The 72,089-nt window shown below is 37.3% G+C and overlaps 3 protein-coding genes across 5 annotated transcripts; 2 read left to right on the top strand and 1 right to left on the bottom strand.

Annotated features, from left to right (window-relative positions):
• The first annotated feature begins 35,017 nt into the window (after positions 1-35,017).
• Positions 35,018-38,956, top strand: LOC111912605 (auxin efflux carrier component 4). The gene is made up of 7 exons (XM_023908352.2): positions 35,018-35,977; positions 36,062-36,295; positions 36,379-36,610; positions 37,153-37,238; positions 38,292-38,449; positions 38,549-38,625; positions 38,742-38,956. The coding sequence occupies exons 1-7, from the start codon at positions 35,029-35,031 to the stop codon at positions 38,806-38,808; spliced, it is 1,803 nt and encodes a 600-aa protein (XP_023764120.1). The 5' UTR covers positions 35,018-35,028; the 3' UTR covers positions 38,809-38,956.
• Positions 38,957-47,926: 8,970 nt separating this feature from the next.
• LOC111912576 (uncharacterized) lies at positions 47,927-50,584 on the top strand. The gene has a single exon (XM_023908313.2). It carries the CDS (start codon positions 47,978-47,980, stop codon positions 50,471-50,473), a length of 2,496 nt encoding a protein of 831 aa, XP_023764081.1. The 5' UTR covers positions 47,927-47,977; the 3' UTR covers positions 50,474-50,584.
• A 17-nt stretch (positions 50,585-50,601) lies between these two features.
• LOC111912575 (ATP-dependent DNA helicase homolog RECG, chloroplastic) lies at positions 50,602-55,910 on the bottom strand. Of its 3 annotated transcripts, none has more exons than XM_023908309.3 (17): positions 55,569-55,910; positions 55,052-55,151; positions 54,846-54,981; positions 54,272-54,760; positions 54,075-54,187; positions 53,759-53,993; positions 53,517-53,680; positions 53,342-53,423; positions 53,137-53,226; positions 52,823-53,056; positions 52,645-52,716; positions 52,218-52,370; positions 52,009-52,152; positions 51,764-51,922; positions 51,601-51,684; positions 50,944-51,516; positions 50,602-50,854 (listed from the first exon to the last, which is right to left on the bottom strand). In XM_023908309.3, exons 2-17 carry the CDS (start codon positions 55,138-55,140, stop codon positions 50,762-50,764), a joined length of 2,910 nt encoding a protein of 969 aa, XP_023764077.1. In that variant the 5' UTR covers positions 55,141-55,151; positions 55,569-55,910; the 3' UTR covers positions 50,602-50,761. The 3 variants fall into 3 exon arrangements, with proteins under 3 accessions (XP_023764077.1, XP_023764076.1, XP_023764078.1); XM_023908308.3 differs by having other exon boundaries at positions 55,052-55,141; XM_023908310.3 differs by having other exon boundaries at positions 55,052-55,134; positions 55,569-55,909.
• Between the last annotated feature and the right edge of the window lie 16,179 nt (positions 55,911-72,089).

Below are 72,089 nucleotides of genomic sequence, written 5' to 3'. Positions count from 1 at the left end.
ATCATACATTTTTGAGGTACGCCTTGTGTTTGACAAAACAAACTCGCTGGAAGATAAAAAAAATCAAATAGTTTTTTCTTAAACATTATACGAATTAGTTTTTAAATTTAAAGTTTTAATTTTAAATAAAAAGCTAAAAGATCGTACTCTTAAACGAAGATTTTTGTTTAATCAAACATTTTTTGTTAAATGTTATAAGATAGAGGCTCTCAAAAATGCTCTCCATGTCATCTACTTGTTAGAATTTGTAAACCATCCAAAAGTTGTTTATGGTTCTAAAAGTAGTTTTTATCCTTCTTTATCCGGCTTTATCATAAAAATGCATAATTCAGCTTTAAATTGCGTACGAATTTGTTAATTTGATTATAAATCTATGAGATTCAGATAGTTGTGTGAAGTTTCATGTCCAAACCAAACCTACCGAGATAATGGAAACGCCGATTCATGAGGATAGCATGTTATTCAAATGACCAATTTCTACCCACAATTTAAGGGTTCTAATATCGAAACAAGTTTCAGCTGATTCAAAAGCATCTTCATTCCCTTGGTTTCTAATATGAAATAGTGATCCTTCCTATTGGAAAGAAAAATAAAAATAATTAGAAACAAGCTTTCCCATAATACACATCAAATTAGAAAAACATCAAAAATATGTTATCAAATTAGAAAAACATCAAAAATTAAAACATATGTTTGTGTCTAAGGTCAGAGATTTTTTTTAACGGCAAAAATGGAATTAGAAAACCAGCGTCATAGATTTTTTTTAACGGCAAAAATGGAATTATAAAACTAGCAAGAAGTTAGAAAGAGTTACAAATTACAAGCAAGTAAGGGTTTTGCAACCACAACCCTGAAATCATTTTACAATTCTTCATCCTATTGCAAATCCAGAAAGAAGATCTACCAACAATATCATCAAAATTAGCTAATTTCTTAGGCTTAATAGTTCCAAAAATCAAGGCATTTCGAAAATTCCAAATAACCCAAAAAGTTATAAGAACAACCGCATCAAACCAATTCCGTTGTTTAGAAATAAGGGAAGTAATATCTGATTTCTTTTTCTAAGGTTAGAGATTAATAGATCATATTATAGATTGAGTTCAGGACAAGAGAATTCCTTATATGAAATTTATCCAATCAACACAACTAAACATTTTCAAAAAAAAAAAAAAGAAGTAACAAATAATTTCATAAAAATTTGGGGAAAAAAAAGAACATCGTCTACATTAAACCTCCTAGCTTTGAAAATTCGATAAAAAGTTCTCCACTAGAGTGGGTTAGGGTCAATATGAGCGGTAGTGGATTAATAGAATAAAGACAAAACTGCACGAATGGTTCATGTGGTTAGCTGAAAATTGTCACTTTGGTCCAAAAAAGTTTGGACTAACACCAGAGGTCCAAAAATTTCATTTTGTTGCGAGTTTGGTTCGATTTTGTTTGAACTTTTTTATAAAGACGATTTTGCCCCTAATTTTAAATGGGAAGTGCTCAAATGAAGTGAGTTTTTTGAGAAGTTCATTACCTGAATCTTTATACAGATCGATGGTAGATGGAGATGGAGGGTTTAGTTGGGTTTTTTGTTTATCTGTGTGTTTGAGTGAGAGTTTTTTTGGTTTAAAGCTTTGAGCCCTGAAGTGGGTGTAATTATCTTTGAAGAACGATCAAGAACATGAAAGTTTTTTAGGTATGGTGATGACGATTGTTTGGTGTTTATCGAAGTGATACATGAGTTCTAATTTCCAGAAACACCACCATCAAAGAAGTTACCTTTCACCAACATTGAGTTCTAATTTCCAAACATTTCATTCACCCGTTAACTCCTATAGTGCCATCATCCTTCTGTTTCCTATTCATCGGAAGGGAGGATGGGAGTTCCATCGACATTGATTTCTCCTGTGACTCCATTGGGTAAGTTGTTCCAACGATTCGTACTAAAGGATGATTCTCATAATGTGTTTCCCTTTGTTATGTACCTGTAATGTGTTTGATCCTCTCGAAACCATCAAATCCACCTCAAAAATGGATTTTTCACACTATAATCTCAATTATAGGTTTGAGATTTATTAGGTGGGTAAGATAAGAGAGAGAGAGAGAGAGTAATTTCTTTTTTCTTTTATTTTAAATTCTTTTTAGTTGTTGTAATAAAAGAAAATTAAAATATTAAATAATCAGGGGCAAAATCGTCTTTATAAAAAAGTTCAAACAAAATCGGACCAAACTTGCAACAAAATGAAAAGTTTGGACCTCTGTTGCTAGTCCAATTTTTTTTGGACCAAAGTGACATTTAATTTTCAGCTAACCACAGGGACCATTCGTGCAGTTTTGTCTAGAATAAAATAGTTAATTATTTATATGGTTAAGATAAAAAAATAGCAAAAATGATCGAAACTCTTTTAACATAACGATATTAAGGATGTAATACTCACTTGTATTTGAAATTTAAGAAAGACAAAACTGTAAATTTGGTCCTTGTGGTTTGCAAAAAACCGTGGATACAGTCCAAAAAATTTCCGACTTACATGAATGGTCCAAAATAAAGAATTTTCTGTGGTTTTAGTCCTAAAATTAAGAAATTTCGGTGGTTTTGGTCCTTGGAAAACCTGAATGGACGATTTTACCCTTTTAATTCATTTTTTGCATTTTATATATTTTATTGAATAATATATTAATTAAAAATAAACAAATAAAAAATGGGCCACCTGGTCCTCTCTTTCTTTCTCTCTCTCTCTCTCTCTCTCTCTCTCTCTCTCTCTCTCTCTTTCACACACACACACACACACACTCTCTCTCTCTCTCTCTCTCTCTCAACATTCAAGAAAAAAACCCAGATTTCATCCTTTCAAACACACCAACATTGATGATCCAAACCACCCCTCTCTATCGTACCCTACTTTCTCTCTCCCTTCCTCTTTGACTCCCTTCCCATCTTCTTCTTCATCATCAATCACTTGCTAATCCTAACTTACACACATACATAAGAGCATAAAATACAGGTGAACAAATACCCAACTAAACCAAGATGGTTTGGATCATTGATTTAGAAAGAAAGAGAGAAAGAGAAAACGAAACTGGAATCTCTATTACAATTCAACTAAACTACAATCTTCACAAAATAGAAAATCAATTTGATTAAATCTCCATTACAAAATCATCAAAGTCGGTACACGTTTTAATATCTCGATCCTTCATCTTCGTTCATCAGCTTCGATAATTCATCTTCTTCAAAGAAACAATTTGATCATTCATCTTCGTTTCATCGTCCCATTTCGAAAATCAAAATAAAAACATCAAGAACACTTGGAAATATCAAACCCTAAACCATCAGTTACCCCAACGATCGCTTCTAAAAACCCTAAAGCCATCATTTTTTTATCTCAAAATCAAACCATAAACCATCTCTGAAAACCATAAAGTCCCTTCACCGAACCTGGCAAACTGAAAAAAGAATTACTCCAAGTTGTACACGACTACCAGGTTCTTGTGGTGATTGGAGAAACAAGTTTCAGGAAGACAACTCAGGCGACTCAGTAGCTAGTAGAAGCAGGGTACACCATCAAGGAGAAAACCGGGTGCACAAAACCCCATCGAGTTACCATGTCTGTTGTCAAAAGAATTGCAGAAGAATCAAGGTGTCGATTAGGTGAAGAAGTTGGATACACGATATTAAGCTGTCGTCGGTGGAGCTTGGCTAGAGGTGGAAGATGGCTTGGTCTCGTAAGAAAGATTTTTGAGATGAAGACAGAAGATGCATATGGTCATCATGGGCTAGATTAGAGAGAAATAGAGACAAAGAGAAATAGAGAAAAAAAAAGATAGAGAAGTAAGGGTACGGTAGGGGTGGGGTGGTGGGTCCAATTTTTTTTCTTTTAATTTCTAATTAATAAAGTATTAAAATAAATATAAAAAAAGAGATTAAAAGGGAAAAATACTCCTTTTTAAGTTTTTTAGGACCAAAATCACAAAAATTTCTTGATTTTGGACCTTTCATGCAAGTCAGAAACTTTTTGGACCTTATCTATAATTTTTTGCAAACCATAGGGACCAATTTTGTAATTTTGTCGAAATTAAACCCTAATAGAGGCAAATTTTGACTAGGGCTAGGGTTTTTGAAACCCTAGCCTCCACCCTAGTTTTCGAATTCCTAGGATTTCTTTATCTGATAATTATTACTTTTAAATTGTTTAAAGTTGAATAATTAAAATTATATAACCTTTATTCCTTGATTTTCGAAAAATATAGATGGAAAGGGATTATGATAAAATTTAAATTATTTGATTAATAGTTAATTGTAAATAATTATTTAATCCTCGTAAGATTTAAATTAATTTGATTAATTGCTAATTAAAAGATAAAGATTAAATCTTAAATTGGTTTATTTTAAATTAAATTTTTAAAAAAATTAATTCAAAATTTTAAATTAAAATTTTAATTTCGAAAATTTAATTTAAACCTAGTATTTTAAAAAAGTTTTATAATACACCTTATATATAATATTAAATGTTAATTACTATATGTATAAGATTAAGTCAGTCAGATCGCTAGTATGCCTCATTCGCGAAGCTGAACTATAAGGGCCTAAGGAGGTATAAGAAAACTGCCTATAAAATGGTAGTTGAATGGGTGTCCACACTCACCTACCGCTTCCTTGTTTGGTGGAGGGTCTTTAGCAGAACAGATTTGATAGGACATTAACTTCATTAAAAGTATAATGCTATTAAAGTAACTAAACCACTTTTAAAAATCTCACTCTTAGTTACTTTAAGAAAAATGTGAAAAGGATGTTAATCAATGAAATTCCACATTATATTTTTTATGTTGTTAGTGGAGCGTGTGTGGTTAACCAACACACTAATAAGGGACTATAAAGAGTATTAATGGGCATCTCGCGAATTATCATTGTTGATGGAACGTGTATGTTTAATCGGCACATCAATTAAAGATGATAAATGACATTGAGGTTTACAAACACATTTGCATGGTTATTCAGATCTTGTTTGTGATCCTCAATATCCCAGTCACAAATAGGAGGACATAATCTGATATTAAACATGCCATTGATAGATTCAATGAATCTCATAAGATCTAGGAATTTAATTTCGATTGAAATTGGTAAATTGCTTTTACTTACCTTTATAAAATTTACAGTTAGATTACGACATCCCGTTTCTAGATTGTGAATTGCATAGTTGGATCTTAGCCTCAAATATTTATTATCGGTTAAATATTAAGGATTAATTTTATCATCTAACTAAAACTACATTTTCTATATAGATTTTTACTCCTGGTGATGCTTCTGCTCCTTCTTCGTCAACCCACCATTCGGGTTTCTACCTACTCTTGATCGTGCCCAAGGTGACATTCGATGCCACCAACTACAACGAATAGATGTGTAACATAAAGATGGCTCTTCGATTCTAGGGAAAAGAATATGTCCTTAAAGAAAAACTCATTGAAATCTATGAAGCCAATGCTAATCCAGAACAACTAGCCTCCTACAAGAAACACTACGACGACACAACAAAAGTTTCTTGCATCATGGTCGCTACTATGGCCCATGAGTTGCAGAGGTTCTATGAGGACTATTGGCCCTATGTGATGAATAATGACTTTGTGGAAAAGTACCACAAGAGAGATCGTCAAGAGAAATATGAAGTGGTCAAAGCTCTCATCGCTTGCAAGATGAAAGAGGGAGAGTCTATGTGCAACCACATGTAGAGAACGCAAAGGTACGTAGAACGCCTTGTTAGGCTCAATGTGCAGTTCGATGAGGATTTGGTCATTAACATGGTCTTGAACTCCTTTTCAAGGTGTTATGATCAGTTCATTTTGGCCTATCATTTGAACAACACAGAAACCACATTGGCCTAACTCTACAACTTTCTATAGATTGTCGGGTCGGGAATGAAGGGAAAGAATCCACCCTTTTCTGTTAATGCTACTATTCTCGCCATTGGTCAATCCAAAGGGAAGAAAAGAAATGTTGATCCCAAAGCTAATTGGAAGGGCAAATCCCATTTTGGGTCATCTAGCAATGGCCCAAAGTCGAAGCCAAGTTCATACATTCCAACTGTTAGTGACCCCGAAGAGGCCACTTGTTACTATTGCATTGACAAGGGCCATTGGAAGAGGAATTGCCCTAAGTACTTGCAAGAAATCAATGATGGAAAAGTGAAGCCATCATTGGTAGGTATATACGCTATTCAAACTAATAACTCACAATATACTCGTTCTTGGGTACTTGATACATGATGTGGTTTTCACATATGTTCTGATTTGCAAGGACTAAAAGAAAGTGAAGGGGTGGAGCATGGGAGGATGAATCTGATCATGGAGAATAGGCAATCTTCTACTATTACTGATATTTGGACTCATCATCTTATGCTTAGTAGTGATGTTAATTTAGATTTAATTAATTGTTGCTATTCGTCAGAAATGACACGAAACATTATTTCATTTCATGCATTGTTTAGACAAGGTTTTCGTTACTCGTTTAATGATTTGAATGGTTCAATTATAGTTTATAAAAATGGTGTTTTTATATTTGAAGATTTACCTTGCAATGGTAATCGATTTTATGTAACCTTTACGAATGATTATAGCAGGTAAGGTTATATCTACTTGATCAAACATAAATCAGAAACCTTTGAAAAGTTCAAAGAGTTTAAACATGAAGTCGAGAATCAATTAGGTAGAAAGATAAAGATGCTCTGATCTGATAGAAGAGGAAAGTATCTTAATATCGAGTTCCATGACTTCCTCAAGGAATGTGGAATAGTTTCATAATTGACTACTCCTAAGACACCACAACTTAATGGTGTATCTGAGAGACACAATCGGACCTTCTTGGACATGGTTCATTCCATGACGAGTCAAGCCACTCTTCCCATTTCCTTTTGCAGGTATGCTTTAGAGACAACCACCCATATTCTCATTCTTGTCCCTACTAAGAAAGTTGTCAAAACACCTCACGAGATGTGGACAGGGAAAGTTCCCTCGTTAGCACATATCAAAGTCTAGGGTTGTGAAGCTTTTATTAGACAAGAGACTCATGATAGGCTAGAAGGCAAAAGTGAGAAGTGTATTTTCATTAGCTACCCACAAAAGTCATTTGGATATTTGTTCTACAGACCTAGTGAGAACGTGGTCTTTGTAGCACGAAGAGGAGTCTTTCACGAGAGCGAACTCATATGCAAAGAGGAAAGTGGGAGCACAATTCATCTTGAAGAAATTCAAAATTCAACCAATGAAAGAACCATAGAAGACACTAGCACTCAACCAGAGGAAGAAATTCCAGTTGAGCTAGTTGACAATTCATTAACTCTTCGTCGTTCCAATAGAGTTAGCATGCACCAACGTTCTATGGTTTTCGTATAACATTAGATGGTGATACGTTTATTAGTGATCAAACACTGGTAAATTTGGATGAGCCTGCTAACTACAAGAAAGTGATGGTAGACCCTGATGCCACCAAATGGAAAGAGGTAATGGACAACGATATCAAGTCTATGTATGACAATCAGGTTTGGAATTTGTATGAACAAGAACCTGGTTGAAAGACAGTTGGTTGCAAATGAATCTTCAAGAAGAAGACCGACATGGATGAAAATATGCACACATTCAAGGCACGAATGGTTGCGAAGGGCCTTACTGAAACCCCAGGAATTGACTATGATGAAACCTTCTCACTAGATCTATTAGGATAATGTTCGCCATAGCTGTCTTTCTTGATTACGAAATTTGGCAGATGGATGTCAAAACCACTTTCCTTAATGGAAAGTTGGTTGAACATGTTTACATGAGTCAGCCAGAGAGTTTTGTTGATGTATATCTTCCCAATAGAGTGTTTAAGCTTGAGAAATCCATCTATGGATTAAAACAACCGTCTCGCAGATGGAATCTTTGCTTCCATGAGAAAGTCAAAGAGTTTGGTTTCTCTAGGAGTGAGGGTGAGTCATGTGTGTATGTCAAGGCTAGTGGGAGTATAGTAACCTTTCTATTAATGTATGTTGATGACATACTACTTATACGAAACAACGTTCCAACCTTGCAAGAAGTAAAATCTTGGCTTGGAAAGTGTTACGCTATGAAGATCTAGGAGAGGCTGCCTATATTCTCGGGATAAGAATTGTGAGAGATAGAAAGAAAAGACTAAGTGGACTTAGTCAAAGGACATACTTGGACAAAGTACTAAAACGGTTTAGTATGGAAAATTCCAAGAAAGGAGAGTGTCACACCCCCAAACCAGAACGACGAAAACGTTCGGGGGAGGAGGACGTCATGTTCAGTATCATATCAATGCATAATAGTAAACAAGAAACAACATCATCCATTGCATTAATAGTATAACTTAATACAAGTGTGTTCTGTGTATAGTTTGAAAGACACCAAAATATGAATCAAAATAAAAGATGAGTCTAGAATGTGCTCCGTCTTCTCAAAACCCGGTCCATTGTACCTCTCTACTGGTGACCTGAGAATACAATTTATTTTGAAAGAGTAGATCAACATTTAAGCTGGTGAGTCCATAAGTATTTTAGTGTCAGTTGTTTGTATAAGTTTGAAGAAAGTGTTTGTAAATGTTTGTAGATGTTTGATGTAACTGTTGTATCTCCTAGAAAATCCTATATTTTATACTTTAATTGAAATGTAGTCTTCTACCAAGACACGACTGTTCTGTATGTTTGTTCTTTTGTAAAAGTGAGTGTTTTTCCCAAGTATAACTATCATTACCAAAAATATAGTTTACATTACCGTTTATGTGAGAAGATCACAATGTGAATGTAATGGGACAATAACTATGTACTGTAGTATTGTATATAGTAACTACCGTTGTACTAACTACCGTAAACCAATTGTTTAATTAAGGTAAAATGTGATGAGATTATAACTATACTTGATTGAATAGTAAAACACGATGATCAAAACGTCGAAATGGTATGACATTCGTCACCCATAGACCTGCAGGTCCCACTGTAGCTAGCAGTAAGGTGTAGGATGGTCAATCCCCTATAGATCTATACACAAATTCACGCTCTCCCTCCAGGAGACTCTGGTTACAAAATGTGACACAACAGTATATTGTCATGTCATGAAGTAGTGGCTCACATTAATGTTACAGTGTTCTTGTATTTGTATAGTATGTTCTAGTGTATTGTATGTTCTCTCTGTTTTAGTGTATAATATATTCCTCCCTGTTTCTCATTATAGTATGTTCTTTCTGTTTCTCATTATATAATGTTCTTTTTGTTTCTCGTTATAGTATGTTTAAACTGACTCATGTATGAACTGACTCTTGTATGTTTCGTTGTATTAGAAATAGTGAGTAGTAATCCTCTAAACTATACCTATTATAGTTTACTAGTAATTTTGTTTGAATAACCGAGCATGTTTGTACACCTTTGCTACCCAAAGGTGTTGAACTGATGTAAGAACTTTTATATCTATAAACATATACATAATATATGTGACATCCCCAAAATCTCGGCCAGAAAAGACCGATTTTCATTTATGCTTTTAAATATTTTCAGAGTAAATCCTTTTGATTTGAAAGAGTTGCGGAATTTGTTCCCAAAAACAAAACATGATAAAACATTGTTTACCGAAGCATTTCATCAAAGAAATGTATTTTCATTATAATCAAAACTCGGGGTGTCATGTTCCGATACAGACCAATAAGCATAAACGAATACATTACAAGTCATATAACAAATATAAACATATGCAGACTTGTAAACAAAACAACTTGATGGTTCATCCATCTCATGCCCTTCCGCCACTACCTGTAATACAATTTAAAACTGAGTGGGTCAGGCTTGGGAGCCTGGTGAGCATATAGGGTTTTCAACCCACAATAAATATCATATTTAATTTTCACCAACCAACAATAACCCAATTACCCATTCCCGTTATTCTCACTTTAATGTCCCTAAAACAACTAACATAAGGGACATAGTCTAAGAATATTTCATCGGGGCGAAAACATATGCTTCGGGGGTACCTTAGCAATATAAGTCAAATAAGGCAACCATGAGGGGGATGGAGTACAGCGAATGAACACCCAAGTTCATTAACACCTACAGGTGGCGAACCTGCTAATGTTTCCACAAGACTGTCTAGAATAGCCAGTGGTCGTCATCTAAACTCCGCTAGATGACTCAATCAAACAACAACGAGGCCTCTCATCTGTTTATTACACACCAACTGTCTACCCATGTTCTACCCAACATATTAGTAGATAAAAATATACATTTTGTATACATAGTTTAAAAACCTGTATAGCATGCTTTAATCAACACATATATCACATAACAGATGAGGCACACACACATAACACATATCTCATAAAGAAATAAGCAGATCTATAAGATAGAAGAGAGTGAATACTCATTCACACATAACACAACCAAATATATACACATAGCACGTATTTTATATATAATACTTCGTATTATTGTATTTGGAAGGGAATAACTACACACTCACACTTAAAAACAACAATACACTTAATACACTCGGACCAAACTTGTATTATTATCGTGTTTATGAAAGTTAGTATACACTCACTTGATCAGAAGATGATCGGACAGCACTACGGCTTATAGAAGTAGTAATCCACAGCAGATCTGGAAGATCTTCACAAAAATCGAACTTCTCGCGGGCAGAGCTTCGACTCGGGAACCGCACTTCTCGGGATCTTCGGGATCTCGGGACTTGCCTCGGGGCTAGAGTATGATACCGGGGCTTCGGGGTATTTCTGGCACGCAAAACGATGCAAAAGACTAGAGAGAAGAGAAGAAATGAACAAAACTCTCGGCTACCTTCGGATCCTTTATATAGAGGCTGGAGCCTCAGAGTACGCGGGGCGTACTGCAGTACGCAGCGCGTACTGCTTCCGAAATCGTCACTGCATGCGTCATCCGAAGTGTCGACACTATGCTGAGTACGCGGTAGCGTACTCTCGTACACGGGGCGTACTCCGGATCACACCGGTGATCGCCTTCGGATAATACCTCCGAATTTATAATTAAATTTAATTACCAAATGATTAATAAACTTCGGAAATTCATAACTTCTTCATACGAACTCCGTTTTCGACGTTCTTTATATCCACGGAAAGGTGAGACCATGCTGTACGACTTTCGTTTAGACTCCGTCGGCTAATTTTGACTTTATTTTTATTAATTATTTTTAATAGGCCGGGACAGAAACTTTCATTATAAATTCATAACTTCTTCGTTTGACGTCCGTTCTCGCCTAACTTTTTATCGCTTCAATACCAACAATGAGATCTTCGATTCTCATTTAGATTGCTTCGGCTAACAACCGCTCGATCTCAAATCGAGTAACAGGCTGTATACCGCTAAGCCGGAACTTCGATAAATCATAACTTCCTCATACGAAGTCAGATTTGGGCGTTCTATATATATTCGGAAACCTCGTTTCAACTACTACAACATTATTCAAAGATATTAAGTTTATTTTACACTTAAATTTTGACGCTTATTTTTATTCTTAATTAATCAAACCACATAATTAAGCAATTAAGCACAAAACACACAATACTCAAATAATACAATCTTATTATTTCAAAACGGGTTACAGAGGTTAACCTAGACTGTTACATTGCTAAAAATGGCAAGCCCGGAAACACAGGCGTTACAATATATAACTAAGATTCAAACGACACTCGGACAAACAACCGATGCCCTAAGTCCACAACCAAACAAGGAACATGAAATAAAGCGAGTTATCAGTCCTAAGCCCTTTCAACCTTTATTTATATAACTATATCTATATAGACATGGTTTTGACAATATATAAGTTTAAAAGAGTGTGATAAAGAGTTTAGCATATAAAAGGGTTTTAACATATAAAGGAATTTTAACCATTTGAATGGTTACAGATGACTTGATGTTAGTTTATAAAACGTTTTGAAATAGTTTGTTTGATAAAACAGTTTTGAAGTATAAGAAATTCACTTGTTTGATAGTTATTAATCACATGTGATTGATATAATAACTATAATGTTTTCTACTTGTATTCCCACCATAAAAGCATTTAAAATCATTTAAAAGACAAGTTAGGGGTATGAACTCACTTGTAGTGAGTGCTTCGAATGTAAGATTGATATAGGATGCTAAGTGTCAAGTGAAGCCTCGAGCACAAACAGATCCTATTAAGCATATAATGACATATATATATATATATATATATATATATATATATATATATATAATAAGTGTATATACAGGGTCGTCGCTTGCTGATCACGTGAAGCCTCGAGCACAATCGTATGTGAAAGTTACGAATTTTAGAAGTTGGGAAGGAAAATAATGAAACCGATGCGAAAGTGATGATGTGGCTCGATCAGGGTCGTCGCTTGCTGATCACGGTATAGCCTTCGGATCCGGACACCTAGCCTCGCGTACAAGAGGAGCACCTAGGGTCCGAGTACGCCCCGCGTTGGTAGAGGATTACACCCAGTGGTCTTCAGCTGCGCGGTTCCGAGATGTCCACGTCGCCCCAACAACCATGCGACACGTGTGTACGGAGCGAGCCTTACGCCCAGCGTAGCCGAGGACTACGCCCAACGTACGTATGAGGTATCGCCTATAAAAGGAGGCCGAGGGTTGCCGAGTATTTCACACCAAAACCTTCTACTTTCTCTCACTACCGTCTTAATCACCCTAAAGTCTAGGAAAACCCCCTAGCACCCGAAGGAAGCCCCGAGGCTCCGAGAAAAGAGCTTTTCGGCTTCGAAACGCTGCTCCAGCGAAGCCCGGTTTTTAATATAAAAAAAAAATCCGTTGTAAGTGAGATACGCCTACCGTACTTTAAATATATCTTATATTTAAATAAAATATCATTATTATGAACCTATAAATAAGGTTTATCAGTGATTCAAAGTCGTTATATGTGACATCCCCATTTTCACAGCCAGAAAAGACCGATTTGTTTATGCTTTGTTTAAAATCAGAGTAATCGTTTAAAGAAAACTGTTGTGGAATTTGTTCCCAAAACAAAATATGAGAAAATAAAATTTATCAAAACATTTCTTGAAGAAATGTATTTTCATTAAATAACAAAGTCTCGGGATGTCATGTTCCGATACAGACCAAAAGCATAAACGACACATTATAAGCCTTACAACGGTTATATACAACTACAAACCTATAAAAAAATAACTTGATGATTCATCCAACTTATGCCCTCGCGCCACTACCTGTAATACAAATAAAACTGAGTGGGTCGGGCTTGGGAGCCTGGTGAGCATATATAGGGTTTTCAACCCACAATAAATAATTATATTAATTTCAATCATCAAATAATCAACCCAATTATCCATCCCCATTATTTCATTTAATTCTCAAGAATTTACCCTAAGAATCAATTATCCTTCACTCATTCATTCCTAAGGATTGACCTAAGGAATAGGTACAAAATCCATTGCTGCCCTAGGTTTATACAACAAGCACTAAATCCATAGCTGCCAAGGTTCATCTACACAGTACTAAATCCATAGCTGTCAAGGTTCATCTACACAGTACTAAATCCATAGCTACCATCGTATTTATATAAGACACTAAGTCCATAGCTGCTAGGGTTTTTAGAGTACACTGGTGAACATCAAGTTCGCAACACCTACAAGTTGCGAGCCTGCTAGTGTTCCACTGGACTGTCTAGAATCATCCGTGGTTATCAACCCTACTCTACTGAATGATGGGGCCATTGTTTGGGTAAAGGTTTCACTCATTTTTTTTTCACCTGTCGACCTCATCTCCTGATCTATATCATCTTTCGTCTCGTCCTCAAACTTATATTTCCTCACACACCAACTATTTCATCTACCCATGTTCTACCCAACATATTTGTAGATATAAATTACATATATAGTTTAAATCATTTAAAAACTTGTATAAAACATTCATTCAACATCCATCTCAAGTAAACAAACAATATATATATATATATATATATATATATATATATATATATATATATATATATATATATATATACACACACACACACAGACACACACACACATAACACATATTTTATAACAAATACTTCATATCTATGTGTAAGGTGAAAGTAACTACACACTCACATGTTAAGACGATTGCTGGACAGAACTATGGCTCTTCAGGTAGTAATTCTTCGATGAATCTGGGATATCTTTACACACCGGGCTTCTCGCGGGCAGAGCTTCGGCTTGAAACTCTTTTCTTCTCTGGATCTTCGGAACGTTGGGACTTGCTTCGGGTTTTGGGATGATACCGGGGCTTCAGGGGTACTTCAAGAGCGCTAGATAGGGTATCAGGAGTGAGAGAGTGAAGGAATTAGCAACTATGGCCGGCTGCCCTTCAGTTTCTATTTATAGGGCCATTTTTCTGGAATCACGTCGTGAATCTCAAATATTCATGTCATGAGTTCAGAAGTCATCAGGTGCGTCATTGCAACTTAGGTCTGTCTGGCTCCAGAAGACATTAATAATGAGTTCACGTCGTGAACACTTTGTTCACGTCGTGAACTCTGACACAGTGTCGAGGTTCGCGCCCCGAATTTCAGAAATTCATATCTTTCGCATACGAGCTCTGTTTTCATCGTTCTTTATATTCACGCGTAGGTGAGAATATGCTCTATAACTCTCGTTAAGACTCCGTCGGCTAATTTTGATTTTATTCTTTTATTATATTGTTTTTAGTAGGCCGGGACAGGAAAACTCCGTTAGAAATTCACAACTCCTTCATCTGACGTCCGTTTTCATCTGTCTTCTTACCATTGGACTACTATCGACGAGAACTTCGATTCTCGTTTAGATTATTTCGGCTAGAAACCACTCGATCTCATATTCGAACTTTGGGCAACATATCCCGTTAAGTCAAAACTTCGAAAAATCATAACCTCCTCATACGAAGTCAGATTTGGATGTTCTTTTGATGCACACTCTCGGTTTAACGTATTCTACGACTTTAGTTAAGATCACTAAGGCTAAATATCGCTCTATCGTAAATTCACTATTTACGTCACACAATTTCGTACCGGTTCTGTCACGAAACTTCGACATGTCATAACTTCTTCGTTATAACTCAGATTTCGGTATTCTTTATATATCCAGAATGCTTGTCACGACGACTACAACTTAGTTAAGATTATTCATTCTAAATAATCTTTTATCAAAAAGTCACTTTTGATGTTTATCATCTCTAAATCGACTAGCTCGGATCTACGAGCGTTACAATTATCTCCCCCATAGGATGATTACGTCCCAGAATCATCAAGGAAAATAGCACTTGTATAATGATTCCATATGTTATCTTTTCATCCTAGGTAATAATCATAACTTCTACGTTTCTTCGGATGAGTATCTAACTCTTGGACTTCTTGACCGCAGGTGATGCTCAATCTTGCACCTGCTCTTCGTACTATGTTGGACTTTCAATCGTAACTTACGAGTTACAAAATAAATCCTTATTGAGGACTCCGTCTTCTTCTTAGGATAAGTACTTTCCTTTATCTATTGTAGCAGATTGATGGGTCATGTTTTAATGACCTTTCATCGGATGATGCAACACCTAGACTCAAGTCTCTGAGAGTCATATTCTAGAATGGAATATACCTTCCTTCATATTCTAATGTGATATAATCACATTTTAGCATGTAACATTTCTATCTACAAGTTTCTTTAACAACGAGTGTGATGCTATTGATCGCATTGTTACATCGAAATTGGTTCTCTGAACCACGTAACAAACTCATTGTAGTCGGACTCAATTTGATATGACCACTAGGGTCGGAATAACAATCATCTCATTAGTCATTACCGAAACGATGGTAACAACATACTTGAATAAAACGAGACAAATCGCTAGCTTCTTGGTAACCTTGTGACTTTCCCTGATCCAAGCGTGAGTCATGTGCTTCCAGTAGTATAGATCTCTACTGCTATTCACACCTACTCATACTCGTCCCAAGTATTGTCTCGCAATCATCCAAGTCACCATACAAAATCGCACAATCATTCAACACATCAGATAACAAAACCAAGGTTTATATTTTTTCTTGAAACGATTACACAAAGGTTCAAGTTCACCCTATACTAAGCCTCTAATAGGCTACACCACATGTTACTATTCACATTGCTACTTAATAACTTAATTGATATTTGGATATGAAATCCTTATTCCTGTTTCCTCGTGTTATAGTCTGCTTCGTCGAGGACCATGTGGAATGCCCTTGGCTTTGGTGGTGCATCTAGCCTTGCTGCTCCATTTTTCTTTGGGCAGTCTCTAGACATGTGCCCCTTGCCTCCGCATCCGTAGCATACCTTATCATTTTGTGTACAATTCGTGGAATAGTGGCCGATCCTTCCACATTTGTAACAGGTTACTTCTTCGTTGCATGTTCCAAAGTGCTTCTTCCTGCACTTTTCACACCACTTGGCTCCATACCTTTGGTTATCCAGGTTAGACCTTGCGAACTTTCCCTTATTATCAGGTCTTGAGGATCCTTCAAGCTTCCTCTTCTCGCCAACTTCAGCTTTCTCCAGACCCTTTTCCCTTATTTGGGTCTCAACATTCTTGGCTACCCAGATGGAGGCTTTCAAAGTGGTTGCTTGCTTGACCATTGGACCAAAGTCTGCTGTTAATCCATTGGCAAACTTGTTAACCTTGGAAAGTTCCGTTGGCATTAGGTAGGGAACAAGCTTCATCTTCTCCGTAAAACTAGTAGCGTACTCGGTGACGCTCAATCTTCCCTTCTTCAGATTCTGGAACGCATTGTTGATTTCCAGAAGATCCTGCTCAGAGTAGTATTGCATCTTCAGTTGCACCACAAAATCTTCCCGAGACATCTTGCTAGCTTCTCCATTGGGCATCGAACCAGCTAGTAGCTGCCACCAGTTCAGCACTCCATACTTTAACAGAGGGATCGCGAGAGCGGTCTTTTGTCTGTTGCTGCATTCGCAACTCTCAAACATTGTCTCCATTTTGGAGATCCAGTACATAACTTCCACTGGCGTCGGGCTTCCAGATAGACACGGTGGTTAGGATGCCATGAAGTCCTTGTACTTGCATCCACGTCCGTCGTTTCCTCCATCCTGGTTGTTCTGCCTAACTAACTGTGGGTCGGCTTGGCCAATAAGCCCACTTAAGTTTCCTCCTTCTAACTGCCCTCCATTCACTTCGGGCTCTTCAACTTGTATTGAAAGTTCTTCACGGTTATGCCGAAGCAGACGTCTAGTTTCTTCCATCTGACGTTCCAACATCGTTTGAATCATCAATTGTACTCCAACCATTGTCATCGGCTCAGGTACTGCTGTTGCAACAACTACTTACTCAATCACAAGTGGTTGATTCCTGTTTTCGTTCACGTTTCCAGCTCCACTCCTAGTTCTTGCCATTCTTTATCTATACATCGAATAAGGCAATTTTTAGACCCTCATTCACGGTAGATATCTAAATCATCCATCTCTTCGAAACGTTTACATGATAGTTCTAATACTGTATTCATATGCTTAGAATCCTAAACACATAAGGTTTCCAGATCTGGTCGGCAACAGACCATAGATCCGAACAAATACTATCATATATAGCAAACATATAGCATTTAGCACATAAAATCATTTTAGACATCTTTCCTAAAATATACTAGTGCTCGTGTCTAAAATATGGTAGACACTCATCTCACAATCATCCCTTAGTATTCTAAGTTTAAGTTTAGAAATCTTACAAATTCCTAGTTTGCTTAAACTAATGCTCTGATACCAACTGTGATATCCTCATTTTCACGGCCAGAAAAGACCGATTTATTTATGCTTTGTTTTAAAATCAGAGTAATCGTTTAAAGAAAATTGTTGTGGAATTTGTTCCCAAACAAAATATGATAAAATAAAATTTATCAAAGCATTTCTTGAATAAATGTATTTTCATTAAATAACAAAATCTCGGGATGTCATGTTCCGATACAGACCAAAAGCATAAATGACACATTATAAGCCTTACAACGTTTATATACAACTATAGACCTATAAACAAAATAACTTGATGATTCATCCAACTTATGCTCTCCCGCCACTACCTGTAATACAAATAAAACTGAGTGGGTCAGGCTTGTGAGCCTGGTGAGCAAATAGGGTTTTCAACCCACAATAAATAATTATAATAATTTCAATCATCAAACAATTAACCCAATTATCCATCCCCATTATTTCATTTAATTCTCAAGAATTTACCCTAAGAATCAATTATCCTTCACTCATTCATTCCTAAGGATTGACCTAAGGAATAGGCACAAAGTCTATTGTTGCCCTAGGTTTATACAACAAGCACTAAATCCATAGTTTCCAAGGTTCATCTACACAATACTAAATCCATAGCTACCAAGGTTCATATACACAGTACTAAATCCATAGCTACCAAGGTTCATCTACACAATACTAAATCCATAGCTACCATCGTATTTATATAAGACATTAGTCCATAGCTTCCAAGGTTTTTAGAGTACATCGGTGAACATCAAGTCCACAACACCTACAAGTTGCGAGCCTGCTAGTGTTCCACTGGACTGTCTAGAATCGTCCGTGGTTGTAATCCCTAGTCTGCTGAATGACGGGGCCATCGTTTGGGTAAAAGTTTCACTCATTTTTTTTCACCTGTCACCCTCATCTCATGATCTATATCATCTTTCGTCTCATCCTCAAACTCATCTTTCCTCACACACCAACTATTTCATCAACCCATGTTCTACCCAACATATTTGTAGATATAAATTAAATATATAGTTTAAATCATTTAAAAACCTGTATAAAACATTCATTCAACATCCATCTCAAGTAAACAAACAGTACACACACACACACACACACACATATATATATATATATATATATATATATATATATATATAACATATATTTTATTACAAATACTTCATATCTATGTGTAAGGTGAAAGTACCTACACACATGTGAGTGTGTAGGTACTTTCACCTTACACATAGATATGAAGTATTTGTTATAAAATATATGTTATATATATATATATATATATATATATATATATATATATATATATATATATATAACATATATTTTATAACAAATACTTCATATCTATGTGTAAGGTGAAAGTACCTACACACTCACATGTTAAGACGATTTTCGGACAGCACTACGGCTCTTCAAGTAGTAATTCTTCGATGAATCCGGGATATCTTTACACACCGGGCTTCTCGCGGGCAGAGTTTCGGCTTGAAACTCTTTTCTTCTCGGGATATTCGGAGCGTCGGGACTTGCTTTGGGTGTCAGGATGATACCCTGGGCTTCGTGGGTACTTCAAGAGGGATAGATAGGGTATCGGGAGTGAGAGAGTGGAGGAATTAACAACTATGGTTGGCTGCCCTTCGGCTTCTGTTTATAGGGCCATTTTTCTGGATTCACGTCGTGAATCTCAAATATTCACGTCGTGAGTTCAGTAGTAATCAGGTGCATCATCACAACTTGGGTCTGTCAAGCTCCAGAAGACATTAATACCGAGTTCACGTTGTGAAACCACTCGATCTCATATTCGAACTTTGGGCAACATATCCCGTTAAGTCAAAACTTCGAAAAATCATAACTTCGTCATACGAAGTTAGATTTAGACGTTATTTTTATGCACGCTCTCGGTTTAACGTATTCTACAAATTTCGTTTAGATAACTAAGGCTAAATATCGCTTTGTCGTAAATTCACTATTTACGTTACGCAATTTCGTACCGGTTCTGTCATGAAACTTCGACAGGTCATAACTTTTTCGTTATAACCCGGATTTCGGCATTGTTTATATATATATATATATATATATATATATATATATATATATATATATATATATATATATATATATATCCAGAATCCTTGTCACGACCACTACAACTTAGTTAAGATTATTCATTCTAAATAATCTTTTATCAAAAAGTCACTTTTGATACTTATCGCCTCTAAATTGACTAGCCGGGATCTACGGGCGTTAGATTATACTGATTGATCTACTTACGGGAATGATGTCTAGGCTGTGATTTAGTGAGGTGTTTAAAGTGGGATTTCCAAACAGTATACTTCGTATACCAAACAGACCCTACCTGGTTGTTCCTTACTTGATAGATCATGAAGTAGACTTTGAGTTAATGATGAATCTAGACTAATAATTAGTCGCAATGAATATTATACTAAAATTTAGTGGTAATAATATTAGGTTTCGTCGAAGGAAATCATATTGTTAAGAAGCGAAGCGCTGCTCGAATTTCGAGTCGTCACTTTAACAAGTGAGTGCAGATTTACTTTCATCTTACACATATATATGAAGTATTTTATATAAATTATGTGCTATGTGTGCATATAACCTGTATACTTGCTATCTAAGCTAGATGAATGATTTTATACATGTTTTAAATAATTTAAACTGTATATGTATTTTATATTTACGAATATGTTGGGTAAAACATGGGTAGATGAACGTTGAGAGATGAAAAATGGTATGAGTAAACATTGGCAGCTATAGACTTAGTGTAAAATAAATAACATCGACAACTATGGACTTAGTGCCTATTAGAGAAACATAGACAACTATGGACTTAATGTCTATTAGATGAACATTGGTAGCTATGGACTTAGTACCTGTTAGATAAACGTTGGTAGCAAAGGACTTAGTACCTATTAGATAAACACTGGTAGATATGGATTTAGTACCTGATGAATGAACTTTAGCAGCTATGGAATTAGTGCTTTACGGACAAGCATTGGCAACTATGAACTTAGTGTCTATCATATGAACCCTGGAAGCGATGGACTTCGGAATGAACGAATGCAAGATAGATGATTCTTAGGGTAGACCCTTAAGAATAACGAAGATATTGGGGATGGGTAATTGGGTTAATTGTTTGATGATTAAACATAATAATTATATTATTGTGGGTTGAAAACCATATGTACTCACCAGGTTTCCCAACCTGACCCATTTAGTTTATTTGTATCACAGGTGTCGATAAGAAGTTACATTACACTGAGAGATTAAGGAGACATAAGTCACTAGTGATAATGAATGTAAGTTCTGTTTATGCTTATGTTTCTGTATTGATGATGACATCCCAATGTTTTAAAATGAATAAAATACATTTTTTCGGAGACAATTTAATAACGTATTTATCATGTTTTTTCTGGGAACAAATTGTGCAACTCTTTTCTTTAAAAGGTTACTCTGATTTTCAAAATAAAGCATAAACAAATCGGTCTTTTTTGGCTGTGAAAATGAGGATGTCACTGATGGGTTTGAGCCATAAGAACTTTCCTATTGCACATGCAAACCCTAATGCTTGGATCTAGGTTTCTCTAATTGAACATGCATTGAATCCAAGACTTACAATACTAGATCTAATGTAAACAATTGAATCAAATCATATGAAGTTGGATCTAGAACAATAACTTAGATTACTTGCTTGATACTTCTTCTTCTTGGAGCTTAGAGTCACAATTGTCACTCCTCTAATGGCTTACAAACACCAACTAGCAAGAGGATGATCTTGAGTGAGAGGGGAGAGGGTGAGAAATCGGCCCTAGGGTTCCTTGCCTTGCATGAGTGCCGATTTCCCTCACCCTAGGGATCTATTTATACTATGGGATACTAGGGTTCCACCTTTAACCCTAATTGAATAACTTAGGCCCTAAGCAATCCAAGATCCTTCTAGATTCTAGGCTTGGACGAATTTAAGGTTCCCAAACCCTAAATTTCATCCACCCCATTATCTATAAGGATACATAGCCCAAAACACAACTATCACACATTTGACAGTTTATGCCCCTTTATTCAATTAACCTCTTTAAGTCACCAAATTAATTCTTAATTAATATATGACTTATATTAATTAAATAAAAATATTATTCCTTTAATATATTATTCTCATAATATATTAACAATAATATCTCTTCTTTCTTAACAAATCATCCTGTCAAGTTGCTATGGTGAAGGCAACCCAAAAGGACCATGCATCACCGGGTCAAGTACTTACCAAATATAGTTACAGCCTTAGACAATAATCCAACAGTCTCCCACTTTGATAAGTCTAGTAACTATACATGGAAATACAAACCGATTTAGCAATCGTAGCTCTCAAAGACGCTGTCAACTCTGGTCTTATCAATCTCTTGTCTTATAGATAAGGGATCGTACAGTCCTCTGTTTTGATATTATGCTGACAATCTTATGAAACAAATTGTCCAACATTTTGGTTTATCGATCTCAGATTCATTCGACATAGAACTTAATTGAACACATCAATTCAGTCCTGAACAGGCCCGACACATAAGTCAAATCAAATCATCGAGCGGCCGTGATATCGCTTTTATCCCTCAGGATGAAAGTAACAGATAAACTTTGACTTATATGCATTGACTATTTACTAATCAGCTATACACAACAATGCGTTTTATAACATCAATTTACTGATGCGGTTTCGCATTGTCAATGCACAACCAATTAATAAACAATAAACCATATATCTTGGTTTTAAGACCATATGATATTATCGTCTTGCGATCACTCGTGTCACATTCCATAAAGTGATTCCAGTAAGCGCGAGTTTATTCCAATGCTCAAAACTTGTTCATAAGCACTCATGAATGTTGTAGCAAACCTTTACTATGTCTATTAACCTTTCAGACAATCTACACACCAATTCATGACACTCTTCATTCATACCTACTTCCAACATATGAGCGATTGTGGACCATTTGAATAATTCGATTATTCTTAATAACTTAATTATTCAGGAAGTCAAAACATGCAAAGTAAAACAATAGTTAAACAATTAACATAAGACAGTATCTTTACTCATAAATAATACTTCTTTATTTAATCATCAAATGTCAATTACATTTATCTATTACATGTTTTAAAACTATCTAATCTAAACTAATATCATCTTTCAGCCCAATGCTCCTAGCGTGCTGCAAATGCTTAACCCTACTCAGTCTCTTCGTAAGCGGATCTGCTGGATTATCCTCTGACGATACCCTCTTCACTACGAGGTGTCCTTCTTCTACTCGATGTCTAATAAAGTGATATTTTCTGTCGATATGCCGAGATCTACCATGATCCCTTGGTTCCTTGGTCAAGGCAACCGCTCCTTCATTATCACAAAAAATTTCCATAGGCTCCTTTATGGCAGGCACAACTCCAAGATCACCAATGAAGTTCTTCAACCACATCGCCTCCTTTGACGCTTCACTCGCTGCAATGTACTCTGATTCACACGTTGAATCAACTACGGTTTCTTGTTTGGAACTCTTCCAAGTTACTGCTCCTCCATTCAGGGTAAAGACCCAGCCCGACTGCGAACGATAGTTGTCCCTGTCGGTCTGGAAGCTGGCATCACTATACCCTCGCACCTTTAAGTCATCACTCCCTCCGAGGACTAAGAACCATTCCTTGGTCCTCCGAAGGTAATTAAGTATATTCTTGACTGCAATCCAATGAGCTCTGCCAGGATTCCCTTGATATCTACTGACCATGCTCAAAGCAAAGGCCACATCAGGGCGAGTACAAGTCATAGCGTACATGATTGAGCCAACTGTGGAAACGTAGGGTACTCGGCTCATCTCAACTATCTCGGCTTCGGTACTCGGACTTTGAGTCTTACTCAACTTGGCATTACTTTGTATCGGTAGCTCTCCCTTCTTCGAGTTTTCCATACTAAAACGTTTTAGTACCTTATCCAAGTAAGTATTCTGACTAAGTCCTATTAGTCTCTTACTTCTTTCTCTCACTATCCTTATTCCCAAAATATAGGAAGCCTCTCTGAGGTCCATCATAGCAAAACACTTCCCGAGCCAGGACTTAACCTCCTGCAAAGTTGGGACGTCGTTTCCTATGAGTAGTATGTCATCGACATACAAAACGAGGAAACTAACTATACTCCCACTGGCCTTGACATATACACATGATTCATCTTCACTTCGTACGAATCCAAACTCTTTAACTTTCTCATCAAAGCAAAGATTCCATCTGCGAGATGCTTGCTTAAGTCCATAAATGGACTTCTCAAGCTTGCACACTCTATTGGGATGCTTCGAATCGACAAAACCCTCTGGCTGAGCTATGTAAACATCCTCAACCAACTTTCCATTAAGGAAAGCGGTCTTGACATCCATTTTCCATATCTCATAATCATGAAATGCAGCAATGGAAAGCATCACCCTAATAGATTTTATCTTAGCAACTGGTGAGAAGGTCTCATCATAGTCAACTCCGGGAGTTTGAGTAAAGCCCTTCGCCACCAATCGTGCTTTATACATGTGCACATTCCCATCCACGTCGGTCTTCTTCTTGAAGATCCATTTGCACCCAACGGTCTTACGTCCGGGCATATTGTCAACCAAATTCCAAACTTGGTTGTCATACATGGACTGAATCTCGCTGTCCATCGCCTCTTTCCATTTTGCAGACTCCGGGCCTGCCATGGCTTCCTTATAGCAATTAGGTTCATCTAGATTTATTAGTGTATCATCACTAATATACGTATCCCCTTCGGTAGTAATATGAAAACCATAGAACTGGGGGTGAACTCTAACTCTTTCGGAACGTCTAAGAGGTAAGGACTCATCAATTGGTTCAACCGGAGTTTCCTCCTCAGGTTGAGCGCCAGCGTTAGAGGTTCCTTCATCGCTCGACTCTTGAATCTCTTCAAGATCGATCTGCCTCCCACTGTCTCCTTGGCTTATGAGTTCTCTCTCTCGGAAAACCCCTCTCCTCGCAACGAAGACAACATTGTCACTCGGTCTATAGAAGAGATATCCAAAGGATTTCTGCGGGTAGCCGATGAAAATACACCGCGCACTTCGAGGTTCGAGATTATTGTGAGTTTCTCGTCTTATGAAAACTTCACAACCCCAAACTTTGATATGTGCCAAAGAGGGAGCTTTCCCTGTCCACATCTCGTGAGGTGTTTTGGCAACCTTCTTTGTAGGGACTCGGTTAAGGACATAGGCGGCAGTCTCTAAGGCATACCCCCAGAATGAGATAGGTAGTGAAGCACGACTCATCATAGAACGAACCATGTCCAACAAGGTTCAATTACGCCTTTCTGCCACACCATTCAACTGCAGTGTCCTAGGTGGCGTCAATTGCGAAACTATTCCGCATTCCTTGAGATAGTCGTGGAATTCAAGACTTAGGTACTCTCCTCCTCGATCAGATTGAAGCATCTTGATTTTCCTGCCCAATTGATTCTCCACTTCATTTTTGAATTCTTTGAACTTTTCAAACGTTTCTAACTTGTGCTTGATTAAGTAGATATACCCATATCTACTATAATCATTGGTGAAAGTCACGTAGAAGCGGTTCCCATCCTTTGTGGTGGATCTAAAGGGCCCACATACATCGTTATGTATGATATCCAATAAACCCTCACCCCTCTCACAAGTACCAGTGAAGGGTGACTTGGTCATCTTTCCAAGTAAACAAGATTCACACGTGTCATCTTCCCTAAGGCCGAATGACTCCAACACTCCATCCTTTTGGAGTTGGGCTATGTGCTTCTTGTTGACATGTCCAAGACAACAATGCCACAAAGATGCTTTATCCATACCATTGGAAGAATCTATACACAACACATCATTTCCTAGGTTATCTACAACCATAACAGTTTCATAAATTCCATTACAAGGCATTGCTTCAAAGTATAAAACACCATTTAGATAAGCATAAATAGAACCATTCTCATTATTAAACAAATATCTAAATCCTTGTTTAAACAAACCATGAAAAGAAATGATATTTCTTGCCATATCTGGCGAGTAGCAATAATTATTTAAATCTAAATTCAATCCATTACTAATCCCTAAAGAATACACTCCAATCTTGGTAACAGGCGACGATCTTCTGTTCCCTATGATTAGATTTATTCTTCCGAGCTCCACATCTCTACTTCTTCTTAGTCCCTGCAAATCAAAACAAATATGGTAACCACACCCTGTATCAAGAACCCAAGAAATAGCATGGGATGAATTATTAGATTTAATTGTGTATATACCTGCAAAAGATGGCTTGATCTTTCCATCCTTGATGGCTTGCAGATATTCCGGGCATCTTCTCTTCCAATGCCCTATTTTGTGGCAATGATGGCACTCTGCCTCCTTTGGGTTAGGGTTGGGCTTAGCAGGATCAACCTTGGTCCCACTAGAAGAGGAACCATCTTGGGACTTTCCCTTGCGGTGGTTCTTTGAAGAAGCCTTCCTCTTCTTGCCCCTTCCCTGCCCAATTGCCAAAACAGGAGCAGCAGATGGATTGGGAGATGGTGCAACAGACTTGTCCTTAAGATTACTCCTAACAGTCCTTAGGAGCCCTTGGAGTTTGCTTAGGGTGACCTCTTCCTTGTTCATGTGGTAGGTCATCCTAAATTGATTGTAGCATGAGGGCAAGGAGTGGAGAACAATGTCGATAGCCAAATCTTCCCCAAAGTTGACATTCAATTTGCGAAGACGGTCGACATACCTTTGCATCTTTTGCAAGTGCACGGTAAGAGATTCTCCACTTCCCATTTTAGCAGTGATCATATTCGTTATGATCTCATAACGCTCTTGCCTCGCACTTTGGTGGTATCACTCCATCAAGTATAGATGCATTTCATAAGGATACATGTCCTCATAGGACTTTTGGGATTCGGAGTTCATAGTGGCTATCATGATGCAATGGACTTTCGTTGCATCACGCTCATGTGCCTCAAACACAGCCATTTCTTCGGGAGTGGCAGTTTCTGGATTGATCTTCTTGAGCTTCTCATCGAGAACATACTCCTTGTCCTTGTAACGTACGATCGTGCGAATGTATCTTATCCATTCGCTAAAGTTCGATCCATCGAAAGTCACTTTTTGACAAAGGCTCATTAGCGTGAATGAGCTAGCAGCAACGTTGTTTGCGTTAGACATCTACAAATAGAAAGAAACAAAGTTGATTAGAGTTAAGTCCCTAATTAACACCCAAAATGAAATTTAGGGCTAGGACCCAACAACATTATTTACACATTAGAAAAGGGATACCGTAATCCAACATGCAAATAATTTGGAGGTAAGTGAATGACGATTCACTAATTCTTCACCATGAAAAACATAAGCTTTAAGTTTTAAATGTATTGAGAATTCCTAGATTTTTTGAGATTCATTGAACTTTTCAATGGCATGTTTAAATCTCGATATGCCCCTCAAGTTTGTGACTGAGATACCGAGGATCACAAAGCGGGTGTGAATAACCATGCAAATCTACATGGTGCCTTCATTGTTACAATCACCTATTCGATGTGCCGGTAAACCACACACGCTCCATCAAACTATGACAAATAATGAATCACCCTTTGCCACCTTTGCTTAGAGCCAATTAGTGTGCCGGTTAACCACACACGCTCCACTAACATCTAAACAAAGGTGCAAAGTGTAATTTCATGGGATTGCATCAATTCAATTTTCCTAAAGTAACTAAGATTGGGAATTTTATAAAATAGTTTAGTTACTTTATAGATTCATTATACTTATTAATGAGGAGAGAGAATTGTCCTATCCTACCCGTTCGGCTAACGACCCTCCACCGGTCAAGCAAGCGTTGGGTGTGAGTGTACACCCATTAAGCGCCATTTTATAGGCAACAACCTTATACCCACCTTATAGACCGACTTCGTGAATGAGGCCTACTAACGGTAAAACTAGCATAGCTTAACTCATACATATATATATATATATATATATATATATATATATATATATATATATATATATATATATATATATTAAGCTTGTAATCATATAATAGTATAGGGTTGAATTTTAAACTTATAAAATTCTAGGGTTTGAAATTTAAATTATTTAAATTAAACTTTTAATCACAAAACTTAAATTTCAAAACTTGAGGACAAGTTTTAAACTTTTCAAAACATAAGGATCAAAAAGCAAATAATGTAAATCAACAATTAAATTATCTCAATTTGATCTTATTCAATATTACTTGCAAAATAATTAACCAATTCAATTCAAATAATCAATTATTATCACATAAGGAAATTATTATTCAACTAATTGGTAATTATCTTTTGTTTGGTCAAAAATATACTCATATATATATGGTTAAAATCAGATTTTAATGACCCAAAATAGTTAAGGCAAGTTTCCTCAAGAAAAACAACAAGAAATCCCAAAACTCTCTCTTTTTGACGCTCGAACTCGCCAAGTACCCACTATGGACTCGCCGAGTTGGAGCTACTCGCCGAGTCCACAGTGGAACTCGCCGAGTTCATCAGGCAGAAGACCAAAAATCGAATTTTACAAGCAACAAGAAATTAACCAATGCATCAATTCAATAGAAATCAATCAAAGCTCTGATACCACAGATGGGTTTGAGCCATAAGAACTTTCCTATGGGCACATGCAAACCCTAATGCCTGGATCTAGGTTTCTCTAATTGAACATGCATTGAATCTAAGACTTACAATACTAGATCTAATGTAAACAATTGAATCAAATCATATGAAATTGGATCTAGAACAATAACTTAGATTACTTGCTTGATACTTCTTCTTCTTGGAGCTTAGAGTCACAATTGTCACTCCTCTAATGGCTTACAAACACCAACTAGCAAGAGGATGATCTTGAGAGAGAGGGGAGAGGGTGAGAAATCGGCCCTAGGGTTCCTTGCCTTGCATGAGTGGTGATTTCCCTCACCCTAGGGATCTATTTATACTATGGGATACTAGGGTTCCACCTTTAACCCTAATTGAATAACTTAGTCCCTAAGCAATCCAAGATCCTTCTAGATTCTAGGCTTGGACGAATTTAAGATTCCCAAACCCTAAATTTCGTCCACCCCATTATCTATAAGGATACATAGCCCAAAACACAACTATCACACATTTAACAGTTTATGCCCCTTTATTCAATTAACCTCTTTAAGTCACCAAATTAATTCTTAATTAATATATGACTTATATTAATTAAATAACAATATTATTCCTTTAATATATTATTCTCACAATATATTAACAATAATATCTCTTCTCTCTTAACAAATCATCCTGTCAAGTTGCTATGGTGAAGGCAACCCAAAAGGACCATGCATAACCGGGTCAAGTATTTACCAAATATAGTTACAGCCTTAGACACTAATCCAACAGTCACAGCAAGTCAAGACATATCGACAGAAAGTACCATTACATCAGACATAGAGTAGAAAAATGTCACCTTATTGTGAAGAGGATATCATCAGAAGAGAATCCTATAGATCCTTTGACAAAGGTGCTGAGTAGGATTAAACATAATCAGCATGCTAGGAGTATTGGTTTGAGAGATGATATTAGTTTTAGTAGTTTGTTGAATAGTTTGAAATTTGTAACAAAATAAATGTAATTGACTTTTGGTGATTAAACAATAGAGATTTTTATGAGTTTGTTACTGCCTTTCTCAAGTAATTATTCTTGTGTTTCGTTTTGTATGTTTTAATTCCCAAATAATTTAATTATTTAAATTCCATAGTCACTCATACTTTGGGAAGTAAGTAGTGAATTAAAACTGTCATGATTTGGATTGTAGATTGTCTAATGAGGTCATACATAGAAATTATATTGCAACAACATTCATGAGTACTTAGAAATGGAGATTTGAGTATTGGATAAATCCATGTTCAGAGAATTACTTCATGGATTATATCACGAGTAATTCTGAGACGATAACATCTTATATTATTAAAACAGAGATATATGAGTTGTAATTTACAAGTTAGTTGTGCATTGGTGTTGCGAAAACGTATCAGTAAAATGATGTTATAAAACACATTGTCATGTATGAAACAGTGAGTAAAGGATACAAACATATAAGTCAAAGTTTGTTTGTTCCTTTGTCCTAACGGGAAAAACAATATCTTTGGGCCCATCGGTGATTTAGTGTTGACTTATAGTGTTAGACCCAGCTAGGACTCAATTGATGTGTTCAATTTGAAGTCTTATATTATCATCACAAATCAAGAAATTGGGAAACAAAACTTGGATAATGAGATTGATTCTAATCCATGTCTTGTGTTTGTAGGATATCTAGTAGAAATGAGGACTATTTGATCACTTATCTTAGGACCAATGTATGTTCAGATCAAATTTCGGCAGTTACTATAAAAGCACTATTTGCTGTTTAATTTAGAAGTTATACTGGTAGGTGTACTTATAGACTTATCCAAGTGGGAGACTGTTGGATTAGGTTTCTAAGCCAATAACTGAATTAGTATATACTTAAATGATTGATAAAGTCCTTTTAGGTTACCCTCAAACATAGCAATTAAATAGGATGACTTTGAGAGAGAGAGAGAGAGAGAGAGAGAGAGAGAGAGAGAGAGAGACTGATTTATTAACTAATTATGTGATTAATAAATTAATTAGAAATCAAAATAAATAATTTATTAATATATTATGAGAATAATATATTAATTAGAAATAGTATTATTTAATTATAAATTAATCAAAATTAATTATAAGATTAATTGGAATAATTAAAAATGGAAGGACTAGAGGTGACAATGTTCAAAATTTGAACATTGACCAATTCTAGAACCTCCCTAAGAGGGGACAAATTCTAGAAGGGCTATAGGGTTTCCTTGGGAATTAAGGGAGCCTTGGATGCCTTGGGGAGCAAGAAAATGTGATAAGGCTTATCTAAGGAAACTTGTCTTATCCTAGTTCCCTTAGTCACTTATATAAACCCTCCATGGGGTTCATAATTTTGGCCATCTTATTCCCATAAAGCATAGCCGAAATTTCTACTATCCCTCACCTCTCTCGTTAAGCCTCCTTGTTGCTAGGGTTGAGTATGAACCATCAATGACACGAGATTTCTGGTGTCATTGATGGTTACCCTCAAACATAGCAATTAAATAGGATGACTTTGAGAGAGAGAGAGAGAGAGAGAGAGAGAGAGACTGATTTATTAACTAATTATGTGATTAATAAATTAATTAGAAATCAAAATAAATAATTTATTAATATATTATGAGAATAATATATTAATTAGAAATAGTATTATTTAATTATAAATTAATCAAAATTAATTATAAGTTTAATTGGAATAATTAAAAGTGGAAGGACTAGAGGTGACAATGTTCAAAATTTGAACATTGACCAATTCTAGAACCTCCCTAAGAGGGGGGACAAATTCTAGAAGGGCTATAGGGTTTCCTTGGGAATTAAGGGAGCCTTGGATGCCTTGGGGAGCAAGAAAATATGATAAGGCTTATCTAAGGAAACTTGTCTTATCCTAGTTCCCTTAGTCACTTATATAAACCCTCCATGGGGTTCATAATTTTGGCCATCTTATTCCCATAAAGCATAGCCGAAATTTCTACTATCCCTCACCTCTCTCGTTAAGCCTCCTTGTTGCTAGGGTTGAGTATGAACCATCAATGACACGAGATTTCTGGTGCTTGTTTCCAAGTGACTACAAAAAGTATTTAGTTTGATTTTCTACTAGTATAATCAAAAGGTATGTTTTAAAAACCCTTTTGTTATTTTCGAAAATACTAGGGTTCTTGTAGGGTTGTTGATATTCAATTGATTATTGCATTCTATAGTGAAAACATAGATTTATAGGGTGTATGTGAACTTAGAGTTTATGTTTTTCTGTCATTTTTTTGTAACATATAAAACCCATCATAAGCCCCTCGTTAAATTTCACCACTAATTAATAACTCAAATTTCATGTGGTTATTATCTATATCAAAATGATTTTATGTTTGTTTATGTGGTAGCAAAACCAATATTTACATAAACCTACTGGTTGCACCACCACTAATTGGTGGATACGGTTATGGATATGGTCATTGAGGATGATCTTTGTTTTCATTTTTTACACATGGAGTTAGTGTGGTTTTTGGAATAGAATGTAGGTTTAATACCTTGGTGTTGTTTATGATTTTTTTAGGCTACGACAATTTTCGTTATAAGGTTGTTTTGAGGAACGATTATGACGATGAAGATTTTTTGTGTAGAACCCTTATATGTAAAAACAAGAGAGAGAGAGAGAGAGAGAGAGAGAGAGAGAAGGTAGATGAGGTAAAATTTATTCATTTTATTCTAATTGGCATTGTGTGTTACATTTATTGTTGAATTTGTCATGCCTTTGATGTAAACAATGAGACTTAGTTATAAAAATGACAATGGAAGGAATTTTCATGCGACAATAGTGAAATATGTAGAGTTGTTATCGAATAGTTAATGTATGTTTTTATATGTTATAGGTTAGTAAAGTAGATTTTGCTCAATTTTCTTTGTAGTTTGGTTCTAATTGTAGAATTTTTTTTTTTGAAAGGGAACTTCGTTAACGAGGGTTTCCTGACTAGCTTTCGTGTACCGATTAATCTTCCTCTGCAAACATTATGAGAGTGGTTCATGACAATGAGTTGAATCAAATCGGAAAATGTTGGTATTGGCCACGTTGTAGGAAAATGAAGTGGATGCTCAAGTTCGCCTAAAAGACATTCATTTCAATGAAGTTTGGAATTAATATGATTTAATTTGTTATGATGTTTGTACGTATTTGTTGGGTTTGTTTTGACAAACAATTTCTGGAATTAATTAATTGGTTTTGTAAAAAATTATGTGTACAATGTTAATAAGTTTGATTATAGTGTCTAATTAATGTTATTTTGCCTTATTACACGTGGTTATATTTTCATATACAAAGCATGATGACTGAAGTTCGTGTTGCAGCACTGAATATCATTTTCTTGTGAACACCGAATATATTGAATTGTTTTCACATACCATAAGGTTTCGCTACTAAGTACTAATATATATTTTTTTTTACTGATGACCACATATCAGGTATTTCCCACCAAATATAACTTCAGCTTTTTGCACCAAATTCTTTTATTGTATTTTAGGGTTTTATGTTAGGATTCAATAAAGTGATGACACGTCGACCTATGTTATTACCCGTCATTTTATTTTTGAATTTCACATGCATACTTTGCAAGAAAACTATCGCACTTCTATATAATTTCTGAACATTGTTGTTCTGATCATAGGGATAACTTAACATTCCACTATAAATACAATGACTCGTTATAATCATTAGTAGGGTTTTCTCACAACTCTTACATTTCACTATTCTCATTAGTGGTGGCCTTGGAGGTGTGTTGTTGGTACGATCACATGGAGCCTCCAATCGTAAGGGGCTTTCGTTCAAAATTTTCCTTTAATATTATATTATTAAAAACATTAAAAGACAAAACATCAATTAAAACATATTTGCATGCTACTAATCTCCTTCGTGTTCTGTTAACAATAAAAACCTAGTTTGTTAAGTATATTATTTGTATCAATTAGAATTTAGATACCAATATAGAAAAAAATAATAATAAATAGAAATTAAAAAAATTATATGTCCACGACACTAAAGTTTCAAAGCCCAATTCAAATCTAAAAATTGCATCTAAGCTTTACAACCAACTTAACAAACTTAACAAATATCCGATCATGGTTTCAATTTTGTGAAAACTATAAGTGTCAATAGGAAATCACAATCATGCAAACTACCACTCTTGTTTTATGTATATGGTTATCAAGTTATTGGTTCATTGAAGCATTCAGAAACAATAATAATAAAAAAAAAAAGTCATTGTGATGAGATTGACGCTGAGTCATCAGAACTAGTACACGGACTTTCATCTCAAAAATCATTCATGATTTATTATTTTATATATATGGTTGATCCAACTATTGGTTCATTGGAGCATAAGTTTGAACAGTACAATCAATATGAAGAAATGTTGGTTTCTTATTCACATAGAAATAAAAGTTAAACTTGTTGAACTAAAGGCAAGTCACTAAAATATTGAAAAGATGTTACAAAATTAGAATATCTCTCACATCAATGGTGATCATTTATTCAATGAACCAGTGTTGTTACAAAAAACTACTAACCAAAATAATACAACTAACATAATATTAAGTTTATTAAAAAAGATAAACACGTATCCAATTTATTGTCGACCACACAAAATATTATTGATTACTCTTGTTATATTTACATCATCAAAAGGAAGCTTTTCAAAACTAAACGTTTTAAAATATTATTATTTATTTGTTATCTACTATTATTTGCTATTTACTTGTCTCAAGAGAGATTGAATGCTTTGGATTTTTATTTTGAGGGAATGAGTTTCTTGAAAATATTATTATGAAAGTATAATAGACCAATTTTCTTTTAAAAAATATTAAAAGTTTGATATTTAGAAAATTGTAATGTGTCGATCTCTTTTCCAAAAGTTGCTTGTAACATTTTTATATTATTAATAATGAATGAACAACAATGTGTTGTGTTCAAGTAGGGAATCTGTGAGATGTTTGTTGTCAATTTTAAGTTTTTAATTTTGAACGATTAGTAATTTACTTAATTACATATGACAAGATTTTTTTTTACAGTGATTCAAATTTATTTTCTCACAAGGCCTTCAAATTGTCAAAACTAGACCTGACTATCATATTAGTTTGACATTAGATAAAGCATTCCATAGGAAATGCCTCAAGGCATACCAATAATACGCCACTCGATTCTGATGATCATGCTGATCACAGTGTTACGCCACTTACACATATGAATAATAAGTTAATAACCAATTATCCAATCCAGATCTTTCTAATTGGTTCTCAATGCAAACACAATATAGGCCAAACCTCAACAGGTAATCGATCACTAACCAAAGAGTCTATAAAGTTGAAGTGTTATTACGCCATTAATTAATTCATTAAGAAGTCAAAATTACATAAATTTCCAAGGCATTTTGCAAAAATAATTCTCTTGGTTCTATGCATGGTCAAAACCTCAGTCAATCACACGTATACAGAAATGTGAACAGTCAAATTCTCCATCATAGATCTCCCCTCGTTACATTAATATATGTACACTACTATACTCACACACACAGACACACACTCCCTAAAACTATATCCTGTATTTTCTCTGTGTACAGAAATGATCAGTGGACATGACTTTTACACTATCGTGAAAGCAATGGTGCCGTTATACGTCGCAATGTTTCTCGCTTACGGCAGCGTCAGGTGGTGGAAGATCTTCACCCCCGACCAGTGCTCCGGCATCAACCGTTTTGTCGCCATTTTCGCTGTCCCTTTGCTCTCTTTCCACTTCATCTCCATGAACGATCCTTACACAATGAACTTCCGTTTCCTCGCCGCCGACACCCTCCAGAAGATCATCATGCTGCTGGTGCTCGGCCTCTGGGTCAAGTTCACAAAATCCGGCAACCTTGAATGGATGATCACCATCTTCTCACTCTCCACCCTCCCCAACACCCTCGTGATCGGGATTCCGTTAGTAAGTGCGATGTATGGTGATTTTACAGCATCACTGATGGTTCAGGTGGTGGTGATGCAGTGCATAATTTGGTACACTTTGCTTCTTGTCTTTTTCGAGTTTCGTGGCGCGAAGATGCTGATCATGGAACGGTTCCCGGAATCCGGAGGCGACATCGTTTCAATAAAGGTTGATACAGACGTTGTTTCTCTTGACGGGCAAGATTTTCTTGAAACGGCGACGGAGATCGGAGATGACGGGAAACTTCATGTCATGGTGAGGAAATCTAACGCTTCAAGAAAGTCGATTGGAGTCGGATCTCTTTCAGGAGCTGAAATTTACAGTATAAGTTCATCAGCTATCCAAACTCCGAGATGTTCTAATTTCAACCAATCGGATTTCTTCTCCATTACGGGGTTTCCCGGCGGCCGGCTATCAAATTTTGGCCCGGCTGCGGATTTGTATTCTTTTCAGCCGTCGATGGGTCTAACTCCGAGGCTGTCAAGTTACGAAAATGACCCTGCTCCTGTATCTCCCAACATGAGTTCTTCAAAGTCTGGATTGTACCATGCAACACGTGACATGGGTGGATCTAGGATTTTTGCGGAAGGTACGATGTTTACTAAAACATTTTTTTCAGAAAGGAGTTACATTTTGCTGTCTCAAGAGTGAAAACATAACGTACATTTTACAGGCGCAAACACGGAAACTTGTCTGAGCGTTACAAAAGGCCAACAAAACAAAGTGAGCCATAACGTCCAGAAGTTTCCTCGGAGTTCTAGTGCGCCGACGGCAGCTTACAAAGGCGGACAATTACGTACTCATGATTTCCGGGAATCGACGGAGCACTCATATCGCCCGGATCAACATGGAGCTAAGGAAATCCGGATGTTGGTCTCCGATGAAACGCCGAATGACAATACCAAAGGTAAATTAATAACTAATCGTTCTTTCGATGTTAAATTCTAATTCCATGGAAGTGCTGAATTTGAACGTGGATGACGGAAGAAGTTCGGGGGGAGATAGGTGGAGATAAAGAGAGAATAAAACTGGGTTTGGACTCTGCGGCGGCGGAGCACAACCCTAAGACGGTGGCAGTGCCGGATGAAGGGTCTGCAAAACAGATGCCGGCGGCGAGTGTGATGATCCGTTTGATATTGATGATGGTTTGGCGGAAATTGATTAGAAACCCTAACACGTACGCCAGCATCATGGGTCTAATTTGGTCTCTTGTGTCTTTCAGGTAAACTATTACATTATTAATTGATTTGACCATAAAAATAGAATTAAAACAATTTTATTATTAAGTATTTGTGAGACCTATATAAGTTAATTTAAAAAAAAATATATATATATAAATATTTGAGAACTTAAAATTTGTAAGAAAAATAAGAAAAACAATGAATTATTAAAATTGAAATTCTTTTTTTTATATTTTAGATATAAAAAAAATAATTTGAATAAATTAACAAAATAAATTAATGAGTTTTAATTTGGTAATTTTAAATTAGAAGATAAGTTAATTAATAAAATTAATATCCATTTATTATTATATTTATGGTAATTATTACATTAAAAGATTACGTGGAATTTAATAAAATAAGAAAACTCATAAAATGACATGTGGAAAAAAAATTAATTCAAAATAACCAAAAAAATGACATTTGACAAATTGAATGAAAGTATGACATATTATAAAAAAACCTTTATTTATTAAAGAGGATTTAATCCAATATTATGCTTTTTTTAGATTTGTAGTATTTAATAATTTTTGAACTCGATCAGGTGGCATGTGGGAATACCGAAAATAATAGGAAATTCAATCTCCTTGATATCCAATGCTGGTCTTGGAATGGCTATGTTTAGTTTAGGTATGTAAGTTTTTTTCCTTTTTTTTTTTGTTTATCTTTTACTAAAATAAACAAAGTTGTAGATCACTAATTATATTGGAAGTGAACTTTTTTGGAAATTGTTTTAATATGACATATTTGCCCTTATTACTACTACGACAATAAAATGTTATTCTTGACTTTACAAGATTTTTCTAATTAAAATATCTAAATATTTAATCAAAAGTTAAATATTTTGGATAGTTTCTTTTTTGAAAAATTAAATATTTTTTTATGTTTTTCCTACAAATCATCATACCCAATTAAATAATGACACATGCAACATTTAATGATTATTAAATAATATTTTAATATATTAATATGATACATTTCATCATTTAATTGGATATGAAGATTTGTAGGAACAAAAGTAAAAAGGATATATTTAATTTCTCTTCTTTTTTCACGGCCAAATTTATTTAATTACCAATTATAGTTTATATATGTTACAACTTACAATCAATCAAATACTATAATTAAATTACACCCACATATATCTTAACTTATTGTTAAATTTTGTCCCTTTAAGTTTTAATGTTTTTACTCAATGTGTAGGACTTTCACAGTTATTGTTAAATATTGGCCCTATAATTAAGTTCTAATATTTTTACTCGATGTGTTGTACTTTCATAGTTTTGTCACACAATAGTTGAAAGATGCACCAAAAGTTTCATATGATTAATTTCGTAGAGCTAACTGAAACCTTTTATTTAATGCCATATATTTTAGTTTTGGTTCATCACATAAAAGAAGCAATTAATTTATGTCAACAAGTCTCGGGTCTAACTGAATACAATAAATTAAGTTGTCGGCTTTTTAGCAACATGTTGTCGTGCTTATTGCCTCCTAAAGTTGTATACGTATTTGGTCATGATCAATGTAAAGCAAACCCTTATTTGAAACAATTTGCATCTTACATTGTTTTCTATAAAAAGTAAAGATAGTTATATAAAAAGGAATAAGAATACAAAAATGTGTGGTGGGTTTAATTAGTTAAAACTAAAAGAAGGTTATGTTTTCTGTACGTTCTTTAAGGTTTATTTATGGCGCTTCAACCTAAGATAATAGCATGTGGGAGATCAAAGGCTGCATTAGCAATGGCTGTAAAGTTTTTAATAGGACCGGTGACAATGGCAGTAGCAGCTATCATAGTTGGCCTTCGTGGTAACCTCCTTCATGTATCCATCGTTCAGGTAAGGAATACAGTGTTCATCATTAGCATCTCTTTGTTTGCATGCATATATTTCCATAGAAATAAACTTGCAGTTTAATTACATATTCTTTGATGATAGGCTACACTCTCCGAAGGAATTGTACCCTTTGTTTTTGCAAAGGAATACAATGTTCATCCAACGATTCTTAGTACTGCGTGAGTACAAGCTTTTAATTGTCATATATATTAATGGGTTCTATTACTATTTTTATTAATTTGGATGCTTGCTTTTTATTATAATTGATAACCCGTATAAAATTTCAATGTTTCAGGGTTATATTCGGAATGCTGATAACAGTACCCATAACTTTGTGCTACTACATCATTCTCCAACTCTAGTCTCTAGGATTAAAAAAACTTTTATAGGCTTAGATATTTGGATTGACGAAAACAATACAACATTTACTAGAACTAGTATTTAGTTAAGATTATGTTGGAATGATTACATGATTCACTCTTACGATGGTTGTGTGTAATGTGTGTTTGTGTTTGTGTGTGAGCTAGTTTTTTATATATGCAACAACATGTTGTTTATAATTATTTTGTTAAAAAAACTAATTTTTTAAATATTTATAATAATAGTTTATTTAATTATAAAAATATTGATTCTAATTAACGAAGACCAAGATTGACATAATTCAGATTATATAGGTTCAATAAAGACAAAACTACAAATTTGGTCTCTGTGGTTAGCAAAAAAATGTGGACAGAGTCCAAAATCTTTTGGACTTGCACCATTGGTCCAAAATCAAAAACTTTTTGTGGTTTTGGTCCCTGAAAAAGTTAAAAGGACTATTTTACCCTTTTAATTTTTTTTCACATTATTTTAATATTTACTGATTATTTATAAAATAGAAAAAATAAAAAGTGTGTATCCCTTTCTCTCTCTCTCTCTCATCATCTTCTTCGTTCCCTCTTCCTCCCTCGTTCTCTGCAACTAAAACCCAACACATACTTCACACACTTGCTTTCACCAAACCCTCTACTACCCACCTCTCTCGATTTTCCCTTATCGCTTCCATTGTTCTCTCATCTCTATAATTCAAAATTGTACCACTGCCCCTTCAAATATTCGTTTTGAACTTTCTTTCCCCAACTTTTTATTCTCGATGCAAAAGTGAATAAGAAACTTTTCAAATTTAGGTTCGATCAACGGTATCAAATTGAAGTCAAAACATATATATGAAAGGAGGAAAAAAGGGGTTTGACCTAATTACATACCAAGAGAGAAGTTCCAGCAGACAATTGGAACCAACTTCTTCCATTTGTTCTTCCTCAAGACACAAAACAATTCCAGCAGCCATTAACGAGTTGGGGAGCTATGGAGAATCCAAGTTGCTGCCACTGATGAGTTCAACAAACTGAAATACCCAGTCATCTTCTTCCTCAACCACCTACAACTTCAGTTTTGATTTGGTTTCTTCCTCAACCACCAGAAATGGCCTAAATCATCGTCTCCACCAAGCACCGAACACCACCACTACTGCAGCAACAATCACCATTACAACTGATTTTTGTTGATTTACGTTTTTTGATTTGGGTGTTTGATTCTTTGACCGATGTAAATTACCATCAACATGTTGATTTAGTTATATTCTGTTTTGGGTGTTTCTTTTCATCTGGGTCTGACTTTCTGGTGAAATGTAAGGAAGAAGAAGACAGGTCTGATTTGTAGGTAACAAGATGGGAGAAAAGTCAAAGAGATATAATACAGATCAATACTTTATTGGATTCAACCTTTGAAAATGAAGTTAGAGTTTAATTTTGATAGCATCCTCTAAGATATGTATGTATAGAGTTTTTAGTTTGTGGGTGAATGTGAAGAAGAAGATGAAAGAGAAAGTCAAAGAGAGAGAAAGAGAGTCAGGGAGAGAAAGTCAGAGAGAGAGAGAGAGAGAAAGAGAGATAATAGGAGTGTACGTTGGAGGGGTAGGGGTGGGGGTTTGATAATTCTTTTTTAATTTTTGAATTATAATAATAGTAAAAAAAACATTAAAAATGTAAAAATAAAATGAAAAGGGTAAAGTAGTCATTTTAACTTTATCAGGGACCAAAACCACAAAATGTTTTCGATTTTGGACCATCCATGCAAGTCGAAAAGATTTTGGACCTTATCCACACTTTTTTGCTAACCACAGGGACCAAATTTGCAGTTTAGTCTTCAATAAAAGTAAGGCTCACGTAAAAGGAAGACAGAAGATGGGTGTGGTTGCAGTTCCTACCACATTTCGCCACCTTATCTAAGACACACATCGCGATTGGTGCGTCGTCCGAGCCGAGCTCCGTGGGATTTGGTCTCTCTCTCTCTCTCTCTCTCATATTTGTTACTATTTATTTTCAACTTATAATTTTTTTTTTATTTTTTTCCTATAAATAAAACTCAGCATTTAAACTTACCACACCTCAATACACTTCTTCTATCTCTCTATAATTTATCTCTCACGAATTCAAAAAATGTGTTCTTTTAACAACCCAAACAACCAAAAAAACATCCACAAAAAACACTACTCCTTTTGATCAACCAATTTATCCGTCCTCCATTAATCACTATGGTGGTACGTTACCGTATTATCCGTAACCATATCTCAGGGGTAGCACATATGATTTTCAGGGTGGAACATCAGAAATTTCCCAAAAAAAAATTATGTTGTGCTGCAAAATTTAAGGAATTACACCGACTTGCCAAGGAACCCCATATGTCTGCTCTCCTGGTCAACATGGATTAATCAACTTTTTAAAGTACTATGCATATTTTTCAAGCAAATTGGAAATCATTAATAAATATTTTCCTCTTCATATTTTTAAGCATATGCTCTAGATCTACCCTTTTGTGCACCCAATGCTTTTAATTGCCTCTGCAAAATCACCACAATATATTTAAATAAAAACAAACAAACAATTAACAACTTTATGCCATACATATAAATGATTCTTTTTTCATATAAAACAACTGTATTAGGGGAATGATTTTCATTTTGATAGTATCTTGAAACAATTAATGGACTACTTAATGTCCATCACAAACTATAATAAAAAAAATATAGGTTGGTAAGATAGAGGTAATAAGGAAAATTACGAAAAATAGCAACCTGCTTTAATCTTGCTATAAAATGGAAATATAATTTGATAATTTATTTCTTACCCATAATGGCAACATACTAACATTTGTTTACCAATAATAGTAATGTACTTTGTTTTTTACCTGTAATAGCAACGTACTTACATTTTGCAACAAATGTGGATTATGGAAACTGTAATTTGTTCTTACACGTTTCTATTAATGGTAAAATAATGTATTTTGGTTGCTATTATAGGTAACAAAAATATAATATGTTGCCTATATTGGTAAATAAAGCAAAGTATGTTGTTATTTGTTGCCCTAAACAGTTATATTACCAAACTTTGTTTCAAGGCTCCAACTACAGTGTCTTCATTTGCATATAAAGACATTATTGGTCTTCCCGAAGTTAGAAAGGCATATTCTGTTTAGCAAATGACAGTGTAACATCCTAAAAATAAGACCCAAAAAAATCATTTTTAAACTAGTAAAACCAGTATTCCAGAAACATCATTATAAGATCCAGATAAAACAAATGAGCCAATCATCATATCATGTTAGAGTAAGTTAGGAAAATATGGAATGAGGTGGTGTGTGCTCTGCAATCATCTCAAGCTCCTCCTTTTAAAAACAAAAGTACCTGAAACATAAACTGAAAATCGTAAGCACAAAGCTTAGTGAGTTTCCCCAAAATACCATACACAACACAGCATAATTAAACAGTTATGGGTTATCAGCAACCCTGGGGACTACCAACAGTTCCAGTGGGCTAACAGCACACCCGATGGGTTATCAGCAACCCTAGAGACTATCAGCAGTCTCAGTCACATACAAGCAACATAACACAATAATAACAGCTAGACTCAGCTGGTCATCACATATATAACTATTATACCACACAACAAGAGTCACAAAGACAACTAGCATCCTACATATATAATTTAGTATGTCGGCATTAGTGGGTCATTTTGGGCTTGGAAACCCTATTTGGATTCTAATTGGACCCAATTCACAAATCTATAACATTTTGGACCATTTGGGCCTAGAATGCTTCAATTTAACCCTAATGGGCCTTAGTGGGCCATAACAACTCCAATTAACCTTAATGGACCTTAGAACCCATTCTTTTATACTATTAGGCCGTGAACTACCCTAAAGGCCCAATGGGCCAAAAATTTTATGATTAGGCTCTAAAAATCCTAACAAAAGTTTAATGGGCTCAAACTATTCCATTCCTACCTTCTTGGCCCAAAATCTCAGCCCATCACCAAGTAACAAAAAAAGGAAATGAAATGGGGGGGGGGGGGTTGAATTCAGAGATACCACCTCCATATTGTTCACCATGTAACAATGCATGGTCTCCCATATCTCCATGCAAGTCACCTCATCCTTCTCTCCCTTATTTTCTTCTACTCACGGTTGAGAGCTAAGCACACACAAACACATTCTTCCAAACACTCTCAAAGAATCTCCTCCTTCCTCCAAGATCTCGAAAATTGGCTAGAGTTCTAAGGATCTTCATCAAGTCATTCCAATCTTTGGTAACTTATTGTCAAACACAAATATCTTCTTTCATCTTAACATGAAAAACTCCTTCTTACATAGTTTTATTCCATGATCACACCTCAGAAGCTTCATAAGCTCGAGATCCACTTCATGGTGTTGTTAGGACCAAAATCCTTTCCATTCTTTCTTCAAAAACCAAAACATCAAGCAAAGGTGAGTTCATACCCCCTTGTTTTTGGTTTTTACATGATTTTGGGGGAGAATACAAGTAAAATGTGTAGATCTATGTGTTATATGCATGTCTTGTGTGATTTCTTAGTTTATGTTGTAAAAATATGTTAGATCTTGGCAAATCACGACTTCTTAAGTAATATTGAGTAAATATCCATGAACTAAGACACCTTATACATCAAATTGTCAAGTTAAAAGTGCTATATGTTTAAGATACCAAAATTTAAGACAAAAACCTTGTTAAGGGTCAAAATTGTCAAGAAAACAAAAGATAAGGGCAAAAAGTGACATTTATGTTTTTATGTGGACCAAACAGGTCCTACATGTATAAAAAGGAATTTTTATGTTAAACATACTTTAAAAAGGGCCAAAAATGCAAAATTGAGCTTAATGGGTCAAACATTTGGGCCTCACGGTTTTGGGCCCAAATTTGCAAAAAAAAATGAAATTTTTGGGATTAAAAATTTTATTTGAGCAAAATTTGAGTTATAAATGTAAATAAACCAAATTTAGGGGTGAAAATAACATTTATTTTCAAATTGGACCAATAATGTAACTTTTATAAAAATTGGGCCGAAAGTGTAAAATTTTACAAACAAAGGGCTGAAAATGCACTTTTCTGCAAAACTAGATCTTAAATTTCAAACTATAAATTTTTGGACTAAAACCGTGAATTTCTAGACATTTGGAACAAGATTATAAATTCTTACAAATTATGGACTAAAGTGTCATTTTTGCAATACTTTGGGCCTTAATTGAAAATTTGAGGCTTTTGACCAAAAAATGTTGTTTTATGAAAAAGGAGACTTTTTATAATAAAATTTGGTAAACCACAAACTAGAATAAACAACGAAACAATACGAATGGACAGAATACATTGATAATAATTTTATTGGGCCTAATATTCATCTTACGTGGCCAATGGGCCTTAAAGGCCCATTCAAGTGTATATTGAGCCCAATATTTTTACATGACATGTTTATTGGGCCTTGCGACCCATTCACATGTTAATTTGGGCCTGCGTTATGGGTTACATGTTTATTGGGCCTTTGTGGTCCATTTACATGCCTATTGGGACCAAATTACCCACTTACATTTTATTGAGCCTTTTTGATTCATTTACATGCTAATTGGGCTTGGACTGAGATTCACATGCTTAGTAAATCGTAACTATACCTTTACATAACTATTGAACTTTGTATACTTATAAATGCACCTTTGGATGGATAACGCATAACATACACGTAAACATTAAACATAGTACGAAAGGTTGAGAATCTAGTGAGACGTGTCGGTTGGCACCTTGAGTGTACAGTCGTAGCTTGTAGTTATAATCATATTCTCCTGGAGGGAGAGCGAGAGTTTTTGTATAGATCTATACGGGGTGACCCCCTACACCTTAGTTGTTCGCTACAGCTAGACTAGGCCAGTCTAAGGCGACAAAACCTTGAACAAATACCGGCATTTGAAAAAAAAACCAAGACAGAAAACCTAGTCATTATCATGTATGATTATAACGGCTCATATAGAGATTCAATACTAATTTAACAATTCGAAGATTAACCCTTCGATTGTGTCAATGCAAAATAACTTATTTAACGATACAAGAACCTCTACATTATTATAAATCAGAAAATATTGGATTTTATGGGGAAATATTAATATACAATTCTCACTTACTTACAATACAAAGAAATCTAAACTACATTCATATATGTTAAAAAATGGTTTACCCTTCTTAAATCTTGAAGTTATTGAGGCTCACCTTGGAAGCCAACTAGACCCATGCTAACTTGCACCGCCTCTACATCTTCCCAGAAAGCTAGTGGTAACACAAAATGTCTTTCTAATGCAAGAATCGAATCAGACAAATTCATCTCTTTAAGGTTCACTCTAGCAAGCTCACTCCATTGTTGCAGCTTCTCAACTTTAGTTCTGATGACATCATTCACCATGTCAGTGTACCTAGAAAGTATTGGCGGCCCTCGGCAGTCATAGGCAGAAAATATTTAAAAAATTCAAAATTTTTAATTTTCAAAGATTACACCAAAATTTTAAATTTTCAAATATTTAAGTTTTCAATTTTTAAAATATTATATTAAAATTTTAAAATTTAAAATTTTCAAATACATAATTTTAAGAAATATTAATTTTTTTAAATAATTTTATTAATAATTTGGAGTCCCTTATTAATCCTGTCTAATCCGATTAATCGGATACTAGTCGTTTACCCGCGCTAAGCGACGAGTACACATAGTTTGTTTCGGAAGAGAAAATGTGGTGGGGATTGGATTTTGTGGTTAGTAAACAAATAAATAGAATCAATACACATAGTATATAACATAAAAAAAATTGTACCTCCAGATTATATCTTCAAATCATTTATAATAAGCTTAGGTAACAAATCAACAACCAATGTTAAAGGCTTTAGATAGAGATATGACTGGACTTCACCAAAGATGCAGAAAGTCAAATAGAATCTACGGAATTAACACCAAAATTAGTCAAAAACTAAAAAAATTATTAAAGCTGTATAAAATAGTACAAATCCTCAAATCATTTAAGTGACAAACCTAAGGTTGAACACCAAAAATAAACCATTTTTAGTGTTGCAAAACAAGGCCAACCTGCTCCCTACAAAAGGATAAACCATGCCTTTAAAAAATCAGCTAACTACAACATAAATGGAGAGTAACCCCCTCCTATAGTGAAACAATCAAAGTAGTTGTAGAATCGAACATTTCACTTAATCAAGCACCATATATGGAGCATCAATCTCTTTTCTTTATGGCTTAAACAGGCCAACAATTTCTTCTCCTCTTTATTGTTGCTTGGCGTCGATCCATTGAACACATTTCTTGGCCCCTTATCAAAGAAAAATGCATCCTAAAGTCAAGAATGAATTAAAGAAGCAAAATATAGCTTAAATCATAATGAAGTTCGAAAATAGAGAGAAATAGATTTGTCTTCCCCATAACTTTTTCCTTTAACCTACAAATACATAGTTAAAATCAAAAAACAAAAGGAAAAAAATCGAAATTAATGAAACTTTATAGAAATAGACAGAGAAGTTTGTGGGGAGAAGGTACCAGATCTATGGTCGAGGGTGTGAGTGGCAGAGAATGGGCTTCATCTTTGTCACCTCCTTCAACTTATATACCTCCACAGTAAGTTGAATCAGACCTTTGGTTTTAGAAAGAGAGGAAACATATCTGCAACAAAACCTATAAATTGTTTACAATTGCATATGCGTGAGAAAGGGGAGATGCAAAAATCTGATTTTAAATTTTGAATCTTCAACTTCGACTCTTCTGAGAATGGTGTAGGAATCCGTCTGTTGTTACGAGTTTTCTGAGAGGGTGCATGTTTCCTAAATCAACATACGGCCATAGAAAAAGATATCAATCGCTTGATGATGTCGACCTGTTAATTAGGCCGCAGGTTATCAAAACTAAACCTTCAACAAAAGCTACATGTTTTTACAGGGAAGAAGCTTACCTTTGAGAAGAGAAAGCAACCGATATGATGTCGACGTCCAAACCATTGTTATGTCTACATATTTTTGTGTAATTCTAGAGGCTACCTAGGAAGAGATGAAGATATTAATTTTTTATAAGAGAAAACTTAGGAAATGAGGAGAATACGAGATTTCAAATCAATTCCTGCTCTTCTTTCCATGATGGGTTTTTGTTATTTTTGGTAATGATTAATTATTAGTCGTTTTGAAGAGATAAACGTTAAATGATTGTACGTAATGTTATATTTTGTATACCTATTAAATTTTAAGAAATAATGAATATGTTTAATATAATAGAATAGAATATATAAAATCTACAAACTCAAAATAAGAATAACATTAAAGAAATATTTTTCTACAAAAGTTTACATCATTAGTCTTAAATAAAAACTTATATAATATATAACACATTCTATAATTTTTCATAAAAAGCTAATCTCGACATATTTTTTCGAGGTTTTCACACAGTTAATTATCAACTTTTGTTAAAGAGGATGCAATAACAAAATCAATTAGTAGTAATTCTCTCCTAAAAATGGGTTTCATAGAAACAAAGAAAAAAAGAAGATAGTTGATCTCATCTTGTATAATAATTATAGTGTCGTAATATTTTTTTTAATATAACATGTTTATATTTTTAAATTAAGTTAGATATAAATGGTCTTTAAGATGTTAAAAAAAATGAAAACGTAATATATAAGATTGTTTTAATGTTAAAATAACAATAAATTAATAATATTGCAAGCAATTCATGATCTTCTTTTCATGATGGTTTTTGTTATCTTTGGTAAGAATTAATTATTATTCATTTTAAGGAGATTAGCATTAAATGATTGTGCCTAATGTTATATTTTTTGTATATCTTGAATTTCAAAAAATAATGAATATGTTTAATATAATAGAATAGCATGATGGTTTTTGTTATCTTTGGTAAGGATTAATTATTAGTCTATGAAAATTAGCATTAAATGATTATACTTAATGTTATATTTTTATATTTTATGTACCCCTTAAAATGATAGAATATGTTTAATACAATAGAATAGATTATCAATCGACAGTTAAATTACCGCCCAACAATTTTTATTTTTTACGATCTTCCTTCCCGGTGCTAATTTAATTTCGAATCGTAAAAAGTCAAAATAAGAGAACCTTTAAAACCCTACGTCCCAAACCCTACCTCAACATACTCTTCAATGGCGGAACAGGGGTTAGACATGCTTCTGCAAAGCCTCCGTACCTACGAGCTTCGTCTTCTTCGTTGTTCAATCTCACATGATCAGCCCCTTGCTAGTTCTCAAATCTCAATCACTCCCCATCCCCTACAAACCTCTATAGAATCCTTACTCCAATCAATTGAATCAGGGCACTACTCCAAAGCCTTGACATCCAAATCGGCGGATTTTCTCCTCAATCTCGACCAGGTATCGTCTTCCTACTCGGATTCAATCACAGATTCTGTCAGCTCCTTCTTAATTTCTGAAAACAGTGAAACGAGCACCGAAGAAAGGGCATTTCTCGTAGTTGCCGTGGCTGTCTCGGCTTTTTTAGCTTTCGTACAGGCTAACGTTACCGGTCCTCCGGAGACACTGCCTCCGTTGTTCACTAATATAGCTAAAGAGGACATAGAAGTTTGGGCACGCAATGAGGTAATGTCAACTGGCTCTGATTTGTTGGGAAAGTTTTTCAATTTGGAATACATAGTTTTCTCCAAGCTACTGTTGTCGACAATCGGAGCTCATTTCGGAAACGAAAACAGTACAATCTTTCCAACGATTTCATGGTGGTTAGCTAGGGTATTACTGATCCAACAGAAACTCCTCGATGGCCACTCCTCAGTTCTCTTTCAAAAATTGCAAGATTTAATTCCTGAAACTTTAGCTCATTTGGGTGATCTAAAGAAAGTATCAAGGTATTGGCCAGGGATTGAAGAAGGGAATTTGAGCGATATTGTATCTATGCTTCACTTAGAGCTTGGGATCATTGATTTCAGATATGGACGTGTTGATTCTTCAAAGTTGCATTTTGAATCTTCTGAAAAAGCATCTGGACTTTCGCTCTCTGTTAGTGGTTCTTTAGGTTTCCGAACTGTACATCAGGTGGATCCAAAAGCACAACTTCGACTCATTACCAATAACTCAAGCTCTACAAATGGTCATTCTGACAAATCTTCTCAGCATGATCCTCAGCTTCATGAAGCATCTGATGTGTTCTTAACTCCTAAATTCCTAGAATCCAACAATGAAGGTTGTCTAAAACCAGTCCAACAAGCACTGATTTTGGCACAATGTCTTCTAATTGAGAAAAACACTCCACACGATGAAATGCAAAGGTGGGACATGGCTCCATACATTGAAGCAATCGATTCCCAATCATCTTCATTGTTCATCATCAGATCTTTCTGTGACTTGTTACGTATAAGATGGGAAAGAACCCGTAGCCGAACCAAAGAACGTGCTATTTTAATGATGGATAAAGTCGTCCAAGGAATTTACGATTCTACCCCTGGAGTTGCAGTTGCAGAAAGGATGTGTTTCTGTTTCGGTGTCGACTTTCCCACTATTCCTTCTCTTCGTAAAGAATATGCAGATCTTTTAGTCTCTTGTGGGTTAATAGGAGAAGCTGTAAGAACATATGAAGATCTTGAACTTTGGGATAATGTCATCTTTTGTTATCGTTTACTACAAAAGAAATCCGCTTCTGTAGAACTCATAAACACCCGTCTTTTACAACACCCAAATGACCCAAGATTATGGTGTTCATTAGGTGATGTCACAGATCAAGATTCATGCTATTACAAAGCCTTGGAAGTTTCAGAAAACAAATCTGTAAGGGCAAAACGGTCACTTGCACGAAGTGCATACAACAGAGGTGAATACGAAAAATCAAAACTTTTATGGGAATCCGCAATGAAGTTGAATTCTTTATATCCAGATGGATGGTTTGCTCTAGGAGCAGCTGCTTTAAAAGCTAGAGATCTTGAAAAAGCTTTAGATGGATTTTCACGTGCTGTTCAACTCGATCCAGATAATGGAGAAGCATGGAATAACATCGCGTGTTTACATATGACAAAAAAGAGAAGTAGAGAGGCGATGGTTGCGTTCAAGGAGGCTTTGAAGTACAAACGTGACAGCTGGCAAATGTGGGAGAATTATAGCCAGGTGGCAGTTGATAGTGGGAATTTTTGTCTAGCTTTGGAAGCTGTAGAGAAGGTGTTGAGTTTGAGTAAGTATAAGAGAGTTGATGTTGAATTGTTGGAGAGGGTAATGGTGGAAATTGAAAGGGTAGAAGTGGAAAGAAGTCGAGAAAGTGAGATGATTGGGGAGATTTTGAAGGGTGTTGTGAAAAACGGTGGTGGTGGTGGTGGGGTTTGGGGGTTGTTTGGGAGGTGGTATAAGTTGAAAGGTGATCTTGCGATGTGTTGTGAAGCTTTGTTGAAGGAAGTTAGGGCGTATCAGGGTTCGGAAGTTTGGAAGGAAAAAGAACGGTTTGTGAAGTTTTCAAGGGCATCTTTGGAATTATGTAAAGTTTATGTTGAGATAGGTGGGCGGAGGGAATTGTGTGCAGGTGAGATGCACCTTAAGAGCACGATCAAGCAAGCAGCTTTGAAGTTCTCAGAAACCCAAGAATTTAAAGAACTCCAAGCTTTTCTTGATAAATTGCAAGCCATGTTACAGCGTACTTGTGTGTGATAAGTACGGATTTTGAGATCAAACTTATTATTTATTCAGTTTGGTTATTGATTTTGTTAGTGATACTTTGTATTTTTGTTCAATTTCTATACACATTTGATCAATTTGACATGTTACGCATCCCATCCTTTTAGCACCTACAATAACTGTTAATTTTGATTACAACACGAAAAAGATTTACATGAGCCCCGAAACATAAGGAATTTAGCTGCCACACTTTTTCAACCAACAAGTTTTCATGTCATATCATACGTAAGAGTCTATGCCTTGAAAAAGTATTTACAATCTTTAATCACCCAAAAGGCAGAGCGGTTGTCTCATACTCAGCTCAGCTTTAAGCTTCGGGAACCCCTCCAAATTATGCGACTCACTTAAAATCATCTACAATCACAACACAAATATAATAATTATTACAATAAAAGTAATAAATAAAAATAAAAAGTGAAAAAAAATGTTATTATTATTATTACCAGTGCAGCAAGGTGTGCTTCTTGCAGTATATTCCCATCTACTTCCAATCTAGCAATAGGAAACTCGGGAAGATGGCCCGACTGTTTCTTTCCCAACAAGTCACCCGGGCCCCGCAAAAGTAAATCCATATTCGCCAGGTGGAACCCATCGGACGACTTTTCTAGAACCTTCAACCTAGGCAAACCGCTACTCGTTGAAGACAAAAGCAGACATTTTGATTTGCGGACCCCACGTCCAACTCGTCCCCTGAGTTGGTGCAACTGAGCGATCCCAAATCTTTCCGCATTCATAACAACCATCATGGAAGCTTCCGGAACATCGACACCCACTTCAATGACTTGAGTGGAAAGTAATATTTGTGTTTCTCCGGATCTGAAATTTTTTAAAGCTTCATCTTTTTCATCGCTTTTCATTCGCCCGTGTAGTAACCCGCAGTTGATGCCTTGGAATCTGTTTGAGATTACTTCCAGGTCAGCAGATGCGCCACGAAGCTGAGGGAGTTGTTCTGATTGGTCGATGATTGGGTAGACGATGTACACTCGCCCTCCTGATTCCAATTCCACCTTCATCATCTGCAATTGGAATGGAATCGACACAGGAATGGAATTAAGTCGTTACATTACATTACATTCGGTGATATTATTATTAACCATTACCTGATAAACCTCTTCAAAACCGGCTTCATTTCCTTCAACTGCATATGTATCAATAGGTTTTCTCCCAGGAGGCAAATCAGTTATCTAAAATCAATTTTAAAAAAAAATAAAATCAAAATGCAATATGTTTATTACATAAAAACTATGTAGTAAAATTACATACTTGTGTGAGAGACATATCTCCATACAAAGCTAAAGCAAGAGTTCTTGGAATTGGAGTTGCAGTCATGGCAAGAACATGAGGAGCCATACTTGTGTCACCTTTTGATGAACCATTCGAATCAATTTCTGCCAATCTTGAATTTACTGAATTACTATACAGCTGCAAGATTTCCAAAATTTGTTGGTTTTGTATTGATTTATAATTCTTTTAATTGTAAAAACTTCAAATAATATTAAAAAAACCACCTTGCTATTAAATCGACCTCTCTGGATCACTCCAAACCTGTGTTGTTCATCTACTACAGCAATCCGTAAACAAGAGAACTCCACTTTTTCAGCAATTAAACTGTGGGTCCCAATCACCAATGAAATTTCTCCACTTTGAAGACCCTGAGACTCAAATATTCAAGTCAATATAATATAAAAAAATCCAAAGTGAATAGTTATATAATTACCTCACGAATTAAACGTGCTTTTTTGACTGGAGTGGAGCCTGTAAGCAAAGCAACAGATGGTCTGGAATCAACATCTTCCATGTTTTCAAGTAAACTAAGAAGGCGATCGTGGTGTTGAATAGCAAGCAACTCAGTTGGAACCATGAAAGCTGCCTGCATAAAAACAAATAATATATATATATATATATATATATATATATATATATATATATATATATATATATATATATATAACAAGATGACAAAAGAGGGGTAAAACGGTCATTTTGTAAAGACTTAATGTCTCATTTCCAACAGTGTGAGCGAGATGGACCAAAACAGCAAGAAAATTAAACCATGAGAGCAGTCCATGAAAGAATGGACTGAATCTGTCACTTTCAACAAACCACAAGGACCGTTTCTGTAATTTACTCTAAACTAAATCAACCTGATATCCTGAACCAATAACCTCCATACACGCCAAAAAGGCCACCACAGTTTTCCCACATCCCACATCTCCCTGAAAAGAGACATCAAAGTCAAATAGTCGATCAGCTTTCAGTAGCTTGATCAGTTTTTCCACAATTTGCATTAAAAAATGTGATTAAATTGAGTTGAATTCAGACCTGCAAAAGTCGATTCATTGGAATTTGGCGTTTTAAGTCCCAAATGATTTCTGAAACAGCAGTGAGTTGACTAGAAGTCAACGAATATGGTAGAGAATTCAAGAACTTTTTGGTAAGAGAACACCATTCATCAGTAAATACTGCATTTGTTGAAGGGTTTCTGTATTTATTCAGTAAACCATCTTTCTCAATCCATGTCCCAAGTCCTTCAAGCATTTGAAACAATCGTCCCAACTGTTATTAACTTACACCATGTCAAATACAAAAATAATAATAATAAAAGAAATGGTAAAGTTTAAATGATATAAAATTACCTGAAGGTAGAAGAACTCATCAAATATAATCCTTTTGCGAGCTAAATCAGCCTCTTTAAAATTTGATGGCTGATGAATCCCAATATATGCCTGCATTAATTATTACACAATTTATATACACAATCACATAACTACATAAGCACCTCACATTTAGAAAATAATAAAAAAAAGACAGGATAGTGATGGAAATTTAGCATATACTTACATCACGGAGGCTTTTTAATCCAAACATCTGAAGGGTATTGTTGGGAATTGGATCTATGCCAGGTGGCAAGGTGTCTAAAACTCTGGAATATATAGAAAAAAACAAACGAATATAGCTACAAATATAGATTAAGACATTAAGTGATTAAAGAAATGGAAAAAGTGGAAAACAAAACCTTGCAATAATGTCACTGAGTAACTTTGGGTTAAGACCACCTTTTGAAGGGTAAATTGGGTAAGGTCTCCCTTCAGCACATGCAGATTCATCATCATCATCTCGAATTAAATCCATATTATATTCCCTCATTTCATAATGATCTTTTGTACGCATAGTCTTCACCTGAATCAAAACAACATCAAGTAAGAATTCTGCATGATCTTGCTTCATAATCCAAAAAAAGTTGGAGAAATTTACTACCTTGCCACTGACACATACAATGTCTCCCTCTTTCTGTTTCTCCTGAAGACTACGCAAAAACGGTTGATATGTAAAACGGGTCCCACGAAAAAACTTTTTTAAGTGCAAATATATTGTTTTTTTGCTTCCATTATTATGTTCAGAAACCATGCATGCTGAAGATGAACCACTTTCTGCAACCTCACAACCAACAACCACTTCAAGAAATGATAGAGAACAGCTTGCTTTGATTCCCCTACATTTCAATAACATATTAGTAACTTAAAAAAAACAAAAAACAAAAAAGATTTACTTTAATAATTAATATCATAATAACCTGGATGATAGAACTTTTCCAACAAATATTAAGTATTGCCCATCATCAATTGTAAACTGTGCATTTTGTAAGTCGGCATATGTTCTTGGGAAATGACTCAGCAACTTCCGTATCTACAGAAAAAAAAAGGAACTTGATTTATGACTACAAAACATTACAAGGGTATTAATGGAAATGCCAAAAAAAACACAACCCACCGTATGCAAACCACAATTTTCCAACTGAGTGCATTGCTTCTTGCTTAATACAGGTATACAGCTGATGGATTTATCAAGTATCAATTCAAATGGATCACTGATACTACATTGAAGATCAGATTTAACAGGATTTGGGGATTTAGCATATGATGGCAATGTGGAAGAGGAAGAAGAAGAGGAAGAGGAAGAGTTCTCTTCTTTTGATGAATATGTTGAGTCCAGAGTACTTTGATCTGATATACTTTCAATCTTGTAGGATGAAAATTGATTAAACTCATTAGGTATTGAATCCCATGAGCCACTATAAATATCTGCTGTCAATATGTTACTCTTTTCAGGGGCATCTGAAATTCCATCGTATAATTCTACTGGGCTAGATTGCCCTAATATGATTGAAGGAAATTGTTTTCGGACCAAAGATGCATCAAAAACATGTTTTCCTTCATCAATGAGCTCATCAAAACTATCTTGATACATAGTGGCAGATACCTACAAGCAAATGAAACAATATTCAAATTATCTTTTATTTATAATATACATGCAATTGATACAAAATTGTCTGATGAGCACATACTTTATCGAGCAGTTTCCTCCTGTCCAACCTGCATGCGCTTCCATAACTGTCTGCTTTGTGAAACACATTTTGTGTTAACTTATGATTAGATGTAGAGAAATATTTTGAAATATTGCACAACAGAAGACCATTTAACCTGAAAGAATTCAAAAGATTAATACTTTACCTAAATCATCACAAGATGATTGCTATTAAATCAAATGTACCTCATTTTTCTATTCAAAACATGTCTATATCCTCGTGCAGCTTGAAAAATATTTGCATGTATCAAGCATCTTTCACTTAAACACTGCATGCTAAAATTTTCTGAATTAGAGAAAGAGAGGAATTTTAAATTAGTGGAACTAGCACTTCAATTTATAGTTTCCTACAGAGAATCCATGTATAACATCCATACCAATTTCAAATTGTTGTAATTGAGTGGCTTACAATGAACAATTGTAACATCAGGAATGCTTACAAAACCATGTGAAATAACAATTCTGTTATGATGTAGCTGAAGATAGCAAAGTGTAAACTAGATAAACTAAAGTGATAAAAGAAATAAAGATAGCAGACCAGTGATACATTATGGCCATTGGTGTTGTACAGATGAAAACACTGAAGTATAATCGTAGCAAGTTACAAACATTATGAAGTAAGATGGAAACTAATAATCAATTTAATACGAAAACGAGAAATAGAAGGTGTAAAGTTTCAATGGTAAAAAGGACCCAAACTTACAAATTTCAGGTTTACTTCGAAGGCTAACAATGGCGTGTACTGATAATTTATCCAGCAGTTCGGGCCACGAACAACTATGAAAGGGGTTATAATCTTCTGTACAAATTCACTACTGAAATTCCTGAATTTCTAATTACCAAGGTTAGTAAATCATCATAATTGTCGAGACCATGCAAACCCTGACCCGAAACATATGTTCCGAGCACGATAAGCCTTGATTTCGAACTTCAAATCGATTTGGGAACCGAGCAGTTGTTCGACGTAATGCGCGCGTGAGACAGTGTAAGCGGGAATACAAAAAAAATCTCCTCTGACCCGACCCGGCCTCTGGAAAATGAGAATGAAATGAATTATGAATGGGTTTACTTCTCCAAATGATGTTTAGGGAGGTCACATGGTTAACACAGTTTTAAAAGCAAATTACACGAAAGGTCACTGTGGTTTAGAGGAATTTGTACGTTTAGTTTCTAACTTATTTTTTTTAACTCAGACCAACCCTGTAGTTTGATTTCGTTGCCTCGTTGGTCCCTGATTGATGTAAAGACTATTATGTCCTTATGTATTTCTTTTTTAATTTTATGTTATTTATTAATCATTTTATATAAATTAAAAAAAAAACAATAATCCAAGTTCCCAGGCCCATCCCCTATTCCCCCAAACATTGTTGCCTTTATGTACCAGATGTCGTCGTCGGGCGTCGTCAATGCCAAACCTCACCACCGCCACCGGACATCTCTTACTCACCAACTCTAGATTTCTGTACGATCCTTCAATATTTCATTTATGCTCCATCAAACAATGGCACGATTTCTGTGTGTGATTTCTAATGAGATTTCCAGCAACACCAAAGATGACCACCATGTCTGGCTTTTCAATCACCAAATGACCAACATGAAAAAACAAAACTCACTTGTTTTGATATCTCAAAAATATCCCAAAAAATCCAACATCATAGCCTAAAAAATCCACATATGAACTCAATTTGAAAACCCAATAACTAATGTATTAATATTTCTCGATCGTTTTTCATTCTCGTCTTTCAAAAATCCCCAAAGAACCCATCATCATATCGACTTATGAACTACAAATGAAAATTCAAATTAAGGGAAATAAGCTCAGATTTAATTACCCGAAGAAACAAAATACAAGCCCTAATAGTCAGATTAAAGAAGAAATAACAACGCCAAAAAAGGAAGATGGCTTTTAAGGTGGGTTTTCATGGCAGGTGGTTGTGCTACTAATGAAGAAGATTGTACCGAAGCGACCATCTGAACAAGGGAAGGGGAGAGACGATTGCAGCCGAAGATGACTAGAAGTGTGCTTTGGTTCTGAATCCGGTGAAGCTACATCGTCAGAGACGATGAATTTGATGTCTTCATCATTTTATAGAAAAAGGGAGAGATTGGTTAAGGGGAAAGGGAAGTCGATCATAAAGAGGGAGGATACACCGTGAAGATGAAGAAAAGAGGAAAGAAAAGCGTGAAGGATATGCCTGGGAATTTTGATTATTGTGTTTTTCTTTTTTAAAAATAAAATGAAACGATTAATAAATAAAATTAAATTAAAAAAGAAATTCATAAGGGCATAATAGTCTTTTTACATCAATCAGGGACTAACGATGCAATAAAATGAAACTATAGGGACAGTCCGAGTTAAAAAAAATAAGTTATGGACCAAACGTGCAAATTACCCTAAACAACAGGGACCATTCATGTAATTTACTCCCGTTTTAAAGGATAAGCACATTGGGGGGTGTTTGGATTGTTGGAATGTTTTGGTGGGTTTTTAAATTCAATAAAGGATTTTGAATTTGGAAGAAATTTTGATAATGTCATAACATTTGGAATGGAATTAAAATTATGATTTTTGTAAATCTTGCATGAATTTTAAAGGATTTTGAAATTTATACACCTCATATGACAAAATTGCCATTCATTAATTTAACAAATCGAAACATCAATCTTAACCTTGAAAATGAATTTGACCATTGATTTTTTTGACCAATTTGACTTTTGATCAAACTTGGGTGAAATTAGGGTTTTGGACTTCGGATTGCTCCTTTGTTGGTTTGGGTCACTAAGTTATGCCAAATGATGATTTAGGTAGTTGGGGTTAGTTGATTCTTACAAGGACATATGTGTAACTGTGATTCTTCAGCTTTCAATTCAGGTGAGTTTTCTTATTATACTATGTAGGACGTTAGATGTCATGGCATGATAGATTGTCTTTGTGACCTTATGTATGAAAGACTATGGTAGTACCATAACACTTGTATAAAAGACTATGATTGTATCATAACAATAGTATGAAAGACTATGGTAATACCATATCACTTATATGAAAAATTATAATGGTACCATAACACTAATATTAAATACTATGGTCGGTACCACAACAATTTTAATGTCCCAAAATTTAAGACTAAAAATTTCTTTTAATAAAACATTACTTAAAGCAATTTCATCATTTCAAAACATAAGCAGAGTATTAGTTTCCAAAATACATATTCGTCATCAGAGTAAACATTCTCAGGCTGTCTAATCTATGGTGTGTATCATGCGATCACCCCGAGCTCCTCCCTTCGCTACCGGAAGTACCTGAAACCAAAACTGAAAACCGTAAGCACGAAGCTTAGTGAGTTCCCCACCCTACCACATACCATGCATAACCACATACTGCACATACTGGGCCACACCCGCTATTCTAGGCCTCGCCCCCTTACATTGGGCCTCGCCCGCTACAACGGCCCCGCCGCTCCAGGCCCCGCCTGGCTTCGAGCCCCGCTCGGATACAAATCTGCTTCACTTAGGCCTCGCCTGTCATAGGGCCTCGCCCGCTAACATATAATAGCACGTAATCATACTGCAAAACATAAGCTAAACATATACAATGGATCATGTCCTAAGGCCTCGCCTATCCTGGGCCTCGCCCTTGTCCTACTACTGATAGTGTCTTGGAACCCCGTCCATGCTCCTACTGATAGTGAGATATGGGCCCAGCCCACACTCACTCCTTCCCTAACTTGGGCTTCGCCCCTGCTCTGCTGCTAATGAGATGTGGAACACCATCCACACTCTGCTATCGATGAGATACGGGACCTCGCCCACACTCACCTCCCTACCAAGCACATACATGTATCACACAGATAACAAGTATAAACTATCATAGAAACCAATCCTTGGGCACCCGCCCGCTATCATTGGACCTCGTCCTGAATATCATACTAGCATACTGTGCCTAGGGCTAACCCCCGGGTCTTCTACCCATAACTACATGGGCCGGCATTGTGGCCTTAGACCCATTCACACAAAGGGAAACTCACCTGCACTGGCTGAACTTGCTGATGATCCCACTAGCTGTTGCCCGACCACTCACTAAACTCCTGCTCTACTAGCTTCCCAAGCAATCAATATCAATGCAACACTTAGTCTAACTGACCCCCGACAGTTAACCAAGTCAATTATGGTCTAAGTCAAAGTCCTGGTCAAAGTCAACCTTTCCAGGTCAACCCTACTCGCCGAGTCCACTTACTGACTCGCCGAGTTCATATACTCAGGGTCCTTCCATTCGCGACATGACTCGCCGAGTCCAACGATTTCCGAGTCCTGACCTGTCCAACTCACTGAGTCTCCACCCGACTCACTGATTCGAGTCTCAACTCGAAGGGTTTGGGGCTTCGCGACCTGACTCGCCGAGTCCAAGAACAGACTCACCGAGTACCAGGCAATCTTCATCCAACTCGCCAAGTTGTTCTTCCAACTCGCCGAGTTCCTGCCCAACATCATCCGACTCGACGAGCTGTTCATCCCACTCGTCGAGTTCCTCCTCATCTTCATGCTACTCGCCGAGTCCACTCAAAGGACTCGCCGAGTCCATTCAGATCTCCCAACATGCAGAGGACTTTTGAGTCATGCAGGGACTCCAAACCCTAGATCCTTACATCCAAAGCTCAATCCCCACGTAAAGTTGCAAACTTTACGTATAACTAAAGAGATATAAGCTCAAAACATACTAGGATTTGGTTTAAGGACAAAAAGGCTTCACCAATTACTCATCTTTTGATGCTTTATGACATATTGGACCATCCCAAAACTAGATCTGAAGTGGCAACAACATATCTAAGCCCCTAACTCGAATTAGGTCTCAATCAACCATAAAACCCCCAAATCTCGTAACAAAATAGATCTAGATGCAAAGAAGGGAAAATGGCAGCTTAATACCTCCAAGATGAACACAAACTGAAGTAGATCTCGGATATACACCTCTCCTTTGAAGCAACCTTCTTGATCTTCAAGTTCCTTTCCAAAATTCCTTCCTCCAAAGCTATATCTCTCAAATGATGGAAGCTCACACGAAATCTAGGGTTTACAGGTCCTCTAGGATCATATGGAGGCTGAGGGAGGGACATAACACCCTTTATATAGGATACAACTCCCGGAATTAGGGTTTTCCTCGCACAGACCATACTCGCCGAGTCTCCTTGGCCGACTCGCCGAGTCGGTCACTTACTCCTCGACCCGGATCCCGCTCGAACTCGCCGAGTTCCTCCTTGGACTCGCCGAGTCGCCCTTAAAATTAGGGTTTTCTTTCCTTTCTTGTCCTTTCAAACTTTGGGTGTTACAACAATTATATGAAAGACTATGGTGATGTTTGCTTTTTTTTAAAAGCACTTATGACTACTTATTGTTGCGCCACGCAGTACTTGACTCTTCGCAACTATTTGTTTTTCAGAAGACTTCTGACTTAAAAACTGCTCCGCGTGTGCTGTGTGGCGCAACACTTGACCATATGCTTCAAACCTCTTCACTCCTTACTTTAACTTATTGCAGCAGTATGCAGAGGTTAAAAACAAACAAAATTTGTATTGTATGTTGCAATCGTTTAATCCCCATCTTCTGCTACAGAGGGTTGGAGATGTAACAACGCAAATTTTCAAACAAAATTTTCATTTTTAAGAATAAAGTATTTCCATTCAAACAAGGCATAAATAATTTAAGTATTATGTCAAATACAAATAGTCTAAATCCCAAGATCATAAAAACGTCCTTCAGTGTGTATCGATCACGCCGGTGCCTTCCCACGGTCCTCGCTAGTACCTGAAACACATACATAACAACTGTAAGCATAAATGCTTAGTGAGTTCCCCAATATACAACTTACGCACATACGCCTTTCCAGGCCCTGACCTTCCGGTCCATAACACAACGCCTTCCGGCCCATAACATAATCGCCTTTCGGCCCATAACATATTGCCTTCCGGCCCACATGACATACATAGCACATATAACAAATAACTTACCACCTATATTATACATATCACATATCATATCTGACCTTCCGGTCACACAGGCAACCCTTCCGGGTACAGTATAGTGAGAAGACTCACCTCGTGAATGCTGAAAGCTAGCAAATCCTGAAATCACTCGTGCACAATCCGACGAGCTACAACCTCCTTATAATATCACATATCTCTCATTAACACTTATATATTCTAAGTGTGACTATCCCTAAGAAGTCAGACTTAGGTCAACTCTGGTCAACGGTCAACGGTCAACTCGACCGGACTCGGCGAGTACCATGGCGACTCGGCGAGTCTAGACGTCCTCCAACCCTCTAAGATTCCCTATCTACTCGTCGAGTATCCTCCTTGACCCGACGAGTTACTCCTGGAAGAATCGCGGGGCCACCCCGACTCAACTCGTCGAGTCTGAAGAACAACTCGACGAGTCCCAGTTAATCTTCAAGCTACTCGCCGAGTCTGTTCATCGAACTCGGCGAGTCCATGCCATGCAACCGTTCAAACTGTATCCTAAGGTCAGAACTGCTTCGACCATTCCTATGCCTGGGCTTCCTAGGCTGATCCATCACGTAAAGTCCTCATTTCAGTGCTCATGATACACCATATGATTCATCATTTACATTTTGACCTAAGGCATAAGGATTCCAATCCAAAACCTTCACCAATTCCCGAAATGCACAGACATGGGACATTCTGGACCTCCCAAAGGTCTCAATACAGGGTTACACTCGTTTAGGGGACTAGAGTAACATTCAATCTAATCACAAAAGGGTTCCATAAACCCTAAATCCATAAATACATCAATATAGCAGAGTATACTCGAATTCTTACCTGGATGATGTATTCTCTGTGTCCCCAATCCTCAGAATGTGACTCCCTTGCTGTTCCTCTAGCCAATCTCTTCTCTTCCTTGCACCACAACTCTTCTATGATCAACAATGGCCTATAATCCTTGCTCCAGATGCACACAATCGATTTAGGGTTCTTCTCAGAAGGCTAAAATGAACAATGACGGCCAATGAGTCCTTTTTATACGTCCCAAACCTGAACGGTTAGGGTTTTCGCTAAACAGCGTAGACTCGCCGAGTCCATATATGGACTCGTCGAGTCCAGTCGCGAACCCGCGACCAAGTCTGCAATCCTACTCGGCGAGTCTAGGCTCCAACTCGCCGAGTCCCTTCTTAAATCACCCCAAAAACATAATTTGACAATACCTGAGATTCCGGGCTGTTACAACTCTCCCCCACTTGGATTAGACTTCGCCCTCGAAGTCTCACTCTGAAAATAGTTCCGGATGTTGCTCCCGCATCTCACATTCCGGCTCCCAAGTCATTTCCGATCCCTTACGGTGTTGCCACTGAACCAACACCAGAGGTACCTCCTTGTTCCTTAGAACCTTGATCTTCCGATCCCTGATGGCCACTGATCTCTCAGCATAATTCAGGCTCGCATCCACCTGAATATCCTCCAATGGAACCACTGCCGACTCATCGGCTATGCACTTCCTCAATTGCGACACATGAAAAGTGTCGTGGATCTGTCCCAACTCTGTTGGCAAATCCAACCGATAGGCTACCCGACCTATCCTAGCAATCACACGAAATGGCCCAATATACCGGGGCCCCAACTTGCCCCTCTTCCTGAATCGAATCACTCCTTTCCAAGGAGAGACCTTCAGGAGAACGAAGTCGCCGACTTGAAACTCAAGCTCGGATCGGCGCCTGTCTGCATAACTCTTCTGTCGGCTTTGGGCGGTCAATAACCTCTGTCTAACTTGCTGAATCTGCTCTGTCGTCTGAAGTACGATCTCCGTGCTGCCCATCACTCTCTGTCCCACCTCTCCCCAGCAAATGGGGGTCCGACATCTCCTACCATACAACAGCTCAAAAGGTGGCATACCAATGCTCGAATGATGGCTGTTGTTGTAGGAAAACTCTGCTAAGGGTAAATATGCATCCAAGCTACCCCCGAAGTCCAACACACACGCTCGAAGCATGTCCTCCAGCGTCTGAATCGTCCGCTCGCTCTGGCCGTCTGTCTGGGGATGATATGCGGTACTAAAATGCAATTTAGTACCCAGCTCCTCATGAAATTTCTTCCAGAACCTGGAAGTGAAACGTACATCACGGTCTGAAACAATCGAGATCGGTACCCCATGCCGAGATACCACCTCTCTCACATATATCTCCGCCAACTTCTCCGCTGAAGAACTCTCACTGATGGCAAGGAAGTGTGCACTCTTCGTCAATCTATCCACAATCACCCAAATTGCATCAACTCCCCTGTCAGTCCTCGGCAATTTGGTGATGAAATCCATGGTGATTTGTTCCCACTTCCACTCGGGAATCTCCAATGGCTGTAACTTGCCATGCGGTCTCTGATGCTCGGCCTTAACCCTACGGCAGGTCAAGCACCTCTCAACGAACCATGCAACGTCCCTCTTCATACAGGGCCACCAATACTCTTTCCTCAAATCCAAATACATCTTCGTAGCACCGGGATGGATCAAGAATTTCGATCTATGAGCCTCTTCCATCAAAGTGATACGCGTACCGCCCACGAACGGTACCCAAATCCGACCCTGAAACGTCATAAGCCCTCGTCCATCCTTAACGAACTCTGAAATCAACCCCACAACCCGCTCTTTCTTCTGCATTTCTGGTCGTACAGCCTCGGCCTGTGCTCCACGAATAGCATCCAATACTGGAGTCATCACAGTCAGTCTCAAGCATACATCTCGCAATGGAGTGCTCTCCGCCCTGCGGCTCAACGCGTCGGCTACCACATTAGCCTTGCCTGGGTGGTACAGGATCTCACAATCATAATCCTTGACCACATCCAACCACCTCCTCTGACGCATATTTAGGTTGGGCTGATCCATCAAATACTTCAAGCTCTTATGGTCCGTGTATATCGTACATCGAACCCCATACAGGTAGTGACGCCAAATCTTGAGAGCGAATACTACTGCCCCCAACTCTAAATCATGCGTGGGATATCTTGCCTCATGAGGCTTCAGCTGCCTCGACGCATACGCTATCACATGACCCCTCTGCATCAACACTGCACCCAGTCCCGAAATCGATGCGTCGCAATATACTACGAAATCTTCCATCCCTTCCGGGAGAGCTAATACCGGGGCTTCGCACAACCTCTGGCGAAGTGTCTCAAAGGAGGTCTGCTGCTCGGGCCCCCATGAGAATGCAACACCCTTCCGGGTCAATCTGGTGAGCGACACTGCGATCTTGGAGAAATCCTTAATGAATCTCCGATAATACCCTGCCAATCCAAGGAAGCTCCTGATCTCAGAGGGTGACTTCGGCACCTCCCAACTCATCACCGCCTCAACCTTGGCCGGATCGACCAATATCCCTTTCTGATTAACAACATGTCCTAGAAATTGGACCTCCCGCAACCAGAAGTCACATTTGGAGAACTTTGCATAAAGCTTCTCCGACCTCAATACCTCAAGGACCTCCCTCAAATGCTCCTCATGCTGCTCTCTAGATCTTGAATACACCAGAATGTCGTCGATAAATACAATCACTGACCGATCCAACATCGGTCTGCATACCCTGTTCATGAGATCAATGAACACAGCCGGGGCATTGGTGAGCCCGAAAGGCATCACCACAAACTCATAATGCCCATATCGCGTCCTAAACGCTGTCTTCTGAACATCCTCATCCCGCACTCTCACTTGATGGTACCCTGACCTCAGATCGATCTTGGAAAACCAAGACGCTCCCTGCAACTGATCGAATAAATCATCGATCCTCGGTAACGGGTAACGGTTCTTGACCGTCAACTTGTTCAACTCCCGGTAATCAATGCACATCCGGTGCGAACCATCCTTCTTCTTGACGAACAGAATAGGTGCTCCCCACGGCGAGCTGCTCGGCCGAATGAATCCCTTCCCCAGCAACTCCTGGAGCTGCGAGGACAACTCTTGCATCTCTGGAGGCGCAAGACGATAAGGCACCTTAGCAATAGGCGCGGCCCCCGGAACCAGATCGATACCAAACTCTACTTGCCTCACAGGAGGTACTCCCGGCAGCTCCTCGGGGAAAACATCTGGAAACTCACGCACCACAGGGACCTCCTCAACTGACTTCGGTCTCTCGGAAACCTCCCGCGTATCCATCACATACGCCACAAAACCCTTACAGCCCTGCTGTAGACACTGCCTCGCCCTAGCGGCCGAACAAAAAGCTGATCCCGAACGGGTACCCTCGCCGTACACCGAAAGAACTCCCCCACTATGGTCTCGTATAGTCACCAACTGACGCTCACAGTCGATGACAGCGCCGAATCGGCTCAACCAGTCCATGCCCACGATGACACAGACATCATCCATCGCAATAGGAATCAGGTCAATCGGGAATTCGACCCCGAAAATCTCTAACACGCATCCCCGGAGAACTTCCGTGGCACAAATCACTCTCTCGTCAGCTATAGAAACTCTCAGAGGTCGGCTCAACGACTCGCGACTAACGCTGATATGCTGACTAAAGGCTAAAGATACAAAGGACCTACTCGCACCCGAGTCAAATAACACTAGAGCAGGCACAGAGTTCACAAGGAAAGTACCTACGCATATAATAACATAAGCATAACATCTCGACATTAAAATAAATACATGGATTACAGCATACCTGCCACAACATCGGGCGCAGCGCGGACCTCCTCCGCAGTCAGCTGAAAGGCTCTCCCACGAGCCCTCGGGGCCTCAACCTTCACCGGTCGAGTCTCAGTAGTCCTGGCAGTAGGTGCAGATCCCTGACGAAGCTGAGGGCACTCGGCCTTCCGATGGCCCGTCTGATTGCAATGAAAGCAAACCATAAACCCCTTGGGGCACTCCCTAGCAATGTGCCCCTCCTTGCCGCACTTGTAGCAAGCACCAGCTCGACACGCCCCATCGTGACCCTTGCCGCACTTTCTGCAAGTGCGGCCCTTCGGACCTCCCGTCCTCGAATCGGCGGACTTGGTCCGCTTGGCTGCCGGCTGAGACTGAGCCGGCCGCCGGTCCACCTGCTGAGACTCGGCCTCCTCCCTGGCCTGAGTCTCCAACTCGATCTCACGCTTCCTGGCATTCGCCTGAAGCTCAGTAAAAGTATGATAGGTGGAGTTCGACAAAAACTCCCGGATATCCCTCCTCAAAACTCCCAAGTACCGGCTCATCCGAGCCTGCTCCGTGGACACCAGCTCGGGGCAGAACATCGCCCTCTCATGAAACTTCCGCGTGATTGCCGCAACCGAATCAGTACCCTGCTTGAGGGTTAAGAACTCCTGAACCAATCGTTCCCTCTCCACCGGGGGAACGTACTCATCCCTGAACATGGCAGTAAACCCCTCCCATGTCACTGTTGTAGTCTCTGCCAAAGTGAAGTTTGCCGTCACGAACTTCCACCAGTCCTTTGCTCCCAGACGGAGCTGGTTCAAAGCGAACCATATTCTCAGGTGCTCCGGGCATGAACAAGTGTAGAAGCACCCCTCTATATCCGCGATCCACCTCATCGCAGCAATCGGATCCTGCGTCCCATCGAACTCTGGTGGCTTCGTGTTGCTGAACTCTCGGAACAGCAACGAGTCACCCCCCTGTGGCCTAGCAGCGGCCACAGCTGCGGTAGCTGCAGCGGTTGCAGCCTCAGTCAATGCGGCGTACCGCTCATCAAACGTCTCCATCAGGGTGGTCTTAATAGACCCGAACATCTCCGGGATCTCAGCCCGGATCGCCGCAGCTACTTCCTCGTGAATCATCTGACGAATCTCCTCGTCACTCACACCGCTCGAACTCGCTCCGTGGCGTGGTCTAACCATGATGTCTCTGAAATACAACATAAAACTATCAGAGACCCCATCGAGTATAATTGCACTCGATAACGCAACCCTACTCAGTCCCCGATATCCAGGGATTCTTACTTGGGTCTCCCACTGACCCGGTGTCTTCGGTAGTACGGGCCCAATACTACCGACCACACCGCATCAGCATTCATCCCAAGTCTTCCTCCCCAAACCCCGGATAGTGAGTACTCTACTTCTGATATGCACTATCTACCCGCACACTAGCAAAGCATCTCATATCGGCAAACTTCCCTAGACTAAGGCATCACAAATCAGGCCACTCTAGTCCTATCATGAATACCTAGTCTTCTAGCATGCTTAACAATTTATATCATATAACATTGTAAGGTATTTTGGGGATCTTTACCGTTCGGGCGCTGACTGATCGTACACACTGCTTTTTTCTTGCTTACCACAAAACCATTTACAAAAGTTTATGCCTTTATTTAAAAAGTTTCCTCAAATCCTCGGTTTGAGTTCAGTTACTCCCGAAGGTGCACCCGAATCCCTCAAACCAAGGCTCTGATACCAATTGTAACAACGCAAATTTTCAAACAAATTTTTCATTTTTAAGAAAAAAGTATTTCCATTCAAACAAGGCATAAATAATTTAAGTATTATGTCAAATACAAATAGTCTAAATCCCAAGATCATAAAAACGTCCTTCAGTGTGTATCGATCACGCCGGCGCCTTCCCACGGTCCTCGCTAGTACCTGAAACACATACATAACAACTGTAAGCATAAATGCTTAGTGAGTTGCCCAATATACAACTTACGCACATACGCCTTTCCAGGCCCTGACCTTCCGGTCCACAACACAACGCCTTCCGGCCCATAACATAATCGCCTTTCGGCCCATAACATATTGCCTTCCGGCCCACATGACATACATAGCACATATAACAAATAACTTACCACCTATAGTATACATATCACATATCATATCTGACCTTCCGATCACACAGGCAACCCTTCCGGGTACAGTATAGTGAGAAGACTCACCTCGTGAATGCTGAAAGCTAGCAAATCCTGAAATCACTCGTGCACAATCCGACGAGCTACAACCTCCCTATAATATCACATATCTCTCATTAACACTTATATCTTCTAAGTGTGACTATCCCTAAGAAGTCAGACTTAGGTCAACTCTGGTCAACGGTCAACGGTCAACTCGACCGGACTCGGCGAGTACCATGGCGACTCGGCGAGTCTAGACGTCCTCCAACCCTCTAAGATTCCCTATCTACTCGTCGAGTATCCTCCTTGACCCGACGAGTTACTCCTGGAAGAATCGCGGGGCCACCCCGACTCAACTCGCCGAGTCTGAAGAACAACTCGACGAGTCCCAGTTAATCTTCAAGCTACTCGCCGAGTCTGTTCATCGAACTCGGCGAGTCCATGCCATGCAACCGTTCAAACTGTATCCTAAGGTCAGAACTGCTTCGACCATTCCTATGCCTGGGCTTCCTAGGCTGATCCATCACGTAAAGTCCTCATTTCAGTGCTCATGATACACCATATGATTCATCATTTACATTTTGACCTAAGGCATAAGGATTCCAATCCAAAACCTTCACCAATTCCCGAAATGCACAGACATGGGACATTCTGGACCTCCCAAAGGTCTCAATACAGGGTTACACTCGTTTAGGGGACTAGAGTAACATTCAATCTAATCACAAAAGGGTTCCATAAACCCTAAATCCATAAATACATCAATATAGCAGAGTATACTCGAATTCTTACCTGGATGATGTATTCTCTGTGTCCCCAATCCTCAGAATGTGACTCCCTTGCTGTTCCTCTAGCCAATCTCTTCTCTTCCTTGCACCACAACTCTTCTATGATCAACAATGGCCTATAATCCTTGCTCCAGATGCACACAATCGATTTAGGGTTCTTCTCAGAAGGCTAAAATGAACAATGACGGCCAATGAGTCCTTTTTATACGTCCCAAACCTGAACGGTTAGGGTTTTCGCTAAACAGCGTAGACTCGCCGAGTCCATATATGGACTCGTCGAGTCCAGTCGCGAACCCGCGACCAAGTCTGCGATCCTACTCGGCGAGTCTAGGCTCCAACTCGCCGAGTCCCTTCTTAAATCACCCCAAAAACATAATTTGACAATACCTGAGATTCCGGGCTGTTACAACTCTCCCCCACTTGGATTAGACTTCGCCCTCGAAGTCTCACTCTGAAAATAGTTCCGGATGTTGCTCCCGCATCTCACATTCCGGCTCCCAAGTCATTTCCGATCCCTTACGGTGTTGCCACTGAACCAACACCAGAGGTACCTCCTTGTTCCTTAGAACCTTGATCTTCCGATCCCTGATGGCCACTGGTCTCTCAGCATAATTCAGGCTCGCATCCACCTGAATATCCTCCAATGGAACCACTGCCGACTCATCGGCTATGCACTTCCTCAATTGCGACACATGAAAAGTGTCGTGGATCTGTCCCAACTCTGTTGGCAAATCCAACCGATAGGCTACCCGGCCTATCCTAGCAATCACACGAAATGGCCCAATATACCGGGGCCCCAACTTGCCCCTCTTCCTGAATCGAATCACTCCTTTCCAAGGAGAGACCTTCAGGAGAACGAAGTCGCCGACTTGAAACTCAAGCTCGGATCGGCGCCTGTCTGCATAACTCTTCTGTCGGCTCTGGGCGGTCAATAACCTCTGTCTAACTTGCTGAATCTGCTCTGTCGTCTGAAGTACGATCTCCGTGCTGCCCATCACTCTCTGTCCCACCTCTCCCCAGCAAATGGGGGTCCGACATCTCCTACCATACAACAGCTCAAAAGGTGGCATACCAATGCTCGAATGATGGCTGTTGTTGTAGGAAAACTCTGCTAAGGGTAAATATGCATCCAAGCTACCCCCGAAGTCCAACACACACGCTCGAAGCATGTCCTCCAGCGTCTGAATCGTCCGCTCGCTCTGGCCGTCTGTCTGGGGATGATATGCGGTACTAAAATGCAATTTAGTACCCAGCTCCTCATGAAATTTCTTCCAGAACCTGGAAGTGAAACGTACATCACGGTCTGAAACAATCGAGATCGGTACCCCATGCCGAGATACCACCTCTCTCACATATATCTCCGCCAACTTCTCCGCTGAAGAACTCTCACTGATGGCAAGGAAGTGTGCACTCTTCGTCAATCTATCCACAATCACCCAAATTGCATCAACTCCCCTGTCAGTCCTCGGCAATTTGGTGATGAAATCCATGGTGATTTGTTCCCACTTCCACTCGGGAATCTCCAATGGCTGTAACTTGCCATGCGGTCTCTGATGCTCGGCCTTAACCCTACGGCAGGTCAAGCACCTCTCAACGAACCATGCAACGTCCCTCTTCATACAGGGCCACCAATACTCTTTCCTCAAATCCAAATACATCTTCGTAGCACCGGGATGGATCGAGAATTTCGATCTATGAGCCTCTTCCATCAAAGTGATACGCGTACCGCCCACGAACGGTACCCAAATCCGACCCTGAAACGTCATAGGCCCTCGTCCATCCTTAACGAACTCTGAAATCAACCCCACAACCCGCTCTTTCTTCTGCATTTCTGGTCGTACAGCCTCGGCCTGTGCTCCACGAATAGCATCCAATACTGGAGTCATCACAGTCAGTCTCAAGCATACATCTCGCAATGGAGTGCTCTCCGCCCTGCGGCTCAACGCGTTGGCTACCACATTAGCCTTGCCTGGGTGGTACAGGATCTCACAATCATAATCCTTGACCACATCCAACCACCTCCTCTGACGCATATTTAGGTTGGGCTGATCCATCAAATACTTCAAGCTCTTATGGTCCGTGTATATCGTACATCGAACCCCATAAGGTAATTAGGGTCAGGTTTAATATGGTCAAATTTCAAAAGGGATTCTTCGGGTTAACCTGACAAACCCAATTTGTAGTTAGGGTCGGGTTTAGGGTTGACTTTTATAAGGGAAAATGACATAAAAGCCCTTAAGTTTTCACAAAAATGTCGGTTTTACCCTTGGACGTGTTTTAGGTCCAGTAAAGCCCGAAGTTTTATTTAATTTGTTCATTTTTACCCTTATAGCCGATTTCTAGGTAACCTCCCGGTTACCTAATGCCTGTAAAACCCTTGAATTTTCAAAAATGTTCGGATTTACTCTTAAGTTTTTCAAAAATGTTCGAATTTACCCTTGCATTGATTTTTATTTTGATTATTATTATTATTATTATTATTATTATTATTATTATTATTATTATTATCATCATCATCATTAATTTTTAATACATTTTTAAATGTATAAAAATATTTTATACATACATTTTTAAATGTATGTAAATATTTTTACTAATATAAATATATTTTTATATCAAAATAAATATATATTTATACCTACTGTATAGAAATAAATACTTTTTAATATATAAATATGTTTTTAATGGAATACATGGTAATTCAAATGTATATAAATACCAAATACAATTATATATATTTTTAAAAATATATTTATATTAATAAAAATATTTGTATACATTTAAAAATGTATGTATAAAATATTTTTATACATTAAAATGTATTAAAAATATGTAATAATAATAATAATTATAATTATAATAATAATAATAATAATAATAATAATAATAATAATAATAATAATAATCAAAATAAAAATCAAGGTAAGGATAAATCCGAACATTTTTTAAAAACTTAAGGGTAAATCCGAACATTTTGAAAATTTAAGGGCTTTACTGGCATTAGGTAACCGGTAGGTTACCTGAAAACCGGCTACAAGAGTAAAAATGAACAAATTAAACAAAACTTCGGGCTTTATTGGACCTAAAACACGTCCAAGGGTAAAACCGACATTTTTGTGCAAACTTAAGGGCTTTTATGTCATTTTCCCTTTTTATAAAAATTTCGGGTTTCGGGTCAACCCGAATAACCCAATTAGGAATTCATAGCTTCTACATATTCCACCATTCTCCACTTGAACAGTAAAAAAAATCTATGAATCCTTTGAAAATGTAAACGTTTGTGACTCTAGATGCATACGTTATTCATATTTTAGAAACAGATCACCTTGTTCATTTTATTCACAAGGAAACATAGATTGGAAGGGGGTAACGTGTTCTTTTTTACTTTATATATCATAATATTTCCGATCTATTTTCGCTTGGATATGGAATTGTTGTCATAGAATTTTTATCAAGGTACTACAACATGGTTATTTATTTATTTACTTATGATATTATCTAGTAATTAAAATAAATTATTATATGTGTTTTGACTTTTAAGGGTCGAGTAACTCTTATTGTGAAGTCCAAAAAGATATAGAACATTCACATCTTAAAAATATTGGAGCGGCTGAGAAAGTAAATATTTCTACTT

The sequence above is a fragment of the Lactuca sativa genome, chromosome 3 (genome assembly GCF_002870075.4).
Source record: "Lactuca sativa cultivar Salinas chromosome 3, Lsat_Salinas_v11, whole genome shotgun sequence".
NCBI lineage: Eukaryota > Viridiplantae > Streptophyta > Magnoliopsida > Asterales > Asteraceae > Lactuca > Lactuca sativa.
This window is presented reverse-complemented; position numbering and strand designations above follow the sequence as displayed.

Coding starts and splice junctions, on each gene's coding strand:
- LOC111912605 (XM_023908352.2), top strand. CDS start 35,029: ATGATCAGTGGACATGACTTTTACACTATCGTGAAAGCAATGGTGCCG. Junction 38,450..38,548: donor TTCATGTATCCATCGTTCAG/GTAAGGAATACA, acceptor CTTTGATGATAG/GCTACACTCTCCGAAGGAAT. Junction 38,626..38,741: donor CCAACGATTCTTAGTACTGC/GTGAGTACAAGC, acceptor TCAATGTTTCAG/GGTTATATTCGGAATGCTGA.
- LOC111912576 (XM_023908313.2), top strand. CDS start 47,978: ATGGCGGAACAGGGGTTAGACATGCTTCTGCAAAGCCTCCGTACCTAC.
- LOC111912575 (XM_023908309.3), bottom strand. CDS start 55,140: ATGCAGTGTTTAAGTGAAAGATGCTTGATACATGCAAATATTTTTCAA. Junction 53,994..54,074: donor GGAAAAGTTCTATCATCCAG/GTTATTATGATA, acceptor ATTGAAATGTAG/GGGAATCAAAGCAAGCTGTT. Junction 51,923..52,008: donor GAGGTCGATTTAATAGCAAG/GTGGTTTTTTTA, acceptor GAAATCTTGCAG/CTGTATAGTAATTCAGTAAA.